At 42.0% G+C, this 60,948-nt stretch overlaps 4 protein-coding genes and 1 long non-coding RNA gene across 8 annotated transcripts; 1 reads left to right on the forward strand and 4 right to left on the reverse strand.

The window, feature by feature from the left end:
* Positions 1–3,734: 3,734 nt before the first annotated feature.
* On the reverse strand, positions 3,735–23,485 carry arhgef37 (Rho guanine nucleotide exchange factor (GEF) 37). Of its 2 annotated transcripts, XM_078788582.1 has the most exons (16): positions 23,402–23,483; positions 20,325–20,515; positions 19,936–20,016; positions 16,025–16,461; positions 12,548–12,677; positions 12,213–12,360; positions 11,938–12,137; positions 11,721–11,851; positions 10,843–10,947; positions 10,443–10,556; positions 9,526–9,695; positions 9,293–9,440; positions 9,088–9,216; positions 6,830–7,025; positions 6,154–6,326; positions 3,735–4,451 (listed from the first exon to the last, which is right to left on the reverse strand). In XM_078788582.1, exons 4-16 carry the CDS (start codon positions 16,448–16,450, stop codon positions 4,245–4,247), a joined length of 2,277 nt encoding a protein of 758 aa, XP_078644708.1. In that variant the 5' UTR covers positions 16,451–16,461; positions 19,936–20,016; positions 20,325–20,515; positions 23,402–23,483; the 3' UTR covers positions 3,735–4,244. The 2 variants fall into 2 exon arrangements, with proteins under 2 accessions (XP_078644708.1, XP_078644709.1); XM_078788583.1 differs by lacking the exons at positions 3,735–4,451; positions 6,154–6,326 and adding an exon at positions 6,629–6,759 and having other exon boundaries at positions 23,402–23,485.
* Positions 23,486–24,413: 928 nt separating this feature from the next.
* elp1 (elongator acetyltransferase complex subunit 1) lies at positions 24,414–41,220 on the forward strand. Its single transcript, XM_078788399.1, has 35 exons — positions 24,414–24,596; positions 25,651–25,803; positions 25,875–25,956; positions 26,039–26,119; positions 26,255–26,340; positions 28,274–28,464; positions 28,571–28,694; positions 28,756–28,849; positions 28,907–29,137; positions 29,199–29,369; positions 29,444–29,522; positions 29,599–29,754; positions 29,845–29,951; positions 31,369–31,472; positions 31,573–31,626; positions 31,703–31,808; positions 31,907–32,022; positions 32,088–32,161; positions 32,250–32,328; positions 32,387–32,466; positions 32,542–32,679; positions 35,167–35,252; positions 35,388–35,536; positions 35,619–35,742; positions 35,977–36,074; positions 36,985–37,186; positions 37,261–37,322; positions 37,691–37,753; positions 37,856–37,916; positions 37,981–38,094; positions 38,178–38,277; positions 39,011–39,138; positions 39,223–39,374; positions 40,912–40,990; positions 41,070–41,220. The coding sequence occupies exons 1-35, from the start codon at positions 24,447–24,449 to the stop codon at positions 41,135–41,137; spliced, it is 3,942 nt and encodes a 1,313-aa protein (XP_078644525.1). The 5' UTR covers positions 24,414–24,446; the 3' UTR covers positions 41,138–41,220.
* LOC131106032 (uncharacterized) lies at positions 35,403–38,314 on the reverse strand. 2 transcript variants are annotated; one of them, XR_013625412.1, is made up of 3 exons: positions 37,921–38,314; positions 37,629–37,768; positions 35,403–35,557 (listed from the first exon to the last, which is right to left on the reverse strand). It is a non-coding gene; the product is annotated as an uncharacterized LOC131106032 (long non-coding RNA). The 2 variants fall into 2 exon arrangements; XR_009120042.2 differs by lacking the exon at positions 35,403–35,557 and adding an exon at positions 36,408–37,438.
* On the reverse strand, positions 40,049–51,162 carry LOC131105991 (putative carboxypeptidase X1). Its single transcript, XM_078788402.1, has 12 exons — positions 51,038–51,162; positions 49,308–49,392; positions 49,079–49,241; positions 48,886–48,971; positions 48,459–48,582; positions 45,434–45,630; positions 45,179–45,358; positions 43,847–44,044; positions 43,652–43,748; positions 41,971–42,110; positions 41,804–41,906; positions 40,049–41,711 (listed from the first exon to the last, which is right to left on the reverse strand). The coding sequence occupies exons 2-12, from the start codon at positions 49,326–49,328 to the stop codon at positions 41,404–41,406; spliced, it is 1,617 nt and encodes a 538-aa protein (XP_078644528.1). The 5' UTR covers positions 49,329–49,392; positions 51,038–51,162; the 3' UTR covers positions 40,049–41,403.
* A 1,678-nt stretch (positions 51,163–52,840) lies between these two features.
* Positions 52,841–60,678, reverse strand: smu1a (SMU1 DNA replication regulator and spliceosomal factor a). 2 transcript variants are annotated; one of them, XM_058054675.2, is made up of 12 exons: positions 60,580–60,678; positions 59,225–59,435; positions 58,940–59,092; positions 58,727–58,837; positions 57,852–57,980; positions 57,654–57,773; positions 55,140–55,256; positions 54,938–55,065; positions 54,668–54,794; positions 54,408–54,575; positions 53,484–53,636; positions 52,841–53,407 (listed from the first exon to the last, which is right to left on the reverse strand). In XM_058054675.2, exons 2-12 carry the CDS (start codon positions 59,417–59,419, stop codon positions 53,309–53,311), a joined length of 1,500 nt encoding a protein of 499 aa, XP_057910658.1. In that variant the 5' UTR covers positions 59,420–59,435; positions 60,580–60,678; the 3' UTR covers positions 52,841–53,308. The 2 variants fall into 2 exon arrangements, with proteins under 2 accessions (XP_057910658.1, XP_057910649.1); XM_058054666.2 differs by lacking the exon at positions 60,580–60,678 and adding an exon at positions 60,149–60,274.
* Positions 60,679–60,948: the final 270 nt, after the last annotated feature.

Consider the following 60,948-nt stretch of genomic DNA (forward strand, 5'->3'; position numbering starts at 1 on the left):
ATGTGTAAATCACAATAATATGGGGGGAACTATTGCGCTTGGTGTATGTCTGCGCTCTCTGATTGCTTTTGTAGTTCACTATGTCAAATGAAATTGAACCATACTATTGTATGCTAAATTTGCTATAATGATTATGCTAAAGACACTGACCTTGATGCCTGGTACCCAAGACAAGTTGACTGTGTAGCATCGCAAGCATCTTTGGGGGGTGTTAGACTAGCTTAGCATGCAGCCTCCATTGAAATCCATCTCCTTCCTGCTGTCTACAGAGAAGTCCTATAATGAAAGAGGCATAATAATGAATTGCTTTATGCTAAGGGCCAATAAAAACCAACTGTGTGCCACAAATGGCCCCTGGGCCATACTTTGGACACCTGCTGTTGTGTAATCCTGTTAAAAGATGCACACTGCAGCTGGTGTCACCATTTCTCCGGTCCAAGTCAATAATGGTGTCACACACTAATTAACATCAGATTAGGCGTCAAGCCGTCAGGGAGCTGGTGGCTGCCTGCTGTCAATCAATGAGCACAAAGCATAATGGGAAGGTGGACAAAAGTGACTCACCCGGTGAAGTAGTGTAGCACCTCTTTCTTCTTGTACATACACATTCATAGTGTGTGCACGGTTAGCATCATCTTGTTATGCTTGATGGTCCTGAAGGCAGCACGCTTAGATCACTGCTACACATAGTAGCATAGTCTGGACATCTGCAGCCCTTCCTGGATGCTGTTTTTGGAATAAATCATGATCACAGCTACCTTTGTTATAATTACTGCTACAGGATTAAGTCACCTCGTTATCCAGCTCAATTCCACTCATGCTGCACCTAACAAAGTCATTCACGCTGAAATAAAAAGACAACATGAAGTCAATTACGTGGGAGTTTTATTGAAGCAGCTACATTCAATATCAAAACACAAATAAGTTAAAATAATAAATATATACAAAGATGCGAGCAATGTAAAATCATGTGCTAATACTGACAAACTTCATTAAATGCGACATCAAAGCTAACGTGTGTAGTCCTTTAGTTCCTCGAGCACCAACATGGCCGCCAGGTGGTTGCTAGTCCCAGCGAGGGGACAGTGTTTGGTTGTTAATCCTCCAATTCAAGAGTAGTGATGTGCGGCTCGATACTGAAATATCGATACGTCCAATACTAGAGCTTTCGGCTGTAAAATGGATTCTCAAAATATCAATACTTTGATACTGAAGTCATTTGAGGTAATGTATATTAAGAGGAACACATTGGAAAGCGACTTTAGACCTAGTTGTTTAAAATAAATGACTAAATTACAGACTCTTTGGTGATCAAGTCTGGTGTGTGTTACTAGTGACACCTAGTGGCCACTGTAGAATGCAATGGGACATTATTATGCTTGAAAATGTTTCATTTATGCTAATAATTTGCTTAGATTTTTTGAACTAATGATGGGTCAACAGCGATAATTTATTAATTTCTGAAATACTGCGATAGTGATGGAAGCGATGTAGCGAGTAGTATACACACTACTTTTTAAAATTGACCCATCTAAGGTGTATTTGTACAAAGTATCAGTATCGCCAATACTAGCCTGAATTTTAGGTTCGGACATCACTAACTCAGGGGACAACCAGGACAACCCAGGCACCTTTTGGTGCTTGTCTATTTGGGGACCAAAGTTTGGGTGCATAGACGGGCGGAGCTAGATAAGGTGTTCTGAGAATGGTCACTTCCAGAATGAATACAGAGACAAGGCCACAAAGAAAAGATGTGATGTCACATGGAAAATACCATATAAACACAAGATTTTATGCTGCATTCAGGACTGTTGGAAAAATCCCACCTGCAGCTTAAAAAAAAAAAAACATTTTAAATGCCATCTAATATTTGGGAAAAATCCCACCTGCAGCTTAAAAAAAATTAAATGCCACCTAATATTTCAGTCCTAATTCTTTTGTCCGGAAAAATCCCACCTGCAGCTTTAAAAAAAAATAAAATAAATTTTAAATGGCATCTAGTATTTGGGAAAAATCCCACCTGCAGCTTTAAAAAAAAATAAAATACATTTTAAATGGCATCTAGTATTTGGGAAAAATCCCACCTGCAGCTTAAAAAAAAATACAATTTAAATGGCATCTAATATTTGGGAAAAATCCCACCTGCAGCTTAAAAATAAATAAATAAATGCCATCTAATATTTCAGTCCTAATACTTTTGTCCGGAAAAATCTCACCTGCAGCTTTAAAAAAATATATATTAAATGCCATCTAATATTTGGGAAAAATCCCACCTGCACGTTAAAAAAAATAAAAATTTAAATGCCATCTACTATTTGGGGAAAAATCCCACCTGCAGCTTAAAAAAAATAATAAAAAAATTAAATGCCACCTAATATTGCAGTCCTAATACTTTTGTCCGGAAAAATCCCACCTGCAGCTTTAAAAAAAAAAAAAAAAAACATTTTAAATGGCATATAATATTTGGGAAAAATCCCACCTGCAGCTTTAAAAAAAAAAAAAAAAACATTTTAAATGGCATATAATATTTGGGAAAAATCCCACCTGCAGCTTAAAAAAAATTATAAACATTTAAATGCCATCTAATATTTCAGTCCTAATACTTTTGTCCGGTAGTGCAGTGACTAGCAATAAAATGGGAATAGAGTAAACAATTAAAAAAAGAGAAAAGAAGGGAGTAAATATCGTGATCATCATTACAACAAAAGTGTAGGTCCTTCCTGTGACTTTGTGTGGGAGATGGAAGTGAGGGACTCCACTTGGTGCAGTAGTCTGTCGCCACCTGACAATATCCTTCCTCCATCACCCCGCCCCCCCGCTACTCCTTTAATCACAAATTCCTTCCATCTTCACCTCCTCCTCATGTGTCTCTCCTGCTGACACTTTCCACTGACATCACGTGATGCAGGCTAGGAGGAGGAAGAGAGTGTCATGTTCTCATCCGTCTCCAAGCAGGGGTGCTGCTGCTTGGAGAAGCGCACACACACACACACACACACTCGTCTGTCAGCCCACGTTGACCTCGCTGTTAGCTCGCTAACAAGAACACGCCGTTTTCTGACTTCCTGCTGCAGGCAGCTCAGTCAGGAGTTGTCCTCTAGTCTCGGGAACTTTTTCAAAAGAGGCGGCGTCCTTCGTTTCTGTCATTGCTAAAATAGAGTCAAACCCCTGAAGTCCAACACCCTGTAGTGCAATTCCATCTTTTTGTGTAAAGCATGCCGCTGAGCCACGGGTGTTCAAAGCGCGGCCCGGGGGACCACTTTTACATCAGCCGTTATCACATTCTAAAATATACTTACACAAAAAAATGTTGAAGATATTAAAGTTTGGATTTTTTAGCATGAAGCTCTATGACATTGTAGTCCATCAACACTGACACCCCCCCACTTAGACCCACCATGACTCCAGTTATGGGCTCAGACCATAAGTGGGCTAACAGGACCAAGTGGGAGGTAGGTTGCTGTTGATGGACTACACTTGGAATGTCATACAAACAAGAAAGAAATAGAGAAAAAAATACAATAAAATTGAATATAAAGACTAAACTATGCAATTTGTTTAAAAGACATAATATTGTGAAAAAGAAATTTTGTACTGTTAAAAGAAAAGGTTCATACTCATAAGTTGCTCAATATAACATATATATATATATATATATATATATATATATATATATATATATATATATATATATATATATATATATATATATATATATATATATATATATATGTATATAATATATTATAATATATAATATAACACATCCAGCTTATCTATATGAGTTGGTTTAAAAAAAAATGTAAAAGTGGCCCCCACATCCTTTTATGTTTTTGGCCTTCAGTGTGAAAAGTTTGGACACCCGGTTTATGTATGTCTTTTGCTTTTTCTTTGGCTTTTTGCACCCATTCTGCGATGAGAGTCAATGAGTGGTGTTAAAAGAATAACGGGGGTCGCACTGGTTTACTTCTTTTTACACTTTATGACCATTTTGGACTCAAGTCACTCCTTTCTTCGTTCCAAAAGGATCAATTGAAACGACCAGTGTCCTGGGTTAGGCAGATCTTCGAGCGTTGTACACATAGGACATGAAACACCTCAATTTTTTTGTTCGAGCGGTGCACTTCGAGTCATGGTACGATGTACGCACCGATTGCGGCTAACTTTCCAGTCAAAAGTTTAGCCATAGCTAAAGTGCAGTTTGCAGATAATTTGAAGCGAGTAGCAGTAGCAGCACTTTGCTACTATGTTCCAGCGAGCGACCCCGCCCCCACGGGCACCAGGACGAGGTAGTTGGAGGGCACGTAGCCCCTCTGCCTGTCTCTCACCTCCACCAGGCTCCACTCGCGGCTTCCCCTCTTGTCGTGAGGCTCCAGGACGCGAACCGGCTCGCCCGCCACGATAGAGATTTCGTGGTTTCCCCTCGCTGTGAAGCTGTAGGCCGCAAACACCTGCGAGACAACGAGTAGTTGAGCGTTGAGCTCACGTTGGACAAATGAATGCTGTGTCTCAAACTGAGCACTTATGTACTTAGACCTAGCCTTTTGAGTGCATAAGTGCACTCAAGTACAGCACACAGCGTACTAGTAGCTACTTTCCCACTCTTGAGGCTTGCTAATGAGCACGGTGTCCTTGCAGTGCTAACGGCTTAGCAGAGTTTAGCAGTCAGTCAACCGAGTGTCATTGAAACGTCTTCACCTCCCGGCTATGACATCATCACTTTGCATCCCATTTGCATTTTGCTGAGCAGCCGCTTTCGAGACAAGACGGAGCGTCTCAGTGTGGCACCTACAAGGCCGAGACAAAGTTCATCGTCTTGTGAAAAACCTCACGTTGACGACGCTGCCACAGAGCGTGGTCTCAAATATATATATATATATATATTTATATATATAAATAAAACGACGCCAAAGAGCTGGACCAGTCTTGTTTTGGGGGGGGGGGGTTGGGGACACACGGCCATCGTCGTCATTATCAGCGTGAACATGGCCTCAAGGTCGGTAGGTCTTTTATGGCAGGAGGCTCAGGGTCAAGAGGGAGGAGGGGGATGCCTAGAGGAGGTCAGCTGAGTTATCAGTCACTTTAACAGGCAGCGAGGTGACACACACACACACACACACACACACACACACACGAGGTCTAATGAAATCCCGCTCTCCACTCACCTTAATCTCACCGGAGTATACACACGCACATAAACTATCACACATTTACAAGCCTTGACACTCCCGCCTCCGATTCAGGTGTATTAATGGTGGGAGTTTATATCACCTGACACACACACACACACGTGTCACCATGTGACTGATTGATGCTCCTGCTGCAGAGCACACGGTCGCAAGCGTGAATCAATCCACACATGCGCTTGTCATTGACAATTGAGGAAATAAAAATCCTTGCACCTCAACCAATCAGCTCACTGGGCCCGCAAACCACCATTTGATGGCCGACTGACTGATTCATGACATTTTTTATGTGGAATGCTTGACACGGTGCTTTTCCACACGCTGCTACGCCATAAAATCAAAATGACATCGGTTGTGAAATAAATGAAAATCATACTATGCTTATTTTAAGTTTTAATAAAGTAAAAGATTAATTAGGTATTTATTTAGCTGGTGTACAGAAAACCGGTGAAAAGTTTTACAGTGCTTACGAGGCAATAGTACCGGGGGGTACTATACATGGGGTAGTAAGTACATCAGAAAAGTTGGAAAACCTGTCGGAATTACTCACAGCAACTGTCAGTATGCACAACAGCTTTAAATTGTTGACACATTATGTCCCTGAAAAAGGCCTGCCTAATTTGTATAATTATGATACATACAGTCCATTATGCTTCAGTTTTGGGTAACATAACCTGTTTTTTTTAACCTCTGGCAGTTAACTGTTTACCACTTGAGGCTATTCATTGGACTTCAACTGCAATAAATTACTTAATAATGTATCTATTGGCTTTTAACAATCAAACACAATCGCTGTTTAAATAGTGATGAACAATAATCATGTCATTACAATACTGCAAATACTATTAATGTTAGATTACTGCAAATACTAGAGGGGGAAGTTTTAGGTGCCAACCATTTTAACTTAAAGGTGATGCTAACTTTTACATACGAGCATGTGAGGATGGCAAAGTGGGTGTGGGATCACCTGGAAGCAGGGCTGGCTGATCGCCGCATCCGTTTGTTGGAGCTCCGGCGTGTACGAGTGCCTCCTGGGGACGCCGCTACCCTGCGGCAGGGGCAGGTGAGGTGATGGCGGCGGCTCCTCTGCCGGTTGATGATAGCGGATCAGCTTGGCGCATGGCGCGTAGCCTCGCCGGCCTGCGTGACACCATCACGCACACAAAATCGTCAGTTTTTGGGCTTACCTTGATGACCTTGTGCGTGTTCTGATTAAATTCCAGGTGAAGGTAACTTTAGATTTACTTGTCTGCTAAATCCCTATAATTAGGTGTAATTATTGTTTTTTGGTTAATTAGCAACTCCAAATTGTCCATAGGTATGAATGTGAGTGTGAATGGTTGTTTGTCTATATGTGCCCTGTGATTGGTTGGCCACCAGTCCAGGGTGTACCTTCGCCTGAAGACAGCTGATAGGCTCCAGCCCCCCCCCCCCCGGCCCTCGTGAGGATAAGCAGTGGAAAATGAATGAATGAATGAAAATAACACATTATGTTGTTAATTGTTGCAATGAGAAGGACTTGCCAAAAGATGGCGCCAGTGAGCTGTATTGTAGTGTGCCTCAGTTACAGTCCCTGTTAATAATCAGATACAATAATGATGGAAAATGGCCTATCAATATTGTATAATAATAACCATTTATACCTCCGGCATCCACCAGCCACCTGCGTCTGTCCCCGCGGGTGTCGGCATGGCTGATGACGGCCACCAGCTCTCCTTTGGACAGGCTCAGGTCCAGGTCCCGGCTGCCCACCACGGCGCTCATCACCTGGTAGATCTTGCCAGAGCCGTGCTTGTCCGTCAGCTGCTTGAGTCGGAGCTGCGTGGACGTGCCGAGAGGCTGAGAGACGAGACAGAGCAGGCACAGAGCTGCTTCATGTGTGATGTTACAGGATGCCATGCAGCCATGAACACTTAATTAAAAGACCACCATGTTTGCTTCCAGGAATGTGATGGACCTTGTTTGAGTTATGCTTTAATTTCATATTTTCTCCTTTGTACGTATATATATGTTAACTTATCCACATAGTCAGCAGTTGGAATTGTGTTTAGAGGAAGAAGAGAGGGGGGAAAAGTCGGATGAGGAAGGAGTAAGGAAGAAGAAGAAGAGGAAGATAAATGTCAATTGTCATTTCCATTGAAACAGCACTGCATTGTCAAACTACGTGCACTCAGGAACAAGTATACTTTGTACAGTATACAGTGCATCCGGAAAGTATTCACAGCGCTTCACTTTTTGTACATTTTGTCATGTTACAGCCTCATTCCAAACTGAATTAAATTAATCTCTTACCTCAAAATTCTACACAAAATACTCCATTATGACAATGTGAAAAAAGTTTTTTTTTGACATGTTTTGAATTTATTAAAAATAGAAAACAAAAAAATCACATTTACATAAGTATTCACAGCCTTTGCCATGAAGCTGAAAATTGAGCTCAGGTGCATCTTTTTTCCACTGATCATCCGTGAGATCTTTCTACAGCTTAATTGGAGTCCACCTGCAGTAAATTCAGTTGATTGGACATGATTTGGAAATATAATAACTGTCTATATAAGATAAGGTCCCACAGTTGACTGTGCATGTCAGAGCACAAACACCAAGCATGAAGTCAAAAGAACTGTCTGTAGACCTGCGAGACAGGATTGTCTTGAGGCACAAATCTGGGGAAGGATACAGAAACATTTCTGCTGCTTTGAAGGTCCCAATGAGCACAGTGGCCTCCATTATTCGTAAATGGAAGACGTTTGGAACCACCAGGACTCTTCCTAGAGCTGGCCGGCCTTCTACACTGAGCGATCGGGGAAGAAGGGCCTTAGTCAGGGAGGTGACCAAGGCCCCGATGGTCACTCTGTCAGAGCTCCAGCGTTCCTCTGTGGAGAGAGGAGAGCCTTCCAGAAGGACAACCATCTCTGCAGCAATCCACCAATCAGGCCTGTATGGTAGAGTGGCCAGACGAAAGCCATCAGACCAGAGAATTTTGTTTCTCATGGTGTGAGAGTCATTCAGGTGCTTTTTGGCAAATTCCAGACGGGCTGCCATGTTCCTTTTACTAAGGAGTGGCTTTCGTCTGGCCACTCTACCATACAGGCCTGATTGGTGGATTGCCGCAGAGATGGTTGTCCTTCTGGAAGGCTCTCCTCTCTCCACAGAGGAACGCTGGAGCTCTGACAGAGTGACCATCGGGGCCTTGGTCACCTCCCTGACTAAGGCCCTTCTTCCCCGATCGCTCAGTTTAGAAGGCCGGCCAGCTCTAGGAAGAGTCCTGGTGGTTCCAAACGTCTTCCATTTACGAATAATGGAGGCCACTGTGCTCATTGGGACCTTCAAAGCCGCAGAAATGTTTCTGTATCCTTCCCCAGATTTGTGCCTCAAGACAATCCTGTCTCGCAGGTCTACAGACAGTTCTTTTGACTTCATGCTTGGTGTTTGTGCTCTGACATGCACAGTCAACTGTGGGACCTTATATAGACAGTTATTATATTTCCAAATCATGTCCAATCAACTGAATTTACTGCAGGTGGACTCCAATTAAGCTGTAGAAAGATCTCAAGGGTGATCAGTGGAAAAAAGATGCACCTGAGCTCAATTTTGAGCTTCATGGCAAAGGCTGTGAATACTTATGTAAATGTGATTTTTTTGTTTTCTATTTGTAATAAATTCAAAACATGTCAAAAAATCCTTTTTTCACATTGTCATAATGGAGTATTTTGTGTAGAATTTTGAGGTAAGAGATTAATTTAATTCAGTTTGGAATGAGGCTGTAACATGACAAAATGTAGAAAAAGTGAAGCGCTGTGAATACTTTCCGGGTGCACTGTATAATTACGGAAGTACTAATTTAGACATAACAGTCGCAGAAAGCCACAAAAAAAAAAAAGCAGACATTCTTGACACAGACCTGTGTGGCGGGTGCCAGGAGTGTCTCCTCCACACTGTGACACAAAGTCTCCAGCCTCCTTGAACCCTCAAGCACTGCTGACTCAGCCCATTCCCAGAACACGCCATTCTCTAAGGAGCTGTGGGGAAGCTGCATGGAGGGGGAAATTAACTACATTAACAACATCTATTCCATTCCTGGAGTGTCAATTACTCCGGGTGGTTACCTGTTGGGCAAAGCTTTGGAAGAGCTGCTCCATGTCGGAGGTGAGGTCTTTGTGCAGGCAGCTGAACGTGCCCAGCATGCTCCAAATCATCTGCAGCGCCAAGCCGTTAAACTTTGGCAGCTCGTTAAGAAGCAAAGTGTTGATGGTCCTGGGTGAAGAACACCATGACAACTTAAAGAAAAATGATTCAACTCAACATCCGATGCACTCAGGCTCAAGCAGCTGAGCCTCACTTGTACGTGTTGGCTATGGCTTGTTCCTCATAGCTCAGAGAAGATTTGGCCTCAATCACTTCATAGTCGAGGAGCTTGTCCAGCCTCTTCCGGATCAGGTTCCTCGGGCCCAACAGGAGGTCACGGAGCACGCAGAGAGGTTTGTGGATCAGTGTCCTCATCCTCTTTTCCTGGATGAAAACACGATTCATAGAAATCATCACCAAGATGATAATGGTAATGGTTTAATTTCATTTGAACATGCATCAGATTACAATTGAATGCATCACATAATCAGTTCACAGTTCCACATGTCCAAAAGGAGCAGGAAGAAGCAAAGCTTATTAAATCCTACCCCTCCATCTGGTACTTTTACAATCAGTAACTGTTACATTTGTTCACTTCCTGCTTTCCTAATATAGTTTAGTTTTTTTTTTTATCACGTACCGATATACAAGGTGATATGACCATCCAATGCCATAATGGGTACCATAATAAGTGTCAATATAGTGATATGTATAGCACATCATGACTGGTTCAAGACTCTTCATCCTTGTATTTAGCAAACATCAACTGCTTGTATTGTTTCTTGAATTGGCTCATTGTTGTGCATTGTTTGAGGGTACCCTTTTTTGCAGTACATTTAGCGAGTGAAGATTGCTTTTATAGTTATTATCCCATATTTCCACACAATAAGTAAGATATGGTAGAACCAGAGAGCAAAAAAGAGTGTGGAGTGATTTCTGATTGAGAACAAATTTAGCTTTGTTCAATATTGAAATATTTCTGGCCACCTTGTGTTGTAAATTTGTAATATGAGGTTTCCAGCTCGTGTTTTCATCTATTTTTTCATCTACGTATGATGAAGTGATTGACTTATGCCACTTCATGTTGAATCTAGTTGAATGTTTTTTTTTTATTTTTACAATCAGACTCACAAATGTGGGGAGGATCCACTGCCTGAGTGCGGTTGTGATCTCCTTATAGCAAATGGGTGCCTTCTCACCATCCATGTCCAAGTCAAACTCCTCCGTTTTGCACTGCAGGAATCTCTGAGGAGGACAATGCAAAGTGTTAAGTGTCTTATTGACAGGATCCAAACCGCATGAAAATACTCAGTCGTCTCACAGCCCGGCATGTTTTGGTCTCAAATTGACCACTTCTGTTCATACAGTTAAACTTTTGAGTCCATAAGTGCAACAAAATGCAGTGCACTGTCAGCAACACCCAGCCCAGTAATCAATTTAGGCTGGCACTACACTGTCAAAGTACACAGCGTGCACAGTATACTTAGTGTACTGACGGAAGCATTCGATTTGAGACAAATCTATAGTCTACCCCAAGGTGGCGGAGGTACAGCTCCACGTTGTCCAGCAGCTCCAAGATGCCGTGTTCCAGGACGTAAAAGAAGCATTCAAGAGCATCAAACTCTTCGTCCACCACCTACAGACACACATTACATGTAACATATTAAATGTGCCATACATGTCAAACATTTGTTCACAACCTTCTATACATGGTTTTTAACATAGAGCCCTCTAGGCATGTAATAACACCCCTAAAGTCACCTTTATACTCATATTGCGCAACGGAGTAGCCATAATAACAAAAAAATAAGTCAGTTAAGATATAAAGATATAAATAATACTCATACATGCGTGTGTTGCTGTATTTGGGTTAGGGATTGTGAGCTAATTCGAACCTGCAATAAAGCCTTTTGTTCCAGTGATTACGTATGGTGCTTATGTATCTCAGCAAACATTACAGTAACAATACTGCCACCTTGTGACCAGTGTAGAATACTACATATCATCCCAGTATTTTTGAATGCATCTTCTGAAAACTATGGATTTGTATTTTAGTTCATTTTGCCATTTTTATGCTTGAAAATCCCGAGTTAAAAATAAACAAAATTTATTTAAAATGACGTGCAAAGTGAGCACTTTTTTTAAAATTAAATTTTAAAATGTTTTTAATTATTTTAATTAATTATTTTATTACTATAAAAATGTATTAATTAATGTTCTGGAATTTGTATTATTTTATTTTATTAATTATTTTATTTTTTTATTTTTTATTTATAGTTATTTAATTATTGATAAATACATATAAATAATACATAATAATAAATAATAATAATACATATACATACATACAAATAAATCATATAAAGTGTCTCGATCTTAGTAAAGTAAGGTTGTGTCCTGTGATGTCACCTTGGGAGCCATCCCGGTCTCGTGTTTGAGGAACTGTCCAATCCTGGCTGTTTTCTTTGCGATGCTGTGAGAGCTCAAGCGGTTGATCTTGTCCATGATGCTCAGTGTCTCGGTCTTCTTGTACTTGTCAGCTGCAGGTTGCAAGGCAGAGGAACTGACTGTGAAAAACGCGATCCGCTCACCTCTGCTGAGGGATTCAGTTTTCGACCCTTCTCACCGACTTCTCGAAAGCGCTTGTACTCGTTAATGCGGCAGTTGAGAGCGATGGAAGTGTGAGCCGCCTGCTCCAGGAGCGTGTATGCTGGGTGATGCGTGTCTGTGTGCTTCTGGATGGTCTGAAGAAGAAGAGGGTAGCGGGCGATGCGCTGCACCGGCATCACCAGGAAGAAACTCAGAGAGGAGGCGTTCACTTCCGGCCTGTGCGAACGCAGGAGACATGCATTGAGGTGGCACCGGGAACACCCATGGCTCACGAGCGAGATGAAAACCTACGCCGATGCTTTGATGACTTTGACGATCTCGTCCCACAGTGCCTCTTTCTTTTTGTAGGAGTTCTCCACCACAGTGACGCGGTTGTAGTTGGTCAGGTACTCCTTGTAGGCGGCCTCGATTTCAGAGGAGAGACTGAGGAAGGAATCACCTGCATGGAGCAAGAACAATCAGGGATCACAGAAGGCTTGTTTTGCAGCGTCTTTAAGCATATTCAGATTCTATAACTGCATGTTGACAGAGCGATTTCGGCTTCCTGAACCCACCCTGAACACTCTTTCCTGACGGGAAGTGTTAACATGCTGCTTTAAAGGAAGAGGAAACATGCTAATGCTCACACACTGCCTCCAGGAAGAGCGGATCTCCAGGTTGAAGATGCTTCTGATCCAGTAGGCTGAGGAGGCGACTCGAAACGTCGATCACGTCCTCGATGTACAGGAACATGCTGTCCAAGTTGGCAAGCGGAGGCTGTGATGAAAAACACACTGACTCGTTAATCAAGGGTTTGTAAGTCACATTTGTGACCTCCACCATATCAGATATGAATATCGGATATCAGGACACTCGTGCTATCGGTATTGTTCAGCTCCCGCTAACGTTTGGCCTCCATTCCTAACAGATAACAGCTTCTCAATAAAGACTCTATTTGATGTCTTTTTAGTATGCTGGAGCCTATCCCAGCTGTCTTTGGGCAAGAGGCGGGGTACACCCTGGAGTGTTCACCAGCCAATCACAGGGCACATAAAGACAAACAACCATTCACACTCACATTCATACCTATGATTAACATACCTTCCCAATGGCAGTAGCTACTTCCTGAATAAAAGTCTGTCCCCCTAGGGACATGTATGTATCAATATGTATTTCAGTTGGCGGCACGGCGGTCAAGTGGTTAGCACGCAGACCTCACAGCTAGGAGAACAGGGTTCAATTCTGTGTGGCTCTGTGTTTTCTCCGGGTACTCCGGTTTCCTCCCACATTCCAAAAACATGCTAGGTTAACTCCAAATTGTCCATAGGTATGAATGTGAGTGTGAATGGTTGTTTGTCTATATGTGCCCTGTGATCCAGGGTGTACCCCGCCTCTCGCCCGAAGACAGCTGGGATAGGCTCCAGCATCCCTGCGACCCTTGTGAGGAAAAGCAGTAGAAAATGAATGAATGAATGTATTTCAGTTAGGGTGTGTGTATTGGCAAGAATCTGGTGATACGATACGTATCATGATACGATATATCACAATACTGTTAACAAGGCGATATTTTTTTTTTCTTGTAGTTAAAGATTATTTCCTGGAAAACTGAATTACACCAGCAATATGCACTTACTCAACACATTTTTTATTCCATTAGAACAGTATGTTATGCTGTATCACAAACTTTCCTCTGTAAAAACTTAAAGTGTAGCATTTGGATGAATAAAGCTTTAACATCCAGCTTTAAATTTACAAATAAAAAACAAATAAATGAAATGATGTCTCAAAACCCTGCTCAAATGTTCACATTCTATTAGCTGTAAAAAAAAAATATATATATATAGTATACAGTCCCTGACGTATCCACCACCAGAAGAGTATTTTTGTGGAACAAAGTAACTAACATCAGTAAAAAGTCCTTTTAGGATGCTTGAAATAACCATTATTTAACAAAATAGTGATATCAATTTGAAAAACAAAATACCTGCAATATCACAGTACTACTTTTGTAGTATACAAAAGGACCTTGGTATTGCTTGCTAGCGGCAGGTCCTCATGGTGTCTCGCTAAGTGGACTCGCAGATTTGTCGTGTTTTCCCGAATAATTTATTCGGGAAACACGACACATTTTCCAAACGGCATGGGTTTTGTCCATTTCTGCACACCCTACTTTGTGTAGAAATCCAAAATGTGTCCACACTTCAGCCTTGTACGCCGCAGGGGCCGCTGTTATGTGCTGGCATTCGGCCATGTTGAACTGTGTTTATGTGTGAGGACGTTTCACTCGGGAATCTCGTTCAACGTCCTTGCCTAATTGACTACGTAAGTGCTGACACCTAACCATGGGAGGTTTCAATTCAAATCAGAAATTAACTTGAATAAATACCATATACAATCTATGATAAATGCCAAAAAATATCCATATCATACTTTTTCATATCGATACAGTATTGTGGAACAAAGTATCGCGATATATAGCCAAAACGATATTTTTTTACACCCCTAATTTCAGTGTTAGAAAATGTAAATCATACCAGTAGGTCTCATGCCCACTTGGAACAATCTGCACTGTGCCCTGAAAACAAGCCCACAACTTGCCTAACAATGTTCCACAATGACACACAATGGCACCATTATTCAATGCTTGTTGTGTTTCTCTGTCCCGACTGCTGCTTATTTCCATCCTCACAGTGTTTTATTCTTTCCCAATCATGACTCCATCCATCTTTCTCCATGTCACATTATTTAAGCACTGTATGTTATATTACTCCTCCGCCAGTCACTGTGTTCTGTGCGCCTCTTATGGGACTGGCAGCGCTGCCGTTCCTCATTTTTATTTTCTCCTCATCTGCTGTCTCCACGGTGTGTTCATCTTTTCAGTTCTCTTCCACGAAGTGTTCCTTCCGGCCCATAAAGCCTAATTCCTTTCCGTTTTATGATGCCTCGTTTCTATTTCTATTACTGGTGGCATAATAAACGATCATAACGGAGGTATAAGCAAAGCTGCTGATGACAGTAAATTGTGTAGAGCAGCAACTCATTAAGACAATGAGACAGAATTAAATGATATTAGCGTTGAATGATCGCAGGATTGATGGGGATTGTAGCAGGCACTGGTTCGCAAATGGGGGGTACTTGAAGGCACTCCAGTGGGAATAAAAAAATATGAATATACACTGGGGAAAAGGTTTCTAAATGAATCCCAAAAGAGAGCACTTTAAATCAATAACTATTTTATGTGCTAACATATGAGACCATTTCTTCTATGTGTGTCTACAGAGAACATACTAACTCCTTAGTTCTAAAATCACAAATACTTCAACTTGCTGATATAGTTCATCTTCAAACAGCTAAAATAATGCATAAGGTTAAAAATAACCATTCATTCATTTTCTACCGCTTATCCTCACGAGGGTCGCGGGGGTGCTGGAGCCTATCCCAGCTGTCTTCAGGCGAGAGGCAGGGTAAACCCTGGACTGGTGGCCAGCCAATCACAGGGCACATATAGACAAACAACCATTCACACTCACATTCATACCTATGGACAATTTAGAGTCGCTAATTAACCTAGCATGTTTTTGGAATGTGGGAGGAAACCGGAGTACCCGGAGAAAACCCACGCATGCACGGGGAGAACATGCAGAACATGCAGAGATGGCCGAGGGTGGAATTGAACTCGTGTTCCCTAGCTGTGAGGTCTGCGCGCTAACCACTCGACCGCCGTGCAGCCCCAATATAACCTTTTATTTGTATCATAGTTTTGTTAAATTGATTCTATTCTTTGACAGCGATCTCCATCATGGAGGTGCCCAGGATGCCTCGTCCCATCCCCGGGTGGAATTGAACCCTGGTCTCCTAGCTGTGAGGTCTGCGCGCTAATCACTCGACTGCCGTGCCGCAAATTAATTTTTTTTTGTAATAAATAAATAAATACAATTTAACTATATTAGGAAAGCAGGAAGTGAGTTACTGATTGTAAAAGTACCAGATGGAGGGGTAGGATTTAATAAGCTTTGCTTCTTCCTACTCCTTTTGGACATGTGGAACTGTGAACTGATGATGTGATGCATTCAATTGTAATCTGATGCATGTTCAAATGAAATTAAACCATTACCAATATTTACCTGTAGCTTCTGCAGGTTGCTCCTGATGGTCACGGTGCTGATCTGCAGCAATCGCAGGTAGCTCCTCTCGGAGTGCACCAGCTCTTGGATGGCCATCAGCTGCCTCTGTGCCGCCCTTTCTTTGGCCGCTTCCTCTTCCTTCGCCATCCTTTCAGCCTCCTCCACCGTCCTCTCTTCGGATGCGGAACGCTCCTCGGAGAGGCTGTCTTGTGAGCGGTTGGCCTCGTCCGTGACCTCCACGGACTCTGTGGTGTCATCCTCTTCCCCGAATGGATCGTCCTCCAAGCTTTCGTCTGTCTCCTCCTGGAGTTTGTTATCCTGGGTGTTGTTCACGGGGATGTTCTCGGCAGCTCCTGGCGTTGAGGAGACTATGTTATGAATAGTCCGGGGGAAGGGGACGGGACAAGGCATCCTGGGCACCTCCATGATGGAGATCGCTGTCAAAGAAGAGAATCAATTTAACAAAACTATGATACAAATAAAAGGTTATATTGGGGCTGCACGGCGGTCGAGTGGTTAGCGCGCAGACCTCACAGCTAGGAGACCCAAGTTCAATCCCACCCTCGGCCATCTATGCATGTTCTCCCCGTGCATGTGTGGGTTTTCTCCGGGTACTCCGGTTTCCTCCCACATTCCAAAAACATGCTAGGTTAATTAGCCACTCCAAATTGTCCATAGGTATGAATGTGAGTGTGAATGGTTGTTTGTCTATATGTGCCCTGTGATTGGCTGGCCACCAGTCCAGGGTGTACCCCGCCTCTTGCCCGAAGACAGCTGGGATAGGCTCCAGCACCCCTGCGACCCTCATGAATGAAGGTTATATTGTTCATTTGGCAAAAAGGCTAAAACCAAAAAGGTTAGCCCGTGGATTTAACCAAGCAAACAGGCTACGTTACTGCAATTGCTGCATGGGTGATCATGTTGCATTCAGCGAGTAGCTTTTCAGTTGTTAAACAATCATGTGGAAAGACACACCCTGCAGTCAAGGAAAAGATCTTCATCTAATCAGGAACTACTGAAATGTGCTTAAGACCTGTCTCATGCATTTTTAAAAAGTGGAACAAAAGTCTGGAAACTTGGCATCGTGGTCCGAATTGCCCATCATCAACACGAGATCTTGGTGTAAAGTACATGAAGTCTGGATTAAAAAGCAGAAGCTTGTGAAAATGATGCCACAGTGAATATGAGCTGTAATCCCACCAAAATATTAAGACTGTGTAACCCTTTTCAGCAGGCTGCACGGTCGTCAAATGGTTAGCGTGTAGACCTCACAGCTAGGAGACCTGAGTTCAATCCCACCCACGGCCATCTCTGTGTGGAGTTTGCACGTTCTCCCCGTGCATGCATGGGTTTTCTCTGGGTACTCCGGTTTCCTCCCACATTCCAAAAACATGCTAGGTTAATTAGCGACTCCAAATTGTCCATAGGTATGAATGTGAGTGTGAATGGTTGTTAGGCTCCAGCACCCCAGCCACCCTCGTGAATGAATGAATGAACATCTGTGTTATAGATAACAAAGCATATTACTATTATTAGTCCTATTATTGGTATTATATTATCTGTTATATTATATGTTATATTTTCTGTTGTATTATGGCTTTTTTCCCCCTCTCTAGTTTCACTGTATTCTTTGAATGTTTCAACTGCAGGCCGCAAATGGCCCCTGGGTCGCATTTTGGACTCCCTTGATTTAAAACTATGTTGATTATCAACTAACTAACTACCTAACGACAGCCAAACCAATCACAGTTTGCCGCACTTATGTTGTTAAATGAGTTAACTGAAATAGTTGAAATTGGAGTGTGTTTTTTTTTCTATCCTTCTTCCTCTTTCTCCTCGTCCTCTCTCTTCTTCTCTCTGTTGTAATTATGACTTTATTCCCATAATATTTTTACTTTATATTTATCCATCCATCTATTTTCCTCTGCTTATCCGGGTCCGGGTCACGGGGGCAGCAGTCTCAGTAGGGAAGCCCAGACTTCCCGTTCCCCGGCCACCTCCTCCAGCTCCACCGGGAGGACACCAAGGCGTTCCCAGGCCAGATGTGAGACATAATCCCTCCAGCGTGTCCTAGGCCTACCCCGGGGCCTTTTCCCGGCTGGAACACCTCACCAGGGAGGCGTCCGGGAGGCATCCGGACTAGATGCCCGAGCCACCTCAACTGATGTGAAGGAGAAGCGGCTCTACTTTGAGCCCCTCCCGGATGACTGAGCTCCTCACGCTCTCTCTTAGGGTGAGTACTTTATATTTATTACAATATTTATTCCAACATTACAAACTGTATTTCAACTTTATGATGCCAAAATTAATTTATTTCCAACATTATTCTCTTAATATTTTGATTTTATTCTTATAAAATGACTGCAGATTTAAAAATTTTGTTGTTGTTTGTTATTTTTGTTGTTGTTCATTCTATTTTATTCTATTTCTTGTGTTTCTTGAGTGTGTTTTCTCCGGGTCCAAGAATAATAGGCTAATAATTCTAAATTGCCCATCGGTATGAATGTGAGTGTGAATGTTTGTATACAGTATTACCTCATACCGTGAACCGTAATAAGTAAATAGTAGACATAAGCAAAAATAAGCCACTCTTACTTGTGTGTTGCCATAAATGACTTGGACAAACACCAAACAATTACTGATGGTGCTTGTGTGGTGCTTAGCACTGATTGCTAGCCAGGCTAATGCGGGAAGAGACAAAAAGTGGGAGGCGGAGCTACAGAGCGGCTTTGTTGTGATTGTTTACGCCACAATAAACCACGCATGAGTAGTCACTAAGTATTGTCATGGATGTTCTCAGTCTGAACACCGGGAGTTAAGCTCCGCGGGGGGGCTGCGAGGTGCTTACAAAGCATCTGTCGCCGCACTGCTGTGACAATTAGCGCCAGGATGACCTCAGATGAGTTTTATGTGTGATTAAATTACAATCGAGGAGGTACAGTTCCGGCATCCTTGTCTTCCTGACGATGTTTTGTTGTAAAAAGCGACTCTTGCACGTGTTAAAAGTGGCGTTGACTCCTCACTTAGTGGCTACAGCAGCTACCACTCTTCTGGGGAGACTTTTGACAAGATGTTTGAATGTGTTGAACTGATTAAAAGGCAAACTAGAAGAATTAATTAATAATAACTAAAACCAATCCAAAGTGGGTCAATACTGTATCTGAACAAAACGTCTCAGCTTTGTTACAATTAACAAAGCAAATCAGCTTAATATTGAACAATATATCCAAAAATGGCCCTGACACCCCTGACTTAATTGATCATTTATCATGTCAATCACTGGCATATTGTAGTTTTTGTGTCTTTAACTCTATTTTAGGGGCGGCACGGCGGGGAGACCTCACAGCTAGGAGACCAGGGTTCAATTCCACCCTCGGCCATCTCAGTGTGGAGTTTGCATGTTCTCCCCCGTGCATGCGTGGATTTTCTCCGGGTACTCCGGTTTCCTCCCACATTCCAAAAACATGCTAGGTTAATTGGCGACTCCAAATTGTCCCTTGGTATGAATGTGAGTGTGAATGGTTGTTTGTCTATATGTGCCCTGTGATTGGCTGGCCACCAGTCCAGGGTGTACCCCGCCTCTCGCCCAAAGACAACTGGGATAGGCTCCAGCACCCCCGCGACCCCCGTGAGGAAAAAGCGGTAGAAAATGAATGAATGAACTCTATTTTAGTTGCAAAGTGTCTTAACTAGCAGTGTTCCTTCATGTACTGCATGTGTGGGTATCAGTAAAGACATGGCGACCCACCATTAAAAACAAGTCATGGTCTAAAAGCGGACAGTGTCCTTTTAGCAAACTAATTACATTGCAAGAATCCACTAAGACTAAAACGACTACTTTCTGAAAACACAAGTGTGTTGTGTTGCTGCCGAAAAACAGCAGCAAAGTGTGTGAAAGCGACAGCACAAACCTTGGAGTGAGCGAAGACTCTTCAGTTTAGACGTACTGCTTCTCCGGTGTCCTGCTGGAATCTGCTGCAGAGGAGACGCCGCTGCACGGAAAACACACACATAAGTTGAAATTTCTCCACTGACTCACACACCACAATGCTGTAGCTGGGCCTCATGCGGCACGAGTGTGTGAGTGTTGAATCACTGGTGTGTGTGAGACAGCAGTGGTGTGTTTGGCTGGGTGAGCAAAAACAGGGGGGCGGGGTGGAAAGGAGGGTGGGCCTGCTGTTTAGGAGAGGAAAACAGGGGGGAGGATGCAGGACACACACACACACGCAAGCACACACACAGAAGAGCTGAATAAGCTGATTGACTGCAGCAGCCGGCGTGAAGAGGAAGTGAAACTTACCCTGACTGAAGACGATTGGCCGACAGCTCCTCACCGTGCCAACAAGGACCAATCAGAAAGAGGCTTCGGGGACCTAATTTACTGGCCAATGAGGGCAGAGCGACCAGGCGATTGAAGTTTTACTCTGGCGGGGGACAAAAGCACGGTGGGACGTCCCATCTTCTCCCAATTGGCCAGTCATTGTGTGTATGCTGCGTTGCGAGATAATAAACAACTCTTGAAAATGTCAGCAGAGAAAAAGAAAAAAATTACACCCCATAATAATATAATACAGTCATCTCTTTGTTGTCACGGTTAATTGGATGAGTTAAGTGAATTTCCACAGGATTGCTGTTTTATATTTATATTTTTTATATTGCTGATTTATAATGGAATGTTTTCACATTTAGAGTATAGTAGACTTGTATATGACCTTCTAAATACAGGTTCTAACAAAATTAGAGTCCTCAAGATGTGACCTAGAACCCCTATAGTCACCTTTGCACTAATATTAGCCAAAATTGTAGACATAATAACAGGAAATAAGCCATATAAGACATAAATAGGACTTTTGCTCGTGTGTATTGGTGAGTTTTAGCATGGCATGAGTTACGGCCGATCAAGCTACATTACAGTAACATTGGTGACACCTAGCGACTAGCGCAGAATAATACATAAACATATAGGGGTCTCTATGCATCTTCTGAATGCTTTATATTCACAATTTAGTTGCTTGAAATTGCTTAAGGTTAGCGCGCAGACCTCACAGCTAGGAGACCAGGGCCCTCGGCCATCTCTGTGTGGCGTTTGCATGTTCTCCCCGTGCATGCGTGGGTTTTCTCCGGGTACTCCGGTTTCCTCCCACATTCCAAAAACATGCTAGGTTAATTGGCCACTCCAAATTGTCCATAGGTATGAATGTGAGTGTGAATGGTTGTTTGTCTATATGTGCCCTGTGATTGGCTGGCCACCAGTCCAGGGTGTACCCCGCCTGTCGTCTGAAAACAGCTGGGATAGGCTCCAGCACCCCTGCGATCCACGCGAGGAAAAAGCGGTAGAAAATAAATGAATGAATGAATATCATAGGGCATCTTCTGAATGTTTTATATTCACAATTTAGTTGCTTGAAATTGCTTAAGTTAGGCAAAAATTTGCTTAAATGTGCATTTTCTTAAAAGAATAAAAACAGGCCCTAATCAACCACAGAGATTAGCGCCTATTACCTTTGCAAAGGCAGATTTTTATGACGTGCAGGATGGTGTATTGTTAGGCGAGAATAGGACCTAAGCAATGCAGACGGACTACAATCTTAGCATGTGAATGATCTTGAGCTATGCCAGTGGCCAATACGACACAATGTAGTCATTACGGTGAAAAACTGCGAGTTCTGAATGAGGGGGGCGTGTTGCTGTGCCCATCAGACTGACTGCGAGGAATGCTGCAGGACGACATTCCTAAAGCCTACGACTCACAACGATTATGTCCTTAGCTTGGTTGACACCTTCAGCGATGACCAATTAGAGGGGAGGAAAACAACATCATTTCCAAACATGATCTCTTTGGACACTGACAACATGTAATTACTGTACTTACAATTACTACGTAATACTCCGATTCAGTCTGGAGGAAAACCCTGAAGGACTGTTCCAAACTGTCACCGCGTGTCGTTCATTTTACTGCCAACAAGAGTCCACCTCTTAACACACTACAGCATTCATGAGTGCAATTGCGTGCTCCAACCCTGGGCTGTTTTTGGAAACTTTTGAGGTGGATCACTATGGTGGAAAGGTGACTTCTGCCACGCAGGGCGGAGCGATTATGTCACTGGAAAGCCAAACGAGGAAATGTGTTTGCCCTAACAATGTTGACACTCTGGCATAAAAAATGCTTTTACTGATGTTTGCACCATTTGCGTTAGCATAATGCAGAGAGACACAGAGTTTGCCTCAAAGTAAGCACAGTACAGAAATGACTACTTGACCAAGTAATATATCAACTGAATAATTATAAGTAGCACATCAGAAATAATGCAGTATTAACTAAGAATTGAACAAAACCAACCGTTTAAGTGAGTGATGATTTCAGCAAAGACAATCTGGGGGCCGCCAACCAGATAGCGACGCATGGACAAGATATGATGTGTGCATAGAAATAAACATCTCATTAGCAAAAGCGAACTCTTTCTCACTTCTTTAGGTTCTCAGGAAGATAAGGAAAGATACTTGGCCATCAGGATATTGGGAATTTGATATAAATTCTGCCATTATACTGAGATTTTCTATTTTTATAAGAGTGAAGCCATAATATTACAAGCAAAAAGTCATAATTTTATTAGACTAATGTAGTATTCTGAAATAAAAGTGATTTCTTACACAAAATAAACAGTTAGGAAGGAAGCCCGCTCCTCTGTGACGTCACAACGTCCTCTGAAACTGAGCATTTTGAGGCATACCGAACTTCTTTCAGGGCTCACTTCTAAATGCGCAAACCTCATTATCTGAAACTATGGCATCGTTTAACACAGAATACAACATTCTAACTACATTTATAGGTCAGAAAAGTGAAAAAAACAGAATAGGTCCACTTTAAAATTTATTTTCTTATTACCAACCATGCTAAAATACCTGTTTGTATTAATTAGGCTTTATCTCTGTCCACGTGTTTCCACCGGAAGCAGCAACCGGAAATATGACGGCTTCACTAGAAAAGTGGTGATGACGTCAGATAAATACAATTGGACGCTGACGAAGTGCGATGATCTTTCAGCCATATGTTTTTCTGCCAATCTGTATTAATTAGGGTTTCTTGTAAGCAAAATTGAAAACATTTACACCTAGCTTTGAGGAAACTCTTAATAATTACGTGTAAGGCTTCAGTCTTCAGGCTATCATGAGACCGCCATTTAAATCACGTGAGTTGTGCTATGATAAACAGGTGGATATTCATCAAATGGATAACAAGTCGGAAGACAATCGTCAATCATGTTCACTAGCAAAGCCCTGATAAATAGACGTAAATGAAGTCAGCTGGTACAACAGTTGTTGTATTAGCTAACGATGGGTCGAAAGAAAAGTAGAAGAAAGAAAAGAGTAAATTACCTTGTTTTAGCCTCCTTTATGTTTTCACTCTGAACTCGCGCACCTGTCAAGCAACAAGAGACACGAGATTACTTGACACATCCGGTCGCTGCCTTTCACATTAAAGGCATTTAATTACGTTTATTCATACTAATGGTAGATCTAGCTGTTCCTAAACTTTCTGTATACGTTTCTTTTGAAATCAAGATTTCAAAATTTTCTATGGATTTTACTATTTAAAAACAGATATTTGCAATCCCTGAATGGTGAAGCCCATGTGTCTACACATGCAAACTAAAGAAAAACTACACAGTTTAATTCACATAAACGCATTGTACTTAATATTTTAGTGGGGGGGGGAAATGTAACCATATCAATCAAATTATTGGGCATTTCGCTAGATAAATAATCTCAATTACGTGGTAAAATCAATTAATAAAATGAAATTGTAATCGTTGAATAGTGGCAGTTCATCTCCGGGACGCTAGGGGGCGGCATCATAAAGCACTCTCGAGTGACGGGTGAAGGGGTTAAAGGTTATTAGCTTGACGTCGCCACGTGTGTTGATGTTTTGCTACACCACAATAAACGGTCCTGTCGGTTCTTTTGTTACATGTTATGGGCCAAAGAGCAACGGGGATCTAATTCTTAGATTGTTGTCAATTTGATGAAGAAAAAAGCTGCAAGCTAAGCGGTAAGCTAGCGTTCCGTTTTCGGACATGCAGCGACTTAACACAATGATTAAGTGTCGTGTGTGTATACATCTACTCAGTTGTGTTACAAGTGTAAGGTTTTTAGTGGTTTTAGGTTTTTAGTATTTGTATTCGAGAAGTAGTTGGCACCCTAAAATGGAAATAGCTTTATTGATTAAATGAATTGGTGACGTCATTAGTCGTTGGCTATGTAGTCCATAGTGAGGGCCAAATATTAGAAACAGCTCTCAGTATTAAGTGTTTTGCTACTTTGTTTGTAACTCTCTGCCAATGATAATCAAAAATGAATATTATTATCCTTATTTTTCTTGTTGCAGGTCTTTGTGCAGTGTTTTCGGTCAGCCTGAGATTAAATGAGGAACTTAAAGTTGCTGAAGAGCTTGCAGACTTCAGAGCTGCAAGGCCAGGGCTCCCCGCAGTGTTTGTCTTCCCGAGTCGACACTGGAACACTACTGGTTGCCTCCCAGTACTCCATCACAGAGTTCAACCCTCAATTAGGACAGGTAAGACCTGAAGGGTGATAGCCATGTGGTCATAGTAACTAAAAGGGTTGGGTTAAACGATTATTTCTGTAATCGATTAATCTAGAAAATAGATTTCCGATGCATCGATTAATCCCTGAAAGTCCCTGATTAGTTCCTGAAAACATAAACCACATGCACAGGTTAATAAAAAATTATATTTGTAAATGATCTGCCTATATCAATAAAGTATAATAACATGAATAATACTAATAATAATAATAATAGAAATACAACTAACTACAGCGTGTATTTGAGGAGTGTGTGTCTGTGTCAGTTAAGTGTCAGCAAGACGCGAGTGTGTGAGAGTGTGTTTTTGTGTGTGCACATGCTCTGTATGTGCGAGGCTGGGGCACAAGTTACATGGTGCAATTTGGATGATTGACGGGATTAATCATTGCAAACAAGGAAAAAAAAAGGCATCTTCTCCTTCCAAGGAGCTCCTGGGTGCTACCTCAATAGGTGATGGTGCCATCTCAATTTTGCATCGGTCACAAACCACCGCATCATTACCTTTTGGCGTGAAGTATTCCCATACTTTGGATACTCTGTTGCGCAATCTTTTCTTCTGGCCGGACTCACTGAAACTTGTTGCCGCAGCTGCCGCCATGTTTTGATTCTGAGTAGTGGTGTGGCGTTCGTGAGCAAAAGGGTCAAAAGAACTGGTTCTTTTTTGCGAACGAATGAACCGCCCATAAATACCCATTCAGTCTGCTGGCCGTTTTATTCATGACCGACACAGCACTAGTTAGTGAGCTGTTGAGTCGAAACGAACGTGAATGAGTGAACGGACTGACTCGACAGGACTGACCTGGTCTTTGCACAGGGGGGGGGGATCACAGGCTAACCACCAATTGACTGAAATTAACGTCTCTTTTTACTGAATGAATCGGAATGAACGGTTTTGTCCACCACTAATTCTGAGTGAAGGCGCATCGATATGCAGTTCTTGTGTTGATGTATTTTTTGTGTCGATGTCATCGATGACGTTACACGTTGTCCCTAGTAACTATGCTTCACTTTTGTGATCATGCAGGTGGTGAGTGAGGCCTCCCTGACCGGGGATGGTTTCCTCCCAGAGGATGGCAGCGGCTTCTTGGTTGGGCTGCGGGACCTACCGGAAGTTGAGTCAGCGTGTTTGGCTACCGCTGACGGAGATGTCATCCTCTTTAACCTCAATACCTGTCAGGTGTGTTGCAAAGTGCAATGTTTCGATGGTGGGCTTACTTGTGCTTACTTGAATTTCTTGCCGGTGTGCAGTTGGAGTGTGTTGGCAGTGTCGACAGTGGCCTGACGTCAATGAGCTGGAGTCCTGATGAGGAGCTTGTCGTTCTCACTACTGGTCAGCAAGTCACAGGAATATTTACAGTACACAACAACACAAAAAATGTCACAATCATTAATAATAGTTTTCTATCTTACAGGCCAGGAAACGATCATCATGATGACAAAAACCTTTGAGCCCATCGCAGAGTTTTCAATTCACCAGGATGACTTTGGTGAAGGTATGGTGGCTCTCATTTATTATTCTGCATTTCTGCTTTAGACGTCAACCTGCATTGGTTACCTTGTACTTCTGCATGTGTAAAGACAATACATTTGAATCTAATATAGTAAATAAAAATGACCTTACCATGCAGGGAAGTTCATCACGGTGGGCTGGGGCAAGAAAGAGACTCAGTTCCACGGCTCGGAGGGCAAACAGGCCGCACAGAGGAAGGCTCAGGTTTGACACAAACATCATAGGTTGTGGAACATGTTTTCCACACTAACGTTTGTATTTAATACATATTTGTATAGTTGATCATATAGTAGCAAATGCTGAAAAAACAAAGAATATCAGAATAAAATGCCCATTTTTGATATTCTAAACCAGGGGTCTCAAACTCAATTTACTTGGGGGCCACTGGAGCTAGGGTCTGGGCGAGACTGGGCCGCATCAGGTTTTCCCAAAAAAAAAACCCGCATTTATTAAAAACAGAAAAATATACTAACTTTTTCAGTGCTTTGGTTCCGATTTTCTACAATAAAAACTCTGATAAAACATTCCACTGTTCTCAAATATCTTAATTTTTATTTTTCTGCACAAAATAAGATGAAAAATAAATAAACAAATCAAGAATAAAGAAAATCAATCAATCAGTAATAAATAAATATAATAATAATAATAAAAACTTAAGAAACCACATAGTTGGTGGGTAGACAAATTATTTTTTCAGATTAAAATGAACAAAGCATTATTAGAGCCCTGTAGACATGACAAAACACGACTATAGTCACATTTATACTCTTTTTATTTACAACATATTGCGCAACTGCAGGGTCTTGAGACACATGCTAACTCGCAAACTAGAGAGCTAGCGACCTAAACGGTAGCCTCCAAGTTATTTCCTTTAAACTTAAATAGCCAAAAACGTACCACTTCCACACGGATAGGGAGGATAACTATTAACAGTTATTTAACCTTTAACATGAACATGAATCAAACGTAATAATTTTTTCTGGGTACATGATACCATACAGCATCCATATCAAACTTGCGCGGGCCGCACTGACATTAAACTTTCATATCAAGGCGGGGGCCTCAAACTAGTGTCCTGCGGGCCACATTTGGCCCACGGGCCGCGTGTTTGAGACCCCTGTTCGAAACTATATAAAATGCCTGTTATAATTATAACCCCATTTTAAATTCAGTTTTGCACATTTATAAACAGTGTACGAGAACTGAGGGTGAATTTGGGCATACATTTTCTCTAGTATATATAAAATTAATGTTTTCTTGTGCATAAATGCCATGTAGCATGTGATATGGCTAGCTTCATCGTGGAAGGTGCTTGTGTAACTAGGAAGATGTATGCTTGTGTAACTTGGACAGAATATGGGAGATTTAATTGATTTGTATTCAATAATCATTTTTTCTTGGTTTGAGGTGATTCCTCTTTTTTGATACATCTCCACTATACTTTAGGGTTGTGTATCTTTAACATCCATGTCAACAAGGGCCTCATCCTCTTGTTTTCTTGTGTCTGATAAAAACGTGTAATCTTTCATATGCACAATGAACATAAGTTGTGTTGGTAATACTGTAATATATTAATATTATAATGTAGTACTATTAACCTTACCATGGATGGGTGAAGGTCCAGTTTTGTCTTTATGTTTGTGAAAGGCACTTTAATGCCTGAACATGGATGAGTTATTATTGTACCCCAACTTTAGACATAATCAATTCCGACCCCCCCCCCCCCCCAATGAATCAAGCCACGGTACACGCTTCGTGGAAGTGCCCACCCGATTACTCGACACGTGCTTTGAAGCCCCAGCACCTCTTGTAGCATCACTAATTTTCTCCAAAAATCAAATCATATGAAAAGTGAGGTGTTGGAAAACCGAGGTTTGACAGTATTTGGAAAATATCAAGTCTTGTCAAAGCATCTTCCTGCTAGAAAATGTTGAGTGACTTCATAGCTACAACACTGTTTTGTTCCTCCCACCCCTTCACATGGTGCCATCAAACCACTTTCTATTTAAGTTAGTAATAAAATTAATGTTCTTAATTAATTAAATTGATATTTAAATAAAATTAATATTTAAAGCAGAAAAAGGAAATTTGTGAATACATGCAGGGTTGAAAAATTCAGTATGTGTAATACGTGCAGGAAGTCCAGCCAGCGCCAGAATGGGACGACCGCAGGCCTCGGGTGACATGGCGAGGTGACGGACAGCTCTTTGCAGTCGGTGCCGTCTGTCCCCAAACCGGAGCCCGGAAAGTCCGAGTGTGGAACAGAGAGGGCGTCCTGCAGGCCACCAGTGAACCCGTCAATGGCCTGGAGCAGGCGCTGTGCTGGAAGTGAGAAGTGCTTATTAAAGCTTGATCTTAGCAAAACATGTGAGGACCTCTAGGCCTTCCTAGACTGCCAAGTGGGAATCCATGTGAAGGAATCTCCATGTTTCAGACCCTCGGGCAGCCTGATGGCGAGCACCCAGCGGCACCCCAACAAGCACAGCGTGATCTTCATGGAAAAGAATGGACTTCTCCATGGAGACTTCACCCTGCCATTCAACAAGGACCAAGCCAAGGCAGGTTTTTATACATTAGTTGTCCCGTTCAAGACCGATGATGATGATGTTTTCCTATCAGGTGAAGGAGCTGCTGTGGAACAACGACTCCACCGTCCTCGCAGTTTGGTTAGAGGATTTAACAGCAGGGGAGCACGGAGACATCAACACATGCGGTAAGTCCAGTCCACTTTCTCATATGCCATGAAACATTGTCCATCTTCTCCCAACAGTCCAGCTGTGGACGGTGGGGAACTACCACTGGTACCTGAAGCAGAGCCTGGACTTTGGCAAAGACCCCCAGAATGCTCCGGCGTGTATGTGCTGGGACCCTGAGCGCCCCCTACGGCTACACGTGGTGACTCGCGGGTGGGGGATCCTCACGTACGACTGGGGCTGGACGACGGAGAAGAGCCCCGGGCTGGACGCCTCGGATAACGCCAACGTGGCCGTGATTGATGGAGGTGAGGACCAATGGAATGCGAGGAAGATGAGGAAAGGTTCATAGTTCTTACCCTCCTCTAGACAAGGTACTAGTGACCACCTTCAGGCAGTGTGTGGTTCCTCCTCCCATGTGTTCCTTTGAGCTCCAGCTGAGCTCCGCCGTTAATCAGGTGACGTTCCTCTGCCGGCCTCAGGGGACCAATCAGCTGGCGGCGTTCACTGTCAATGGAAACATATCGGTCTTTAGCCAAGGTGGGTGTTCATGATAAAAACATCGGCCTGCTAAAAATGAACTTTAGAATTGCTAACATGTTTTTACTGACCAGATTTAGGAGAAAAACATGACAAGGACGCAGATGGATTCAGGACTGTGTCTCGCCCCCTACTCCTCAAAAACATCTTCAGGTAACTTCCATGAACATTTTTTGTCGATTATAGAAAAAATAAAGTGAATGTTATATTTCTCTTATGTATTTATCAGAGTTGCCGTCCACCAGGAGGCGCCACTGTCACTGCGGCATCTACTGTGGCTGCAGGACGGTCTCTTTGTAGCCATCAGCTGCGGTCTGTTGCCCACCTCCTCCACCCTGATGATGCTGTGCCCCTCCCAGGACGTTGCAGACACGCTCTCCGTCAGGTACCGAACAAGAACCCCTGCTGGAAGTGAAACGAAAGACTTGAAGCCATCAGTGATGTGTGACAACGTGATATTGTTTGGATGCTGCAGGTCTCAGCTGGAAGTGGACGGCGTTGTGGTCAGTGTGGTTCAGTGCTGCCAGACACGCACCGTGGCGCTGCAGCTGGAGGATGGACAGATCAGGAAGCTGCTCTGGGGTCAGTCTCAACACTCTAAAGTAGTAATAAGGACACCTTATGTTTCCAGTTAGCACTCAAACGTATTGACAAGTATTAATCGTATCACATGGAGGTCATTTTCATAGCGTTAAGTGCTCACCTACCATTTCCCGTGTTTACCCTGAACCGCACGTTTTCTTTTTTTATCATGGGTTGGTTTTCATTTTTATTTATTTTTTTACTCCACAAATTGATACAGCATACAAATAATTATGGATCCGACTGTAGATCTCCAGTACTGTTCCAAAATAACAACAACAAATCATGGCTGCACCTATAAAAGCTTTTAAAAATGCACATTTTTGACGTTAGGCGTCTTCAATTCTGACTCACTCAAACTTTTCATCTTACAGTAATTTAGTAATTCATCTGACAATGTAAAGCAGTCCAGCTAACTAACATGCTCATTCATGTAGTACTTCCTCTGCTCTGCAGGGGGCACCAGTGAGCCATAGCCATCACAACATGCATTTACTGGGAATGCAGTGAGGCAGCTCATGTGTTTACATTCAAGTTACCATATAAAAAAAAATAATTGCATACAGTTTAAAAAAGAGAAATAAAGTAAATGCCAATTCACACTTTGAATTTTGCAGCTTCACTCATGGTTTTTCCAAAATGTATTCATTCATTCATAATTTGTGTTTGAATATGTCCTACCATTATTAAAACAATATGCATTCATTCATTCATTTTCTACAGCTTATGCATATTTAAGCAAATTGTAATCTAAATGAAGCATTTCCAAGCATAAAACTGGTTAAAATGCAAACAAAGCATTCAGAAGACTCATTGTTGATACGTAGTATTCTACACTTTCCACTAGGTGTCACTAATGTTACTGTAATGTTCGATGCAACACACGCCATGCTGAAACTCAGCTGTGAGCCTGTGATTTCACTTCCTGACCGGGGAAGTGAACCTACTCGGCTCCCACAGCATCGGAACACGTTCACAGCAACACACACAAGCACAAGTCTTATTTATGTTTTTAATATCTTATTTGTTTACATATTTACTACATTGGGTAATATGAGTGGAAAGGTGTTTTTGGCATTTGAATGCATTTCCAAGCATAAAACTGGCTAAAATGCAAACAAAGCATTCAGAAGACGCATTGTTGATACGTAGTATTCTACACTTTCCACTAGGTGTCACTAATGTTACTGTAATGTTTGATGCGACACACGCCATGCTGAAACTCAGCTGTGAGCCTGCGATTTCACTTCCTGACCGGGGAAGTGAACCTACTTGGCTCCCACAGCACCGGAACACGTTCACAGCAACGCACACAAGCACAAGTCTTATTTATGTCTTTAACATCTTATTTGTTTACATGTCTACTGTCCACATTTTAGAGGTCATAAGCATTTTTTTTACCTGTCCATCTTTGTAGATTGTCTTGAGCCATCAGTGGAGGAGTGGCGTGATTCCAGTGGGTGCAGCATCAACTTCCCTGTGCCCTGCACTCAGACCGCCCTCTGCAGCGTGGGAGGAGAGGTAAAGTCAAAAGATTTTTAGCTAAATGTGTCAGTTCAAACATTCAGCATGACTTTCCATTGAAGTCATTTAAAGACAAAGATTGTTGTAATGGGTGCAGGAGTGCCTGCTCGGCCTGACGAACAGATCTCACCTGTACGCCGCAGACGTGGAGGTACGACCTGCATAGAGGTACAGGGCGCGTCGGCGGATGTCACCACGTGCATTCAAGTGGTCTGCTTCCTCCTCAGCTCGCCTCCAACGTATCGTCCTTCGCCGTCTGCAATGACTTCCTTATTGTCACCACGCACTCGCACACGTGTCGTTGCCTCCAGCTGAGTGCGCTCAGCCTTAAAGGTACCACGCCTGGTTGGGGCCCATACGACTTTAAAGCATGGTGAAGTGAAACCGAAGAGGGCAAATGAATATGACATTGGTGACCTCTCACCCCACAGAGCTGCCGCCCGCTTTGGCCCAGGACGGCGGTCAAAACGATGAGACCTTGCGGCGGGTGGAGAGAGGGTCCCGCGTCGTCACCGTGGTGCCGCAAGACACGCGAGTCATCTTACAGGTCAGCCGAATGTGGTGACGGTCATTCAGACTTGCAGCCGCTCACTGTGGTGCGTTTGTGTCCAGATGCCTCGTGGGAACTTGGAGACTGTCCATCATCGAGCTCTGGTGTTGGCTCAGCTCAGGAAGTGGCTGGACGAGTAAGTGGAGCACAGACCTCCACCAAGTTCCGAGTGGCATAGATACACACCTCCTGATTTTTCGAACCTGCTGGGGTTTTTTTTCTAGTTTGAAGTTCAGAGATGCGTTTGAGTGTATGAGGAAGCTGCGCATCAACCTGAACCTCATTTACGACCACAACCCAAAGGTACATGCTACAAGAACTTAAGAAAGCCTCCAAAATGTAACACTTCTGCTTCCTTCAGGTGTTCCTGGAGAACACGGACATGTTCCTGATGCAGCTCAGCTCCATTAACCACATCAACCTTTTCCTCACCGAGCTCAGGTCAGTAGAGCATCGTGATCAGGTCAGGAAGCCTGAAGGAAACCTTATGAGGTGTCTAACGTGTCTCCTCATCAGGGAGGAGGACACCACAAGCAGCATGTACCCTCGCCCTGAAGGCTGCACCTTCCAGCAGCCGCCCGCATCAGGGCAGAAGAAGGTGGACGTGGTGTGCGACGCTTTACGGCGCACCATGGAGGCGACAGATCCCAACAGGTATCAGGAATTTTCATGGAAATGAATTGGAAATGAGATCAATTGCAGGTTAGTTTATCATGAGGCACATAAAGCAGATTTATTGCTAATTCTGTGTAGTTCAAATCGTGGCTGGAGGAGTTTATTATTTTTAGACTCCAGCATACCCACAAGGACAAGCAGTATAGAAAATGGATGGGTGCATGGATATAGCCTCATTCCAAACTGAATTAAATTAATCTCTTACCTCAAAATTCTACACAAAATACTCCATTATGACAATGTGAAAAAAGGTTTTTTTTGACATGTTTTGAATTTATTAAAAATAGAAAACAAAAAAAATCACATTTACATAAGTATTCACAGCCTTTGCCATGAAGCTCAAAATTCAGCTCAGGTGCATCTTTTTTCCACTGATCACCCTTGAGATCTTTCTACAGCTTAATTGGAGTCCACCTGCAGTAAATTCAGTTGATTGGACATGATTTGGAAATATAATAACTGTCTATATAAGGTCCCACAGTTGACTGTGCATGTCAGAGCACAAACACCAAGCATGAAGTCAAAAGAACTGTCTGTAGACCTGCGAGACAGGATTGTCTTGAGGCACAAATCTGGGGAAGGATACAGAAACATTTCTGCTGCTTTGAAGGTCCCAATGAGCACAGTGGCCTCCATTATTCGTAAATGGAAGACGTTTGGAACCACCAGGACTCTTCCTAGAGCTGGCCGGCCTTCTAAACTGAGCGATCGGGGAAGAAGGGCCTTAGTCAGGGAGGTGACCAAGGCCCCGATGGTCACTCTGTCAGAGCTCCAGCGTTCCTCTGTGGAGAGAGGAGAGCCTTCCAGAAGGACAACCATCTCTGCAGCAATCCACCAATCAGGCCTGTATGGTAGAGTGGCCAGACGAAAGCCACTCCTTAGTAAAAGGAACATGGCAGCCCGTCTGGAATTTGCCAAAAAGCACCTGAATGACTCTCAGACCATGAGAAACTAAATTCTCTGGTCTGATGAGACAAAGATTGAACTCTTTGGTGTGAATGCCAGGCGCCATGTTTGGAGGAAACCAGGCACTGCTCATCACCAGGCCAATACCATCCCTACAGTGAAGCATGGTGGTGGCAGCATCATGCTGTGGGGATGTTTTTCAGCAGCAGGAACTGGCAGACTAGTCAGGATAGAAGGAAAAATGAATGCAGCAATATATAGAGATATCCTGGATGAAAACCTGCTCCAGAGCGCTCTTGACCTCAGTAGACTGGTCATGTACCTTGACCATATAGACAGTAGACATTAGCACACAGCCAAGATCTCAAAAGATTGGCTTCAGAACCACTCCGTGAATGTCCTGGATTGGCCCAGCCAGAGTCCAGACTTGAATCCGATCGAACTTCTCTGGAGAGATCTGAAAATGGCTGTGCACAGACGTCTCCCATCCAACCTGATGGAGCTTGAGACTTATTGCAAAGAAGAATGGGCAAAACTGCCTAAAGATAGGTGTGCTAAACTTGTGGGATCATATTCAAAAAGACTTGAGGCTGTAATTGCTGCCAAAGGTGGATCAACAAAGTATTAAGCAAAGGCTGTGAATACTTATGTAAATGTGATTTTTTTGTTTTCTATTTTTAAGAAATTCAAAACATGTCAAAAAAACCTTTTTTCACATTGTCATAATGGAGTATTTTGTGTAGAATTTTGAGGTAAGAGATTAATTTAATTCAGTTTGGAATGAGGCTGTAACATGACAAAATGTAGAAAAAGTCAAGCGCTGTGAATACTTTCCGGATGCACTGTATTATCAGCAGCAGTACAGTAAGGTGTAGGTTTCACAAGTAATTGATAATACTTAAATAAAACATAATACAATCTTAGAACTACATAATATACAGTAAATTGTGATAGTTAACTAGTAACAAGGCATTTATTTGCACAAGTGTATGCAGATTAATTTGATCATGGCGAGACAAAATTGAGTTTTTCTTTCGTTTGTTTCAATTATTTAGAGAAACTTTTTATTTTATTTATTAACTCCAGATTAGCAATTCATTCATGCCCATAAAACTTTCATTCATTCATTTTCTACTGATGGTCAGGTGGGGGGGGGGGTTGCTGGAGCCTATCCCAGTTGTCTTCAGGCGAGAGGCGGGGTACACCCTGGACTGGTGGCCAGCCAATCACAGGGCACATATAGACAAACAACCATTCACACTCACATTCATACCTATGGACAATTTGGAGTGGCCAATTAACCTAGCATGTTTTTGGAATGTGGGAGGAAACCGGAGTACCCGGAGAAAACCCACGCATGCACGGGGAGAACATGCAAACTCCACACAGAGATGGCCGAGGGTGGAATTGAACTTGAGGCTCCTTGCATTGAGGCCTGTGTGCTAACCACTCGTACACCGTCCAGCCACCCATAAAACATGTCAAACCCAAATATCACCTCTTGGCTAAATATAGAAAAGTTTCCCCACCTTTGGTACTACTGTACAATTCCTTGCACAGGTTCTGTCTGTCCATACTGACGGCCCACGTGAAGAAGAGTGTTCCCGAGCTGGAGATCGCTCTGCAGAAAGTCCATGAGCTTCGAGGTGAGAGAGTGTTGAGACGTATCTGGCACAGGTGTAGTTCCTGTGTGGTACAACATCAGAAAGAGCAGGCAGTATAACGCTATCTGGATACAGCTTTTGTACTGGATTATGTACTTATTGTGTATCTGTGTGTAGCGAACCCACCTGAAGGCGACGGTAGAGTCAGCGCTGAGGAGGCTCTAAAGTACCTCCTCTTCCTGGTCAACGTCAACGACTTGTACGAACACTCTCTGGGGACGTACGACTTTGACCTGGTGCTCATGGTGGCCGAGAAATCCCAAAAGGTTGGCAGCATCAGCGTATTTCTTGTGTTGTTTGTGGATGAACAGATAAGTGTTGGAGTGAGACATCCTGTTCATTGTACAGGACCCCAAAGAGTACCTCCCCTTCTTGAACATGCTGAAGAACCTGGAGGTCAACTACCAGCGCTACACCATTGACAAACACCTCAAACGTTACAGCAAGGCGCTGCTGCACCTCAGCAAGTGTGGTGGGTCTAAAATGTACTTCCACCAGTGGAACATTAATAGCATACAATATCACATGACAATACAAAATCTCCATCAAAAATAACATCAGTGACCTTTTGAGCTCACAAATTGACAGGAAAAAATCTTCCAGACACATTAAAGACTCCATTTTTTTTTTCCAAAATGTACTTCCATTAGCCGGAATGTGTCTGAATTGAAAAGTAAATATGCTTATCATGTCCTGTCTTTTTTAGGAAAGGAGCATTTCCCAGAGGCTTTACAGCTGGTGAAGGAACAAACGCTCTACAGCGAAGCTCTGCGACTTTACCCTACCGACAGCGCTCACTACAAGGTATCCGTGGGACATTACAGGTGGGGTGTCGACATGTTTTTCTCCATGTTGCAGTGATTAAGGTGTATAATATATTATTAGTGGTAATGGTTTTAATTTCATTTGAACAGGCATCAGATTACAATTGAATGCATCCCATAATCAGTTCACAGTTCCACATGTCCAAAAGGAGTAGGAAGAAGCAAAGCTTATTAAATCCTACCCCTCCATCTGGTACTTTTACAATCAGTAACTGTTACATTTGTTCACTTCCTGCTTTCCTAATATAGTTTTAAGTTGTTTTTTTTTTTTATCACGTACCGAAGTAGGTGATATGAGCATCCAATGCCATAATGGGTACCATAGTAAGTGTCAATATAGTGATATGTATAGCACATCATGACTGGTTCAAGACTCTTCATCCTTGTATTTAGCAAACATCAACTGCTTGTATTGTTTCTTGAATTGGCTCATCGTTGTGCATTGTTTGATTTCCTTACTCAATCCATTCCATAGTTTGATTCCACATACTGAAATGCTATGGCTAGCATAACGTAGTCCTAGCATAGAAGTGTTTCAAATGTACTTCTTCCCTGAGATCATATTTCTCCTCTCTTGTAGAGAAGTATTGGATGACATTTTTAGCTAATTGGTTATTTTTAGCCTTATGCATTATTTTAGCTGTTTGAAGATGAACTATATCAGCAAGTTGAAGTATTTGTGATTTTAGAAATAAGGAGTTAGTATGTTCTCTGTAGGCGGCATTATGAATTATCCTTACTGACCTTTTTTACAGTACATTTAGCGAGTGAAGTCATGAGTAAATAAGCCTAAAAGATGTTTAAAGGAGAAATGGAGGTTACAAAGGCAATTTATAATCAGTGTAATTGCAAGTAAAGGCAATAACAACTATTAACCTTGACCTCCCCAGGCGCTGAGCTGTGCCTACGCCGAGCACCTGGTGGAGCAGCAGCAGGCGGAGCAGGCCGGCTTGTTGCTATGGCGATGCCAAGAGCCCGCCCGTGCCCTGCAGGCGTTCGCCAGCTGCGGCAGCTGGAGGAACGCCATCTGTGTGGCCCAGCAGATCCCGCTGCCTCCAGACCAGTTGGCTCTGCTGGCCAGAGACCTGGCAGGTAACCAAGGCAACAGGTAGTGTTTATGTATTTATTTAATTTTTTAAAAACTTATATCGTTCCTCATTTTAAAGGGAAGCTGACTGAACAGCGGCGCCCTGTGGAGGCGGCAATGCTGCTGGACCAGTACGCCAAAGTAAGAGCAACTATTATGACATTGATTGACAAGGCAAACAAGGGCCAAACAATTACAAATGGCACCAAAGATCTCCATCTTAGGATCTTTCTTTGACCTCCAACAATCTTCTTCCCCTAACAAACCACAATGAAAACATTAAAATGATTCACAAATGTTATCGCTAATAATAAGTATGGATGTTGCATAAATAAAATGTCTGCACATGTATCCTGCTCGATTGAAAATGTCACAATGAACACATTTGTTAGAAAAATATTTTTAGTGTAATCTAAGTACCTGACAAAACAAAATAATACTTCTTACCTTTTGAGCTCTTGTGCTGAATCAGAGTGGCGTTATTAACCGTGGTTCTCATGGCGACCTAGGACTGCGAGGAGGCCATCTTGGCTCTGATCACTGGCGCGGCCTGGGAGGAGGCGCTCCGATTGGTTGGTGAAATGAAACTATATATGCACACACACACACACACACACACACGTGTATCATTGCTTTGGTTTCTTCTCGTGTTCAATCATGTTTGTGTGCTGCAGATCCACCTGCACGACAGAGCCGACATCACCGAGACGGACCTTAAACCCGCCCTGCTTGAAGGTACCTTTTTGGATTCTCCTCCATTGTCACAGAAACAAACTTTTCTTTTTTCCCTATGTGTCAGCGGCTAGCACTCAGATGCTCTTTGTGGAGACACAGGTAGCCACCTTCATGCGACACAGGACCCGACTGGCGTTGGTGCGGGAGCAAAAGGAGAAGGCCAGGCTGAGCTTGCTTGGTGAGGGGCGAAAAAAATGCTACATCTATAACTAGATGTGTGGTTGCCATGGTAACATCCAAATATCCCCTCTTGCCTTCAAGATGAGGATGGTCCGGACTGTGCGGACGCTGAGCTTTACTCTGAGGCGAGCAGTGTGATGACTTCCTCCAAGTACTCCCACAGTAACTCACGCATCTCCTCGTAAGAAAACATACTTCTTACATCATTCATTAAAAAAACATATTTAAGTGAGATATTGAGTTAAAAAAGGGTTGACTCGCTTGTTGAAACGGTTAAAAAAAATCCCGGCGTACCAAAATGCATCACGCAAGCCACGTGATATCGCTCTCTTTTCCTATTGGTCAGCGGTAAGGCGCAAGAATGTAAACGGAAAGAGGCTCGCATCAGTACGCTAATACACTAACTATAACTTTGATGTATGAATATGTTGGCACGAGTCCGTATGATTTCAATAAAACATATGAGTTCACGTTAAGAGCACAAAATGTCATTCCCACGCTGAGGGGGAAAAAAAACTCCCGGTTAACTGCTGTCTTGCTCGCTAACATGCTAAGTCGAAGTCGCGTTCGCTCGATGGATAAATGTTGTTCGCGATGTCCTTTTAACGTGCTCTTGTCGGTTAGCTGGCTAACGTGCTGATGTCTGAAAATTAATATATAGAGTAATATATAGATATATAATATTTGTGTTGCTTCACTCCTACCGTTTCCTGTTTGCATCGGTGTGCCTGACCAATTGGAGGAGAGAGCAATGTCACGTGGTTATAGATTTTTTTGTACAGCACAATGCTATCATTTACATCTTGCAGTGATAAGGCAAAGGAGTATTTTAAAGTGGTAATGATGTACATATGTAATGATTTAGTGCCAAAACTGCTGATGAAAGTTCTCGAACGTGACCTTGTATGACGCAGGAGGTCGTCAAAGAACCGGCGCAAGGCTGAGAGGAAGAAGCTGAGTCTGAAAGAAGGAAGTCCCATGGAGGACAGAGCTCTGATGTTCGCACTCGGAGAGATCATCACCACCGTGGACAAGATGCGAGGTGAACGCTCGTCACTATACCCTGCTCTTTGTCTGAAGGCTCCATCAGCGATGCCAAGCTGATTGTTGTCCTCCTCCGTTGCAGAGGAGGTGCAGGCGCTGCTCAAGGCGCTCGTCCTTTTCCACTTTGACAAGCAAGCAGAGAAGCTGCAGCTCATCTTTGGGGAAGCTCTTTGTACGATGGAGGAGGCCATTGTTGAAATTTGGTCTCAAAACCTGCAGAGCAGCCACACTCCGGTAATTTATCAATTCATTTGTTTCAGTTGAGATGGAGCATTTTTCATTTCTTTAATGACAGCATTCACACTAGAGCATGTGTGTACAGCTTATAGTTTTTGCAGAGGTTAAGAGTGGCATTCTTTGTAAAGGCAGACTATTCGATGCCTTGTGTACCTAATGTAAGGATAATTCATAATGCTGCCTACAGAGAAGAGATCCAATACTTCTCTACAAGAGAGGAGAAATATGATCTCAGGGAAGAAGTACATTTGAAACACTTCTATGCTAGGACTATGTTATGCTAGCCATAGCATTTCAGTATGTGGAATCAAACTATGGAATGGATTGAGTAAGACCCTCAAACAATGCACAACGATGAGCCAATTCAAGAAACAATACAAGCAGTTGATGTTTGCTAAATACAAGGATGAAGAGTCTTGAACCAGTCATGATGTGCTATACATATCACTATATTGACACTTACTATGGTACCCATTATGGCATTGGATGCTCATATCACCGAGTACTTCGGTGCGTGACAAAAAAAAATTAAACCATGTTAGGAAAGCAGGAAGTGAACAAATATAACAGTTGCTGATTGTAAGTAAGTACCAGATGGAGGGGTAGGATTTAATAAGCTTTGCTTCTTCCTACTCCTTTTGGACATGTGGAACTGTGAACTGATTGTGTGATGCATTCAATTGTAATCTGATGCATGTTCAAATGAAATTAAACCATTACCAAGTTTGATGCTCGCTTTCAAAGCAGCACATTTATAGTGACAATGAAACCCTCCCAGACCACAACATTGGTAATGGTTTTATTTCATTTGAACATGCATCAGATTACAATTGAATGCATCACAATCAGTTCACAGTTCCACATGTCCAAAAGGAGTAGGAAGAAGCAAAGCTTATTAAATCCTACCTCTCCATCTGGTACTTTTACAATCAGTAACTGTTACATTTGTTCACTTCCTGCTTTCCTAATATAGTTTAAGGGTTTTTTAATTTTTTTTTAATATGTATTATTTATTTTTAAAAAATTGTTCACTTCCTGCTTTCCTAATATAGTTTAAGTTTTTTTTTTTAAGATTTTTTTTTCATCACATACCGAAGTATGAGGTGATATGAGCATCCAATGCCATAATGGGTACCATAGTAAGTGTCAATATAGTGATATGTATAGCACATCATGACTGGTTCAAGACTCTTCATCCTTGTATTTAGCAAACATCAACTGCTTGTATTGTTTCTTGAATTGGCTCATCGTTGTGCATTGTTTGATTTCCTTACTCAATCCATTCCATAGTTTGATTCCACATACTGAAATGCTATGGCTAGCATAACGTAGTCCTAGCATAGAAGTGTTTCAAATGTACTTCTTCCCTGAGATCATATTTCTCCTCTCTTGTAGAGAAGTATTGGATGACATTTTTAGCTAATTGCTTATTTTTAGCCTTATGCATTATTTTAGCTGTTTGAAGATGAACTATATCAGCAAGTTGAAGTATTTGTGATTTTAGAAATCATAGAAACTTGTCTATGATTTTCAGGTCACGGGCCCAAACTCGACAGCTAACAGCATCATGGCTTCTTTCCAGCAGCAGCAGACACCCGCAACGTCACAACAAGGTCAAAAATCACATTTCTTGTTTTTTTTAAGAATTCAGATATTCCCTTGCAGCTCACTTTTTTTCTCCCCCCACCACAGATGTGGAAGTTTCCACTCCACCAAAGATGAGGAGCACTGTCAAGTGGAAGCTGACCATTTGTAATTAGACTTTTTTAATTTAAACATGTAAAGGACAATGAAAAATGTGTAATAATAAAAATTAACATCTAAATCATAATTATTCTTTGTAATTTCATGGTAGGAAAAAAACATCTTACCTCCATGACATTATGTAGTTTGTCACGTTTAGTCCAGTCGTGAAGGACGATGCTAACAAGACGACATGGGAACTGACCTTTATAGTCCATAAACATGTCGGATTCGGGAGATGTTTAGCACCATGGGTAGAAGCTGCCGTCTCTAAATGTCATCATCACATCCTCTTGGCCCGTTTAGCAGACGCAGCTCCGGCACGCTGCTGATTGATGGCCTTGCCGACGAGGCGGAGCTTGCGGAGACGCAGCTGACGTAGACGCAGCTGCAGATCTTTGGGAAGTTTACCTCCTTTTTCCAAAATCTTCATGCGCTGTTTGGGTATCTTGGTGAGGTTGAAGTCGCAGATGGTGGGGAAGTAGTCGTACATGACCTGACAGGTGCGGGAGGACGGGACGTAGCCCTCAGCGGTCACCGTCACCTTGTACTCGCCGGGATTGAGCAGGCGCCAGTAGTCACCGTTGGATGCTGAGCGGGATGAGAGTCAACGATGTCACATAGCATTAAGATTGCATTATGCTGATTGGGGGGGGGGGCAACTACAAGATGATTGACAGTACCTGATCTGATGTGATGGTTGATGTCGTCCACTTTAATGACGGCGTCTGCGATCCCAGCGTCTGTATCTTTGTCACGGACCACGCCTTTGATTCCACGGTGCACCTTAAAACAAATGATAACATGTTATAAACACACATACACACACAAGCCAATCAGGCTTCAGTACCTGCTCCATGTAGACCAGCAGAGACTCGCGGTTGTTCTCCCACTCCACAGGCAGCTCGCCGGCATGGGGGAACTTGTCGCAGGACAATTCCACCGTCACCTCGAAGCAGTTTGTGTGCAGGTAGCTGAAATCATTCATGCCTGACAACACATAAAAGTTTAAAATGTGGGTTATTTTTATGTTGTGCTATTTTTTTTTACAAGCTTATTTCACCAAATGCTTCTAAAATATACTTTTAAAGAACTCTTGTGACATAATGCAAATATTCCAACCCAAAATGCAATCTGCTGAGTTCAAATGTGGGTTATTTTTTTTACAAGCTTATTTCACCAAATGCTTCTAAAATATACTTTTAAAGAACTCTTGTGACATAACGTAAATATTCCAACCCAAAATGCAATCTGGTTAGCTCAAACTGTGGGTTATTTTTATATTGTGATTTTTTTTTACAAGCTTATTTCACCAAATGCTTCTAAAATATACTTCTAAAGAACTCCAATCAAAATTTCCAAACAAATGCCATCTGCTGGGTTGAGCACATACGTTCTGATTCTGTTATTTCTATCATCTTAAGATTTCACCAAAAGCTTCTAAAATATCTTTTTAAAAAGCCTTTGCAACACATTACATGACATAACTCAAATATTCCAAACCAAAATGTCATCTGCTTGTTTGAATTTGTATCTTAGTTTTATATTCTGCTATATTTGGCAGCTTAGATTTCACCAAATGCTTCTAAAATATACTTTTAAAGAACCATAATAATGGAACCAAAATGCAATCTGCTTAGCTCAAAATGTGAGTTATTTTTATATTGTGCTATTTTTTCTTACCAGCTTATTTCAAATGCTTCTAAAATGTACTTTTAAAGAACTATCGTAACTGAAAGGCCATCTGCTGGGTTGAGCACATGTTCTGATCCTGATTCTGTTATTTCTATCATCTTAAGATTTCACCAAAAGCTTCTAAAATATCTTTTTTAAAAAGTCCCTGTGACATAATACATGAAGTAACTCGAATATTCCAAACCAAAATGTCATCTGCTTGGTTGAATTTGTATCTTATTTTTATATTCTGCTATATTTGGCAGCTTAGATTTATATTTTGCTATTTTTTTTTACAAGCTTATTTCAGCAAATGCTTCTAAAATATACTTTTAAAGAACTCTTGTGACATAACACAAATATTCCGAACCAAAATGAAATCTGCCGAGTTCAAAATGTGGGTTATTTTTATATTGTGCTATTTTTTCTTTCCAGCTAATTTCACCAAATGCTTCCAAAATATACTTTTAAAGAACTCTTGTGACATAACACAAATATTCCGAACCAAAATGCAATCTGCTGAGTTCAAATGTGGGTTATTTTTATATTGTGCTGTTTTTTCTTACCAGCTAATTTCACCAAAAGCTTCTAAAATATCTTAAAAAGCCCCTGTGACATAATACATGAAGTAGCTCGAATATTCCAAACCAAAATGTCATCTGCTAGCTTAAACACGTAGGTTATTTTCATATTCTGCTCTTCAAGATTTCACAAAAAGCTTCTAAAATATACTTTTAAAGATCTTGTACTTTTAAATTGTGTATAGAAGCAATTTGAATGAACTTCGATAAAACGTCCTTAAACACGAGTTATAAAAAAAAATGACAATGGAACGTCGAAGACACACACATTCTTACTTCCGGGTACGTTGTGCCAGGCGGCGCCGTTGATGATGTTGTTGTACCTCAGGAAGTCCTTATTGTGACACGGCCTGCGGTCAGGGTTGGACATCACCTGTAAAGGTACGTCATACTCACGTTCTCGGACATGGAAAATGTACACGCAGCGACTTTAAGAGTGTAGTAATACTCCTAAGGTGGAGTAGCAGTCACCTGATTGGTGCTGGCGTAGGCGGTGGCCAGCCAGCGGAAGAAGCTCTCGTCGGCGGTCGGCGTGTGCTCGTGAGGCGCCCAGTCGCGGGTCATGTCGAACGGGTACGTGACCACCAGCTCTCCGCCGTGCAGGCTGGCGCTGAGAACAAACGGGATGTTCTGCATCCAGTTGATGACGGCTCGGGTCTCTGACGCCACCTTGTGACGCAACCGTGATGTTAGTCCTCAAAGAGTTCAAATGTGGCTTATTTTTAGATTTTGCTATTTTTTTTACCAGCTTATTTCGCCAAATGCTTCTAAAATATACTCCTAAAGAACTCTTGTGACATAACGCAAATATTCCAAACCAAAATGAAATCTGCTGAGTTCAAATGTGGCTTATTTTTATATTATGCTATTTTTTTTTACAAGCTTATTTCACCAAATGCTTCTAAAATATACTTTTAAAGAACTCTGTGAAATAACACAAATATTCAGAACTAAAATGAAATCTGCTGAGTTCAAATGTGGGTTATTTTTATATTTTGCTATTTTTTAACAATCTCATTTCACCAAATGCTTCTAAAATGTACTTTTAAAGAACTCTTTTGACATAATGCAAATATTCCGAACCAAAATGCAATCTGCTGAGTTCAAATGTGGGTTATTTTTATATTTTGCTATTTTTTAACAAGCTTATTTCACCAAATGCTTCTAAAATATACTTTTAAAGAACTCTTGTGACATAACGCAAATATTCCAACCCAGAATTAAATCTGCTGAGTTCAAATGTGGGTTATTTTTATATTTTGCTATTTTTTTACAAGCTTATTTCACCAAATGCTTCTAAAATGTACTTTTAAAGAACTCTTGTGACAAAATGCAAATATTCCAAACCGAAATGCAGTCTGCTGAGTTCAAATGTGGGTTATTTTTATATTTTGCTATTTTTTTACAAACTTATTTCACCAAATGCTTCTAAAATATACTTTTAAAGAACTCTTTTGACATAACGCAAATATTCCAAACCAAAATGAAATCTGCTGAGTTCAAATGTGGGTTATTTTTATATTTTGCTATTTTTTAACAATCTCATTTCACCAAATGCTTCTAAAATATACTTTTAAAGAACTCTTTTGACATAATGCAAATATTCCGAACCAAAATGCAATCTGCTGAGTTCAAATGTGGGTTATTTTTATATTATGCTATTTTTTAAGCGCTGAGAACAAACGGGATGTTCTGCATCCAGTTGATGACGGCTCAGGTCTCTAACGCCACCTTGTGACGCAACCATGATGTTAGTCCTCAGCTGGACTTTAACGTTCTAGAGAAACCTTAAGAAGAACGTACAAAGGCGTCCTCTGAGGCATACTCCTCTGGAATGGGGAAGTAGTGGTTGATGAGTTTGGAGCGGTCCGTCTCCAGCTCGATGGCCGTCCACATGACGGAGTTAAGGTCGGCGAAGTTGTGGTTCATGTCGATGCCTTCGTAGCTGTAACGACCCAAAGTCCACCCGGACAGCTCAGATCCCTGCAAGAACCGGAACGTTCTATTACAGTTCTCATAACTCGGACAACTGTTAGGACGAACGATGGCGGCGGACACCTTTTTGAAGGCCATCTCGTACCCGTCGGGGTTCATGGAGGGCAGAAGATGGATGCGGGTCTCCTGGACCAGACGCACGATGCGCTGGTTGCCTTTCTTGTACTCTCGGCACATGTACTGCATCAGGTTGAGAAGAAGTTCGCGACCCAGAACCTCGTTCCCGTGCATCCCGGCCACGTAGCGGAACTCGGGTTCTCCTGTGGATGTTTACACATGAAGGCATCGTGAGCCAAAGAACTGAAGAACCTTAAATCATCTTATCAATGATGTTATGATTTCATTTATAGGTTAGAACATCTGGAGAGGAAAGCACCACCACTACTACTAGTACTAGTACTACTACTACTACTACTAACGCTTCCTGTTTGGCCTGCAAACAAGACCTCAGAAATGTCACACGTCCTCCTGAAAAGTGTTTATGAGGACACATTCCAGCTCCCTCCCCCCTCCATGTGTCGTCTCGCGTCTCGCCAAACATCATAAAGTGTTGGCGTTAAATCCAACGTACGCCAGGATGGACATTCCAGAATAATCCTAATTACTTGAAATAAAGAAGTCTTTCAATTTGCCACTTTTGGGGAGTTGTGTAGACGTCTTGTTTGGTTTCAGCGTTTAACGTACGCGGCCTTCATCGCCAAGGTGGGAAATCCTCCCCGCCTTCTCTGCCGTGTGGGCGGAGCCAAGGAGGCCAAAGAAAACATTTGTCAAGAGTAAACGGAGAGGAGATGGACTTACACACAGGGAGCGCCTGTTTGGAGACGAGAGGCTGAGATTCAACGTAACAACGTGTCTTCTGTCCATATCATCATCATCATCATCATCAACGTACACTTCATCACGGGACGCAACCATCATCATGCGTCACAGTGAACCAATGGTGGACAATCATAAATAATACCAGCCTTGTGATTCCGTATTAAGAAATAATAAGATACTTGGTGTCAACTTATGTTTTAGTATTTTTAAACATATGCACCAAAAGCTTGTAAAATATACTTTTAAAGAGTTCTTAACTCAGTCACTACTAAAATGCAATCTGCTAGGTTGTATATGTACTATACGTGATTTTGGTATTCTATTTTTAACACTTTAGAATTCACCAAAAGCTTCTAAAATATACTTTTAAAGAACATATTGGACGTAACTCAAATGTTCCACACCAAAATACTGTTTTACCATCTTAGATTTCACAGAAACCTTCTAAATTGTACTTTTAATGAGCTCTAGTGAATGTGTGATGTAACTCAAATATCCATCTGCTGGGTTGAATCCTTAGTTTATTATTAAATTCTGCTATTTTTTCGAGTTTGGACTTCTCCAAAAGCTTCTAAAATATACTTTTAAAGAGTACTTGTGACCCAACTCAAGTATTCCAAAGCAATATGCTGTCTGCGGGGTTGAACACATCGGTTATTTTCATAATCTGCTACATTTGTCATTTTGGGTTGTTGCACAAAAGCTTCTAAAAGATACTTTTGAAGAGCTTGTAATATATTACATGAACTCTAAGTCAAATATTCCACCCTAAAATGCCATCTGTTGTGTTGAACGCAGCGGTTATTTTCATAATCTGCTACATTTATCATTTTGGGTTGTTGCACAAAAGTTTCTAAAATATACTTTTGAAGAGCTTGTAATATATTACATGAACTCTAACTCAAATATTCCACCCTAAAATGCCATCTGTTTTGAACACATCGGTTATTTGTCTATCCTGCTACATTTATCATTTTAGGTTGCACAAAAAGCTTCTAAAAGATACTTTTGAAGAGCTCTTGTAACCTACTGAGTAAATAACTAAAATATTCCACCCTAAAATGCCATCTGTTGTCTTGAAGACATTTATTTTTCTACCCTGCTGCATTTAACCAAAAGTTCTACAATAGCTTTTTGAAAAGCTTGTAATATATTACATGAACTCTAACTCAAACCTTCCACCCTAAAATGCCATCTTTTGTGTTGAACATATCGGGTATTTTCATATTCTGCTACATTTATCATTTTTGGTTGCACAATTTTTTTAAAAGATACTTTTGAAGAGCTCCTGTGACCTACTGAGTAAATAACTAAAATATTCCACCCTAAAAGGCCATCAGTTGTCTTGAACACATCAGTTATTTTACTACCCTGTTAGATTTAACAAAAAGCTTCTACAATAGCTTTTTGAAGAGCCATGTAATATATTACATGAACTCTAACTCAAATATTCCACCCTAAAATGCCATCTCGTGTTGAACAGATCGGTTATTTGTCTATCCTGCTACATTTATCATTTTAGGTTGCACAATAAGCTTCTAAAAATACTTTTGAAGAGCTCTTGTAACCTACCGAGTAAATAACAAATATTCCACCCTAAAATGCCATCAGTTGTCTTGAAGACGACAGTTATTTTTCTACCCTGCTACATTTATCAAAAAGCTTCTAAGCTGCTTTTTGAAGAACCTACTGAGTAAATAACTAAAATATTCCACCCTAAAACGCCATCTGTTGATTTGAACACATCCGTTATTTCTCTATCCTGCTACATTTATCATTTTAATTTGCACAAAAAGCTTCTAAAAGATACTTTTGAAGAGCTCTTGTAACCTACTGAGTAAATAACTAAAATATTCCACCCTAAAATGCCATCAGTTGTCTTGAACACATCAGTTATTATTGTACCCTGCTACATTTATCATTTTAATTTGCACAAAAAGCTTCTAAAACATACTTTTGAAGAGCTCTTGTAACCTACTGAGTAAATAACTAAAATATTCCACCCTAAAATGCCATCTGCTGTCTTGAAGACATCAGTAATTTTACTACCCTGCTACATTTATCATTTTAAGTTGAACAAAAAGCTTCTAAAATAGCTTCTTGAAGAGCTTGTAATATATTACATGAACTCTAACTCAAATATTCCACCCTAAAATGCCATCTGCTGGGGTGAATTTGTAGCTTATTTTCTTATATTTACTAGCTCTGATTTCACCAAAAGCTTTTAGAATATACCTCTAAAGAGCGTAAAAGATCAAATATTCCTCACCCAACTCGTGTTTTCCCGGGTTATCCGAGATCTCCATGACAACCAGCTTGAGGCCGGTGTAGCTTTTCCCGATGCTGTAGATGCGAGTAATGTCGGGACAAGCATCGTTCACCGATTTCATCAACTGTAAAGAACCAGGAAGGGGAGGGAAAAAAAAGGAACATCACCGTTTCCATTTCCAGCATTCCAACATTTCCATTTCAATCCCAATGCCGTTGAAGTCCGGATGAGATCAAATCACGAGATTAAAATGATTCCAGTTAGAATCCCTCCAGCTTGTTTGTCCATGTGGTCCACATTTCTTGAAGGAAGCCAGTGGAATGTGGATGCTTTGTTTTCCAAACATCCCATAATGTTTGTTTTTTGGGGGCTGGGGGGGGGGGCTTCCAGACAGGAAGCGTCCCATGATGCCCATCTTTAGTCTCACCTTCCTCATGTCTTTGTAGTTGTGGTGTCTGAAGTCCAGTTTGTCCCTGGTGGGTTCTGCCTGCCAGGCGTACATGACGTTTGGATCTAGAAGACAAGAAGACTATCATTGTCTGGAGGTCCCCTGGTGGTCCCCTGGTGGTCCCATGGTGGTCCCATGGTGGTCCCATGGTGGTCCCACTGTGGTCCGGTACCTGGAATCGTGCATCCGAGGACCTCCGCTCTCAGACAGATGTTCCCCTGCGTCCCGTTCTGGTACCACGTCTGAGGGTTGATGCGGATGTAGCGTGCCACTGTGGACCCCGCCTGGAAGAGAGCCAGAACCGGTGTCTCTGCGTCCTGGTTGCCTTCAAAGACCTGCAGATGGAGATCCGTTGGCGTACGGGGAGATGTAGTGACGGCAGGAAGTGCGGGGAGACTTACCGCCTCTTCCGTCCCGTTCATGCAAGACGTCCACACCAGGGAGTCGTTACTGAACTGCACCTTGTAGGAGTGGACCACGTCCCAACTGGATCAGAACCACATCAGCCCCATTAGCATGTGCTAATATCCCATCTTTGACCTCTACCGCTAACATTTAAGCTAATAATAATCATATATAAATACATAATCATGAAAAACCAACCAGTTTCTTGCTTCAATTCACAGACATAAACAACAGGCTTCCTTCAGCATCTTTCTATCTGACAACACTCAAAATCAATAGGCTTCTTTCCATGGCACATAATAATCGTACAAAACTGGGTCAATTCAAAACAAATCAGTTTCTGGTTCAATTTAGAGACATATACACATCTTTGGGGAGTCCGATCCAGGCTTCCTTCAGCATCTTTCTATCTGACATCACTCAAAATCAATAGACTTCTTGTTGGGACACATAATAATAGTGAAAAACACACTGGGTTATTCAAAATCAATCAGTTGCTAGCTCAGTTTAGAAACAGACCCACATCTTTGGTAAGTCCGATCCAGGCTTCCTTCAGCATCTTTCTATCTGACATCACTCAAAATCAATAGGGAGCTTGCTATGACACATAATAATAATAGCTGGGTTATTCAAAACCAATCAGTTGCTGGCTCAGTTTAGAAACAGACTCACATCTTTGGGGAGTCCGATTCAGCATCTTCCTATCTGACATCACTCAAAATCAAAAGGCTTCTTGCCATGGCACATAATAATCATTCAAAACCAATCAATTTCTGGTTCAATTTTGAGACAAGCACACAACTTCAACATATTTCTACCCAACATCATTGAAAGTCAATAGGGTTCTTGCTTGGAGCCCCCCGATCATTCAAACCTTCAGTTTAGACACATACACAGCTTTGGGGAGTCCGATCCAGGCTTCCTTCAGCATCTTTCATTCTGACATCACTCAAAATCAATAGACTTCTTGTTGGGACACACAACAATAGCTGGGATACTCAAAACCAATCAGTTGCTAGCTCAGTTTAGAAACAGACCCACATCTTTGGGAAGTCCGATCCAGGCTTCCTTCAGCATCTTTCTATCTGACATCACTCAAAATCTATAGGGAGCTTGCTATGACACATAATATAATGGTGAAAAACAGACTGGATCGTTCCAAACCAATCAATTGCTTCAATATAGAAACATACACACAGCTTCACCACCTTTGGATGTCACCCAAAATCCATAGTGTTCTTGCTTGGACAAATAATATATATAATTAAAAAGCAATCAGTTTCTTTAGAGGCATATAAACGGCTTTGGGGAGTTTGATCCCAGGTTCCTTAGCAGCTTTCTACCTGAAAATCAATAGGCTTCTTGTTGGGACACATAAGAGTGAAAAACATGCTGGGTTATTCAAAATCAATCAGTTGCTAGCTCAGTTTAGAAACAGACTCACATCTTTGGGGAGTCCAATTCAGCATCTTTCAATCTGACATCACTCAAAATCAATAGGGAGCTTGCTATGAGATAAAATAATGGTGAAAGACAAACTGGAGGCATATAAACAGCTTTGGGGAATTTGATCCCAGGTTCCTTCAGCAGCTTTCTACCTGGCGTCACTCAAAATCAATAGGGCTCTTGCTAAGGCATGAGAGGTTTGCATGGAGGCGGCGGGCCATCATGCTACCATGGAAACCAACACCGAAGCAAAAGGGGTGGGATGATGCTGCGTACTGACCTCCAGATGGAGTTACGCCCCTGCAGGATGACTCCGGTAAAGCGGGTCAAGCGCAGAGCGTCCACCTCCAGCCACTGCTTCCTGTCGCGGTCGTGGGCGCACCAGGCGCCGTCGTAAATGTCGCCGTCCTCAATTCCCGACTGCGGCAAAAACACAAATATGTTTACACCGCCACGTTGCGACTGAATCCGTGCGGCGCTCACCTGGATGTTGAGTCGACCCCGGTGAGGGCCCAGACCTCGCCGCTTGTAGGACGAGGCCCTCAGCTGGGTGTCCTTCACTTTGAGGGACTCCAGACCCAGAGGAGGACAGTCTGGTGGTCGCCATGGTAACGCATAGGAGACACAAGGACGCTATAAGATACAAGCTGTTTTCCATGGTGGAAAAATGGCCACTGGGCCACACTTTGGAGACCACTACCCTATGGTATTAGTTGTGTCCCACTACTTGAGTGTCCAAATGTTTTCCATTGAGGGACGCATACTGAAAAATGGCCCCCGGGGTCTCACTTTGGACACCCCTATATAATGTAAGTCACATGCACACCATCAAACTCAACAGCAAAGCTCATACATACCATAAGTACGTGTCGCCGTCTCCTTGGCAACAGGTGGACTCGAACCTTTCCCGACGGTGGGTTTGGATTTCTTAGCCACTTTGGGCTTCCTGGTGACTTTTGGCTTCTTCAGGACACTTTTGGACTTCTGGGCTACCTTAATGCTCCGGATGGGCCTCCTCTCTAGGAAAGGACAGGACAAAAAACACACACACACAAAACCGGCGCTTTTTCTTTGGCTTATCTTAGCAACACTTCACACTTTCAACTTAAATTTAAGCAGGACAAAGTCCTCAAATATCACTTATTGGATTTGTGCATGGTTTGTTTTGACAACAGTTAAAAATGTGATGATTATTAAGTGGCATCACACGTTTGCTCGATGGCTGTGAGGTGTTTTTTCCTCCCCAAGCATCAATCAGAGCATCTGGTTTCCATTAAAGACAGGAAAAATGTCCTTCTGCTTTTGGGCTAGAATGTACAACCACAACACACACTTCAATCAAACGATGAATATTAAATGGTCAAAACAATCAGTGCTGTTCAATAACAAAATATAAATTATTTAAAATACATTTAATGTAGATTTTTTTTTAAGTACCTAATTGCAAAGGATCTTCTTCCTCCTCGCCTGGAGCATCCTTGGAGTGAAGTGGTGCACTTTTTTGAGGGCTTCTTCCTGGAGCTTCCCCGGTGGATTTTGTGCCGTTGCCCGCATTTGTCAAGAATTCATCCGGTCGTGCGGTGGTGTCACCGGCGGTCAGGCTAAAGAAAAGCACCAGAGAAGCAGTAAACAGAAGCAAATGGAGAGTAAAGTGTACAGTGGACGCTGCCATGCTGACTTATTATGAACGCAGAAATTGCCGCCGCTCGACTCAGTTAAGCTAGCGATAGCACACGGCAACTTCCGGTCAGAGTTAAGGCAATAAAAGAACAGGATTGTAACTCAATGGAACAGCGGCGGTTTTAACAGCAGAAAAGAGGAAATATAGACAGTATATCATTCAGTAACCATTTCAGCTTACATTCGCAGGGTTTCCTTCACTTTGTAGAACGTTAAACCCGTATTTTACCTAACAAGCAAGCGCGTACTGTTTTATCTTGAAAGGACACTTACCGAAAGTACCGTGGGCGGTTTTCCTAAACAGATTTGTGAAATCGATGTATGGTACAGTAGCATTACTATTATACATTCATTTACAATGTCATTATGACCACAATTTTGAGATGCACGCTAGAATCCAGAATTCTGGTTAAGCAGTTTTAATCACACAGGGGTAAAAAAAAAAGACACTTAAGGGAAATGAACTTCCTGCCCATCATTGACATTTTGGTCATTCTTTGTTGTGGACTAAGTAATAATAAGGACTTGTATAATTGGTATAGAATGAATCATTGTTGGAAATGCATCTTTGAGTTCTACATTGCTGTGGAAAAAAAATACACAACTGAGCCGCATCTTCTTGGGGGTGGTGGAAAAAATGTCCTAAAAAAATATTTACAAAAAGCGGAATCTTGAAGTCCCACATGGACATCAGACTGTAAAATCAATCGGAAAAATAGCACCAGCTGAAGAGGACACCTGCTAAAGTCCACCAACGTGAGGTGAAAGTTGCCGTTTGTATTCCGTTCTTCTCTCTCGTCCAGGCGCCGACACGCTGGCGTTGTCACATTAAGAACTCGATCACAAGAGTCCACATGCAGCGGATCAAGTTTCACGGCTTCCAGAGCTTCAGCAGGCCGTCCTCGCTGTAAGTGGCGATGAGGTTCTGGTGGGGGTGATGGGCGATGCCGATCACGTCCTTCTCATGGACCTGCGAGGGGGGTGAATGAGATTTCAGTAAACCCTGACCTTGCATAGCTCCAAGACTTCAAGACGTCAACTCTTACCGTCAACGTTCTCTCCAGCTTGCCGGTGCCGGTGCTGAAACAGTAGAGCACAAAGTCTTCGCCCACGCAGTATATCCACTCGCCACGAGGAGACAGGGTGCAGCACACAAAGTCACCGCCTTCCCTCTTACCAGAGCTGAAGCTCCTGACGATCTGGAAGCAAAAGATGTACAAAATATTGCATATTTTCAGAGTGAAATTCAAGCATGTTTAAGAACAGTTTTATATGTATACAAATATCTACATATTGAACATAATTATTTTATCAAATTAAATGAGATTGTAACATGCTGAAAAGAAACAATAGATGACAGGGAACCATTATGTATGTATTCCAAGCAGGTTTTCCCATTTTCTGTTAAGAAATCACAACTGCTAAACTGCACCACCTGGCGGTGAAGATGGTAAATTACATTACTGTAAAATATACAGGTTCTAAATTAAGTTGTGCCTTCTTATACTTAACTCTCACGGCTAAAATGAAAAATGTTAAATATATACATTAAAAGGAGTACAGTACAGTAAACAAATGGAAAGTGAAGTTAAAAAAGGAAGGGAAGGAATTGTGATTTCTTTTTTATAAATTTTTTTTTAATGAATTCTTGTATTAACCCTTTGTAGGAATAGAACTCTGATGTAGACAGAGAACCCGCCAGGCCTGCCAGGTATCTTACTGTTGGGGAAGTGTGCACATGGCCTTCCCAGCATGCCTTGTAGGTATTAAATTCGTATAAAGTAGTATTGTTTTGCATGTGTATTAGTATGTAAACATCCATGCACGGGGAGAACATGCAAACGCCACAAAGATGTTCAACTGAGATTCAAACCCAGATCTCCTGACTGTGTGGCCAACATGCTAACCACTACCCCACCGTGCGAGAACAATGTAGCCATGAAAAGTGTGTGCGGGCATGCAGTACACACCTGCCCCTGCATGTTCATGATGACGACCGTATTGGAACGGTTGCACACCACAAAGTGCTCAGGGTTCTTGGGCAACAGGAGGACGTTGTTGACGGTGATGTCGGTGCCTGCGGACGAGCCGAGGGGTTTGAAGGTGCTGCTGCACTCGGTGGTCTTCATGTTCCACACCTGGCAGGCGAGAGGACGCGACGGCTTCACATTTAAAAACGCATTTGACGGGATGTACGTCTGGAAAAAAGGGGAGAGGAGCGCCGGTCTACCTTGACTGTGCCATCAGAAGAAGCGCTGATGATGTGGTGACCGTCGGGGGTGAAGGTGGCCTCGTTGACAAATGAGGAGTGACCGCGGAACTCCTTCAGGGACTTGCCAGACTTCAGGCCGTGGATCCTGATAAAAAAACAGAATACAACACAATCATGAAATCATGCATGGTTACTTTGGAGTTTTAAAGGCTATTCTAATGATGAACATCAACATTTAGTCTTACTACTAGCTCCTTAGTACTACTAGCTTGTACTCTTAATTCCTACCTGATGGTCTGGTCAAAGGAGGCACTGAGGATCTGGCCGCTGTCTTTACAAAAACTGAGGCACGTGACTCCTTTGCTGTGCGCGCGTTCGAACCTCCTCAGACACTGACCGCTCTGGATTTTCCACACCTACAGACGTACAATCAGGACACACTAAAGGTCAGCTTTGCTTCTGGGTGAGCGGGAAAAACAAAATGGTCCACCTTGATCTTTCCATCTTGGGCCCCGGTGGCCAACATCTCTGTGTCTCGACTGAAGCACATACACAACACTGCGTCGTCCATCATCATTAAGTTATCCTGAGCCTGGTACTTCAGATCCTTAAAACACAGAACAGTCCATAAAAACACTGTTATTTTATTATCAAAAACATATATTTCCCCTCGACTCCGGTGTGTAAACATTTCCATCCACACCAGTGGAGTCGTCTGTTCGCATGAAAGCACTTGTGTGTTTGTAGGGATATGGCTTTAATGAGTCAGGCTCATAAAATAAAGTAAATAAAATGGACATTTAATGTCATTATGTGAGAGATTATCCCTTTACCTTTCTGATTTTGCCTGTAGTGAAGTTCCAAACGTCAATGAAGCCATCCACTTATTTTATATATATATATATACACAGTGCATCCGGAAAGTATTCACAGCGCTTGACTTTTTCTACATTTTGTCATGTTACAGCCTCATTCCAAACTGAATTAAATTAATCTCTTACCTCAAAATTCTACACAAAATACTCCATTATGACAATATGAAAAGTTTTTTTTGACATGTTTTGAATTTATTAAAAATAGAAAACAAAAAAATCACATTTACATAAGTATTCACAGCCTTTGCTTAATACTTTGTTGATCCACCTTTGGCAGCAATTACAGCCTCAAGTCTTTTTGAATATGATCCCACAAGTTTAGCACACCTATCTTTAGGCAGTTTTGCCCATTCTTCTTTGCAATAAGTCTCAAGCTCCATCAGGTTGGATGGGAGACGTCTGTGCACAGCCATTTTCAGATCTCTCCAGAGAAGTTCGATCGGATTCAAGTCTGGACTCTGGCTGGGCCACTCCAGGACATTCACGGAGTGGTTCTGAAGCCAATCTTTTGAGATCTTGGCTGTGTGCTAATGTCTACTGTCTGTATGGTCAAGGTACATGACCAGTCTACTGAGGTCAAGAGCGCTCTGGAGCAGGTTTTCATCCAGGATATCTCTATATACGTATTGCTGCATTCATTTTCCTTCTATCCTGACTAGTCTGCCAGTTCCTGCTGCTGAAAAACATCCCCACAGCATGATGCTGCCACCACCATGCTTCACAATGCTTCAGTGCCTGGTTTCCTCCAAACATGGCGCCTGGCATTCACACCAAAGAGTTCAATCTTTGTCTCATCAGACCAGAGAATTTTGATTCTCATGGTCTGAGAGTCATTCAGGTGCTTTTTGGCAAATTCCAGACGGGCTGCCATGTTCCTTTTACTAAGGAGTGGCTTTCGTCTGGCCACTCTACCATACAGGCCTGATTGGTGGATTGCTGCAGAGATGGTTGTCCTTCTGGAAGGCTCTCCTCTCTCCACAGAGGAACGCTGGAGCTCTGACAGAGTGACCATCGGGGCCTTGGTCACCTCCCTGACTAAGGCCCTTCTTCCCCGATCGCTCAGTTTAGAAGGCCGGCCAGCTCTAGGAAGAGTCCTGGTGGTTCCAAACGTCTTCCGTTTACGAATAATGGAGGCCACTGTGCTCATTGGGACCTTCAAAGCAGCAGAAATTTTTCTGTATCCTTCCCCAGATTTGTGCCTCAAGACAATCCTGTCTCGCAGGTCTACAGACAGTTCTTTTGACTTCATGCTTGGTGTTTGTGCTCTGTGGGACCTTATATAGACAGTTATTATATTTCCAAATCATGTCCAATCAACTCAATTTACTGCAGGTGGACTCCAATTAAGCTGTAGAAAGATCTCACGGATGATCAGTGGAAAAAAGATGCACCTGATCTCAATTTTGAGCTTCATGGCAAAGGCTGTGAATACTTATGTAAATGTGATTTTTTTGTTTTCTATTTTTAATAAATTCAAAACATGTCAAAAAAACCTTTTTTCACATTGTCATAATGGAGTATTTTGTGTAGAATTTTGAGGTAAGAGATTAATTTAATTCAGTTTGGAATGAGGCTGTAACATGACAAAATGTAGAAAAAGTGAAGCGCTGTGAATACTTTCCGGATGCACTGTATGCTATGTTTGAATTCGAGGTCTGCATCCTAAAAGTGTGTATTTGTAGGCTGCATGACGTCATCGTGCTGTGCAAAGGCTGTCTGAATTAAAAAGTGCACAAAGGCTCGTTATTTCTCTTTATTTTTTCCCCAAAATTGTTCTTTGTTTTTCTAGAAAGAAATCTCCTATTGTCTCAGAAAAATGCTTTATTTCAACTTATTTTCTATTAATTTGACAGAAAAATTTCCCTACATTTTCTATCCATTTCCCTTTATTTTTTGCAGCAAAAAAATCCATTATTTGCCTTTGTTTTTTAGAAATTTATTTATTTTTATTAATTTTCCAGAAAAACCTCCCTATTTTTGACAGATGAATTTCCTTTGTTTTTCTGAAAAAGTTCCCTGATTTTTTCTGTAATTTTTCCCCTGTATTGTGCACATTTTTCCTGAAATTTCCCTTATTTTGACTAATTTAATGAAATTTAATGTCACTATGTGAGAGATTATCCCTTTACCTTTCTGATTTTGCCTGTAGTGAAGTTCCAAACCTCGATGAAGCCGTCCACAGAGCCTGTGACCAAGTACTGGCCGTCTGGGGAGAACCTGGAACATTCTACATGGGATTTTTGGCCAAACTGTAAAGAGGAGAGGATTATTTAAAAATATCCTGACTGGCATTACGGTATAGGAATTGACACCTCAGAAGTCTTTACCTTTATGTGTCTGCTGAGCTGGGTGGGGAAACGTTCTTCTTCTACGTCTTTGACGGCCGCTTTACCCCTGAACAAATCGATGGTCATTCCGGGGGGTAGAAGACCCTGATGCTGCTGCCACTTGAGAGACTGATGGGAAGCATGAAAATGGTCATCAACGTAACACCGCACAATGGTAATGGTTTTATTTAATTTGAACATGCATCAGATTACAATTGAATGCATCACATAATCAGTTCACAGTTCCACACGTCCAAAAGGAGTAGGAAGAAGCAAAGCTTATTAAATCCTACCCCTCCATCTGGTACTTTTACAATCAGTAACTGTTACATTTGTTCACTTACTGCTTTCTAATATAGTTTAAGGTTTTTTTTTTCATTTCATTTTTGTCATGTACCAAAGTAGGAGGTGATATGAGCATCCAATGCCATCATGGGTACCATAGTAAGTGTCAATATAGTGATATGTATAGCACATCATGACTGCATATAAGTGTTTCAAATTTGCTTCTTCCCTGAGATCATATTCAGACAATCATCTGACAATCAATTGTCAGATAATAACAAAAAATTGTTTACTTTGCAACTCAAGTCAAAACAGAAGTCGTACAAGATGGAAGAAGATCAAGATCCTCTAGAAAAGCACCAGTAAAAAGGACATAAACCGGCTATTGTAACTCATTTCTATTGTTGGGAACTATTGTTCCCAAATATGACCACCTAACTCAGAACAGAGTGTCTCCTCTACCAAGAAATTATCTTATTGGACCTGAAGTATCAACCTTCAACCTTGTTGATGCCCACATCAGATGGCTCAAATCTCTCATGCATGACTACTTATTCAGCCTCTCTTTAGCTGATCTTGATGTCTCTTACCTGACCCAGCAGAGCCATAAGACGGGACGGTGGCACCACGCTGACCTCTCCCGCCAAAGCCTGAGAGATGGCCGCCCGCCGTTTCTCTTTACTGCTGCCGTCCGGATAGGCCTGGAGGTCAGCGATTCAAGAGAATAAACGTCACTCCAAAGTGTAGCGCTCCGTCTTCTACCGATGATGATAATGCTTCCTCATAATAATAATCTTCCTCACCTCCCGGGGATCAAAGTAGGAACGAGCTAGCAGGTTCTCCAGGTGGATGTACCGCTCGGGCTGCGTCTGTTTCAACATGATCATTGGGTCCGTTTGCCTGAGGAGAGAACGGGCTGCACCCAACTCTCTCAGCTCAATGAGTTCCAACACCACCTAAACAACACACACACACACAAATGTGGACATGAAACTCAGCCAATGATAATGAAGAAGCAATACCAGTTAAGATTAACTGCGTTTGACGGCACTCATTCACTACACAGAATAAAAATGTGCGAGGCTAACCTGTTCATAAAGATCTATGAGGGTCTTATCGGGAAGCTTGAGGGACTGGATGGCTTGAAGGACGGTGTCCCAGTGTCCGCTGTTGATGTCGGCCACAAAGCTGTCAATGCTGTCCACCGTGTTCAGAGATACGGTGGTCTCCTCCTGGAGGGTCGCCAGCGACCTGTGCAGGTTGTTCTCCTTCAGGTACTGCATGATCAGACGGACCACGCTGACAAAGTTAAAGATAGAGTTAAATTAGTGGAGCAGATCTGGTTATGGACAATTGTTCATTTTTTTCAAAGGTGGACAGATATAACGCAAAATGTATATTGTACATTTAGGATTGTGGCTCTGACATCCACTCTCTAAGCTGTGCAGAGGAGGGTGCCAGATCCGGAAATTACCATCAATACCAGACCAGGGTACGGCTGGATGTATAATAATAGAAACGAATAATTGTAGTATTTGTTAATACTGTTATATTGTCTTCTATTATTTATATTAAATATTTAAATTAAAATATATGTGTTAATACATTTGTGATTACCTAAAACCACATTAAAGAAAAATTATCTTTAAGGGATCGATACCAAGATTTGTAGTATCGCCCACCTCTACTGTACATCTCACAAGCAGACCTAGTGGTAGCGTAAGCTAATGGCAGTCAAATTCTGTATCGTTACTGTCCTGTTAATTCTAGTAACCGAAATACTTGTAAATACATCCGACCTAAGTGCAAATAATAAGCCATTCTCTTTACGCGCCATGCAATAAAAAAGTCGTCTGACGCCAACTTTTGCGTGTTAGCTTAGCCTGGGTTGCTAACACTAGCGCCGAAATGAGACGAGCCTCGTTTACAAAACTTGAATTAACTCTAGTAAGAAACGGGTGGTTTTATCTTTCAATGAATGCACTTAGCTTGTTGAAACTTTGAATACTCACTCTACGGATTCAATCTCCAAAGACATGATTATTTCAGTCAAAACCACTGCAACGCCACAAAGCTAAGCTAGCGGATACGCACGGCAGCACGGGCACTAACCCGGAAGTACATCAAATGCTTCCGACTCTTCGAAATAAATGTTAACATGTTAAAAGACGAAAATGAATAATGTAGAAGAAGATGCAACATTTTATTTCGTATCAGTGGAAGTATTACTAAATTTGAACGCGCTTTTTGTTTTCTGTTATAAAGCCAATTAGCAGATGACAAAAACTCCGCTGAAAGACAGGAATATGAGATTAGCATAACTATTCAAGCATTCAAACCAATTTGGACGTTTGAGGACTTTAATTAGACTGATAGAAAATGTGAATTATTTTTCATACAGCACAGGATTGGTTCATTTCGTTACAATTTCCCAGAAAGTTACCTGATGTGGCGTTCAGGGTCTCTCCATTGAGATACTTCCTGTTTGAATTCCTAATGAGACCAGCTGGAAATGATTCAAGTGTTTTCATGTTTACAGTTTCGTTTTTTTTTCCACATTCCACAATCTGCAAATGTCTCTTAAAATGACACAAACAATACTTACATGCACCATAAACGATTTTACAACAGAAAAAGAAATGGATGTATATCAATGAGCTCAATAGTTTATTTAATGACTGGTTGTTGTTGTTGTTTTATCCATTTAAGTGGATTAGTTATTTTTTCATTGCAGAAGCAAATACGCTAACACGGAAAATACAGTTTCTCTAGTAAAATATTCTTCAACCATAACGAGTTATTATTTTTTAGA

This window comes from Doryrhamphus excisus, linkage group LG23 (assembly GCF_037039965.1).
Source record: "Doryrhamphus excisus strain RoL-2023G ecotype Guam linkage group LG23, RoL_Dexc_Guam_v1.1, whole genome shotgun sequence".
Classification (NCBI taxonomy): Eukaryota; Metazoa; Chordata; class Actinopteri; order Syngnathiformes; family Syngnathidae; genus Doryrhamphus; species Doryrhamphus excisus.

Coding starts and splice junctions, on each gene's coding strand:
- LOC131105991 (XM_078788402.1), bottom strand. CDS start 49,328: ATGAACGGGACGGAAGAGGCG. Junction 45,631..48,458: donor CCCGGGAAAACACGAGTTGG/GTGAGGAATATT, acceptor AAACATCCACAG/GAGAACCCGAGTTCCGCTAC. Junction 43,749..43,846: donor CCTACGCCAGCACCAATCAG/GTGACTGCTACT, acceptor GTACCTTTACAG/GTGATGTCCAACCCTGACCG.
- elp1 (XM_078788399.1), top strand. CDS start 24,447: ATGAGGAACTTAAAGTTGCTGAAGAGCTTGCAGACTTCAGAGCTGCAA. Junction 35,253..35,387: donor GAAAGTCCATGAGCTTCGAG/GTGAGAGAGTGT, acceptor ATCTGTGTGTAG/CGAACCCACCTGAAGGCGAC. Junction 37,754..37,855: donor GGGAGGAGGCGCTCCGATTG/GTTGGTGAAATG, acceptor TGTGTGCTGCAG/ATCCACCTGCACGACAGAGC.
- arhgef37 (XM_078788582.1), bottom strand. CDS start 16,450: ATGGAGGTGCCCAGGATGCCTTGTCCCGTCCCCTTCCCCCGGACTATT. Junction 12,678..16,024: donor GCAACCTGCAGAAGCTACAG/GTAAATATTGGT, acceptor TTTTCATCACAG/CCTCCGCTTGCCAACTTGGA. Junction 9,217..9,292: donor TCCAAAGCTTTGCCCAACAG/GTAACCACCCGG, acceptor CCCTCCATGCAG/CTTCCCCACAGCTCCTTAGA.
- smu1a (XM_058054666.2), bottom strand. CDS start 60,174: ATGTCTTTGGAGATTGAATCCGTAGA. Junction 58,838..58,939: donor CCTACTTTGATCCCCGGGAG/GTGAGGAAGATT, acceptor GCTGACCTCCAG/GCCTATCCGGACGGCAGCAG. Junction 54,795..54,937: donor TCCTTTGACCAGACCATCAG/GTAGGAATTAAG, acceptor TTTTTTTATCAG/GATCCACGGCCTGAAGTCTG.